This window comes from Megascapheus bottae, chromosome 31 (assembly GCF_031878675.1).
Source record: "Megascapheus bottae isolate mThoBot1 chromosome 31, mThoBot2.hap1, whole genome shotgun sequence".
In the NCBI taxonomy this organism is placed as follows: Eukaryota; Metazoa; Chordata; class Mammalia; order Rodentia; family Geomyidae; genus Megascapheus; species Megascapheus bottae.
Window position 1 is genome coordinate 5,089,679 of NC_143539.1, and position 63,286 is coordinate 5,152,964.

At 55.9% G+C, this 63,286-nt stretch overlaps 5 protein-coding genes across 6 annotated transcripts; 4 read left to right on the forward strand and 1 right to left on the reverse strand.

The window, feature by feature from the left end:
- Nucleotides 1-990: 990 nt before the first annotated feature.
- Nucleotides 991-5,320, forward strand: Lypd5 (LY6/PLAUR domain containing 5). Its single transcript, XM_090322877.1, has 5 exons — nucleotides 991-1,048; nucleotides 2,659-2,787; nucleotides 3,232-3,408; nucleotides 3,719-3,865; nucleotides 3,999-5,320. The coding sequence occupies exons 1-5, from the start codon at nucleotides 991-993 to the stop codon at nucleotides 4,247-4,249; spliced, it is 762 nt and encodes a 253-aa protein (XP_090179003.1). The 3' UTR covers nucleotides 4,250-5,320.
- Nucleotides 5,321-10,392: 5,072 nt separating this feature from the next.
- Nucleotides 10,393-18,633, forward strand: Kcnn4 (potassium calcium-activated channel subfamily N member 4). Its single transcript, XM_090322890.1, has 9 exons — nucleotides 10,393-10,662; nucleotides 12,921-13,016; nucleotides 13,392-13,798; nucleotides 15,294-15,429; nucleotides 15,745-15,855; nucleotides 16,073-16,191; nucleotides 16,382-16,451; nucleotides 17,750-17,917; nucleotides 18,246-18,633. The coding sequence occupies exons 1-8, from the start codon at nucleotides 10,504-10,506 to the stop codon at nucleotides 17,912-17,914; spliced, it is 1,263 nt and encodes a 420-aa protein (XP_090179016.1). The 5' UTR covers nucleotides 10,393-10,503; the 3' UTR covers nucleotides 17,915-17,917; nucleotides 18,246-18,633.
- Nucleotides 18,634-27,304: 8,671 nt separating this feature from the next.
- On the forward strand, nucleotides 27,305-39,079 carry Smg9 (SMG9 nonsense mediated mRNA decay factor). The gene is made up of 14 exons (XM_090322856.1): nucleotides 27,305-27,614; nucleotides 30,035-30,190; nucleotides 31,055-31,129; nucleotides 31,213-31,474; nucleotides 32,161-32,258; nucleotides 33,304-33,416; nucleotides 34,054-34,165; nucleotides 34,469-34,564; nucleotides 34,827-34,912; nucleotides 36,609-36,715; nucleotides 37,203-37,310; nucleotides 37,399-37,527; nucleotides 37,664-37,808; nucleotides 38,648-39,079. Exons 2-14 carry the CDS (start codon nucleotides 30,041-30,043, stop codon nucleotides 38,724-38,726), a joined length of 1,560 nt encoding a protein of 519 aa, XP_090178982.1. The 5' UTR covers nucleotides 27,305-27,614; nucleotides 30,035-30,040; the 3' UTR covers nucleotides 38,727-39,079.
- Nucleotides 39,080-39,592: 513 nt separating this feature from the next.
- Nucleotides 39,593-43,743, reverse strand: Irgc (immunity related GTPase cinema). 2 transcript variants are annotated; one of them, XM_090322859.1, is made up of 2 exons: nucleotides 43,660-43,743; nucleotides 39,593-41,104 (listed from the first exon to the last, which is right to left on the reverse strand). In XM_090322859.1, exon 2 carries the CDS (start codon nucleotides 41,050-41,052, stop codon nucleotides 39,661-39,663), a length of 1,392 nt encoding a protein of 463 aa, XP_090178985.1. In that variant the 5' UTR covers nucleotides 41,053-41,104; nucleotides 43,660-43,743; the 3' UTR covers nucleotides 39,593-39,660. The 2 variants fall into 2 exon arrangements, with proteins under 2 accessions (XP_090178985.1, XP_090178984.1); XM_090322858.1 differs by having other exon boundaries at nucleotides 43,494-43,732.
- A 5,094-nt stretch (nucleotides 43,744-48,837) lies between these two features.
- On the forward strand, nucleotides 48,838-58,764 carry Plaur (plasminogen activator, urokinase receptor). The gene is made up of 7 exons (XM_090322868.1): nucleotides 48,838-49,013; nucleotides 50,895-51,005; nucleotides 51,556-51,693; nucleotides 54,974-55,126; nucleotides 55,585-55,728; nucleotides 56,800-56,946; nucleotides 58,376-58,764. The coding sequence occupies exons 1-7, from the start codon at nucleotides 48,965-48,967 to the stop codon at nucleotides 58,627-58,629; spliced, it is 996 nt and encodes a 331-aa protein (XP_090178994.1). The 5' UTR covers nucleotides 48,838-48,964; the 3' UTR covers nucleotides 58,630-58,764.
- Nucleotides 58,765-63,286: the final 4,522 nt, after the last annotated feature.

Here is a 63,286-nt window from a genome sequence, read left to right on the forward strand (position 1 = left end):
CTCATCAGCGTTAAAGCCGATTCCTCTCTCCCCCATACAGCTCCATTCATATCATACGTCACGGGTAGTGTCTCTCTCTCTCTCTCTCCCTCTCCTCTCTCTCTCTCTCTCTCTCTCTCTCTCTCTCTCTCTCTCTCTCTCTCTCTCTCTCTCTCTCTCTCTCTCTCTCTCTCTCTCTCTCTCGCTCCTTGCAGGTCCTGGGGCTTGAACTCAGGACCTGGGCTCCGTCCCTCAGCCTCTCGGTGCTCAAGGCTAGTGCTCTTACCACGTGAGCCACAGCACCACTTCCAGCCTTTTCTGAATAGTTTATTGGAGATAAGAGTCTTATGGACTTTTCTGCCTGGGCTGGCTTTGAACTGAGATCCTCAGAGCTCAGCTTCCTGAATAGCTAAGATAACAGGTATGAGCCACGAGCATCCAGCCCCGTCTCTCATTGTTAATTTACTCATCCACCCATCCATTCACTTATTCACCTCCCCATTCATTTATTCATGCATCCATTCATCCATTTACCCATCCATTCATTGGGAGGCTAAATAGGAGTTGCAGAAGGAGGAGATGTGGGTTACAGAAGGCTGTGGGAGGGGTTCATGGGTGTCTCAGTCTAGAGATGTGGCCCCAAGATTGGGACGTATGTGTGTCAATGTGCGTGTGTGTCGTGTGTTGAGGTGAGGAAGACACACCAACAAGCCCACTTGCGACTGGGATGGAGGGGGGGAAGGGCAGAGGCCAGGAAACATAAATGCCACCAGGATGGAGGGTGACAGGTCTGTACCCCAGGAGTGCAGGCCCCCACACCCTCTGCCCTCCATACCCGGAACTCACTGGGGCCCCATGGCAATGACTAGAAGGGACCAGCCCACCTGAGCCAGGGCGGGGCAGAGGAATCCCGAGGGGCTGGGCATCTTCAGGGAGAACCAGCCAGACAGCAAGCCAGACCTGCAGGGGCTGCAGGGCAGAGGGAGTCACAGTTCAGCTCCGCTTGCTGCCATGGGGCTCCCCAGAGACGGCCTGCTGTGCCTCTTAGGCGTTGTCCTCTGCTTAGCAGGTACAGACCTCTGGTACCACAGGAGGAGGGTGTGGGCCCTGGACCCCTGGGTCGAGGGAGGAGGCTGGGGTCTGGAGCTCTGAGTCTGAGGGACAAGGCTGGAGTCTGGACCCCTGGGTCTGGGAAGGGAGAATGGGGCCTGGACCCCTGGGTCTGGGAGGGGAGAATGGGGCCTGGACCCCTGGGTCTGAGGGGCGAGGATGGGGTCTGGACTCCTGGGTCTGAGGGGGGAGGCTGGGATCTGAGTTCTGGGTCTGATGAGGAGGATCTGGAGACATACCACTTCCTTTCTCTTCCCCTGCACTATTCTTCTGACATTAGTCACTCATTCTGGCCATTACTATCTTCCTCCTTGCCTGGGGATATTTTCTGGGGCCATCAGGGCCATTTTCCAAGCTGGCAGGGCTTGCCTTCCTCCCAGCCCGCTGGTCTCCGTGGAAGAGGCCGGAGGGCTCTGGAGTGACGGGAAGGCAGTGGGTCCAGAATGGGCGCTGTGGGAGCGTGAGCTCACCAGGAGCTGGCTTGTGTCCTGCGTGTCCCCAAGGGTGTCTGGGCTCCACATTGGGCCCCTTTCCCGGGTGAATGTGAGGGTCTGTTCGTGTCTAAACTCTGCTGTCTTCGTAAAAGAAAGGGATGCACAGTTCCAGTCTTCTCTGGTGTGTACCTACCTGAGGGAAGCCTGCGTGTTTTCAGTGTGTGTGTGTGTGTGTGTGTGTGTGTGTGTGTGTGTGTGTGTGTACCAGTACTGGGGCTTGAACTCAGAGCCGGGCACTGTCCCATAGCTATTTTCCCCTCCCCCAGGCTGGTTCTCCATTACTTGAGCCATACCTCCACTGCTGGTTTTTGTTTTTTCTTTTGTTTTGGCGGTTCATTGGAGATAAGAGTCTCAGGGACTTTTCTACCCAGGCTGACTTTGAACCTCAATCCTCAGATCTCAGCCTCCTGAGCAGCTAGGATGACAGGCACGAGCCACCGACACCCAGCTTCATATTTGGTTTCAATTGAGGCTGGATTTTCCTGACTTCCTAACAATGGTGTCTTCCTGTTTCACTGTCATGTGTGTGGTCCGTTTCTCTGGGCTGTCCTGGGTTTTGGGTCCCTCTGTGAATCACAGCTGTCACGCATGTCAAATCGCAGTGGCAGCCGTATGCCTCGGTGTCTGTAGGACAAACACCGCACACTCGTGTGCGTTCACGAGTCCTGTCCTGTCCTTTGGTGTGGGATGTGCATGGCCCCGGGTCACTTTGGTTCTTCTGCCCTGGTTATTAGAGTGTGCGCTGTGGAGAGGGTGTCTGTCTCCTACAGACACCCTCCCCCGTGGAACCTGGGAGGGGCAGAAAACACAGGCATGAGTCACTTCTTTAAATCACTGAGGCCTTCCTGGAGGAGGAGGAATTTGGGAATAATCTGGAGGGAAAATCTGGACAAGCAGCCCCATCGTGACACCGCCCGTCATGACACAGTCTCCAGCTCAGCTGGGTAGGACTCGGCCACAGTCACAGGCCCCAAGCAGAAGATCTGGTCATGTGGCCTTTGGGAGCAGGGTGCCACCCTGAGGCCCTGGGCCAGGCTCTCCTCAGCCCTGCTGACCCTGCCATGACTCTTCCTAGGGGCCCAAGCTCTGCAGTGCTACAGCTTTGAACACACCTACTTCGGGCCCTTTGACCTCAGTGCCATGAAACTCCCCAGTGTGTCCTGTGCCCAGGGGTGCTCTGAGGTGGTGCTGTCGCTGGACACTGGTGAGGGGCTGGGAGGGTGAGAGCAGGAGGCAGGAGGGAAAGGGAAGGGAGAGGGGAGGGGAGTGGGGAGGAGGGGAGGGAGGGGAAGGGAGGGCCTGGGCTGAGAAATTAGGGATTAGGGGAAGGGAGGAGCAGGAGAGAAAGAGGGAGGGGAATTGGCCAGAAGAAGACGGTAGGGAAGAAAGGGGGAGGGAGGGAGGAAAGAGGAGGGGAGAGGGAAAGGAAAAGGGAGGGAAAGGCAGGAAAGCAGATGTGAGGGAGAGGGGCCTGGAGCTGAGGGCTGGAGGAGGAGGAGGAGGAGGAGGACTGGGTGAGAGGGGGGAGGGAGGAAGAGTTGACAACAGAGGCTCCCCCTCCTCCCTGCTCCTCTTCCTGTCCTCCCCCCACCTCTTCCTCTCCTCTGCCCCTCCTCCCCTCTCCTCCTCCCCTCCATTCCTCTTCTAGGATACCGGGCACCGGTGACCCTGGTGCGGAAGGGCTGCTGGACGGGCCCCATCACAGGCCCCATGGAGTCCAACCAGGACGCGCTGCCGCCCGACTACGCGGTGGTTCGCGGCTGCGCCACGGACTTGTGCAACTCGGACCTCAGGACCCACGACAGCATCCCCAACCTGAGCCACGGTGGGCGGGGCCCGCGAGGGGCGGGGCCCGGCGGGAGGGCGGGGCCTAGGGTACGTGGGCGGGGCGAGGGGTGCTGGGGCCGGCCTGCTGTGGGTGTGGCCGCGTGACCACGCCCGGTTGTGGGCGGGGCGGCGCCTGGCGGGGCGGGACCTAGGGATACGTGGGCGGAGCGAGGAGTGCTGGGGCCGGCCTGCTGTGGGTGTGGCCGCGTGGCCACGCCCGGTTGTGGGCGGGGCGGCGCCTGGCGGGGCGGGGCCTCAGTCCCAGCGCACGCCTCCCGGGCCTGACTGGGCCTCCACCCTTTGGCCAGCGCCTGACCCGCCCCAGCTCAGCGGCACCGAGTGCTACGCCTGCGTGGGGGTGAAGCCCGAGGACTGCTCCCCCGAGAAGTCCCGGCGTGTCCAGTGCCACCAGGACCAGAGCGCCTGCTTCCAGGGCAACGGCCGGATGAACATCGGTGAGGGACTGCGATGGTGGACGGGACTGGACAGGGCAGGCCGAGGGCAGAGCACAGCCTGCGGCCCCCCGGGCAGGCCTCGTCCGAGCGGGGCGGCCCCCTGGCCTGACCCTCCCGCCCCTGCCCACCGCAGGCAACTTCTCGGTGCCGGTGTACATCAGGACCTGCCACCGGCCCGCCTGCACCACCATGGGCACCACCAGCCCCTGGACGTCCATCGACCTCCAGGGCTCCTGCTGCCAGGGCCATCTGTGCAACGCGGGCTCCGTGGCGCAGCCCTTCCCCACGGCCGCCGCGCCCCGGGCGCCCCGAGGCCTGGCCCTGCTCCTCGCCGCTCCCCTGCTGACCCTGGCCATGGCCGGACCCCTGGGGCTCGGGGCATAATCTGCTCCCACCCCTCTCTGCAGGAGTGGATATGACCCCCCCACCCTGCCCCTCCTTCCCTAGCCCCTGCCTAAGCTGGGGGAGGGAGAAAGGGCCCCACCCTAGCCCCGCCATTCAGCCCATTGAGGGAGAGTCTGGCCTCTCAGTAGCCCCCCAGCTGGGGGCACCTCTCATCCAAACCACCACAGCCACAGTGAACTCCTTGGTTTCAGCATCGGCCTGCAGCCGAGCCTGCGCCCATTTTATCCCGGCCCAAGGATCTCAAGCCTCCACGATACTAATTCACTATCCCCCCAAACACGGGAACTATACTACACCCCCCTAGCAGGATATCCGTAACAGTCACCACGTAGAAACGACCCCATACTTAACCCTTGCACTCAACCCATGCACTCAAACACATAAAATGATTGTGGCGCACTCACGTAATGCAAGAGCTCACAGCCACAAAAATTGGGCCATCTACAGCTACATGCTGCACACACATGGAGCACTGAGAAAATAATAGGCACCCAGGAGAGCACGGGGCACTAGTCGATCTGAGCAAAGTATGAAAACACAAAAATGACAGAAATGTAGAGCCAGGTGTGTGGTACCCACCTATATCCCCAGCTGTTCAGGAGGCAGAGACACAGATGGATCATGGTTCAAAGCCAGCACAGACGAAAAAGGAAAGAAAAGAAAAAGAAGTAAAAGAAAAGGAAAAAAAAGAAAGGATAGTGAGACCCTAACTCAAAGAATAAGACAGGTTGGAGTGATCCAATTCTGTGGTGAGTGGAAGTAGTAAGAGTGAACTCTGAGGCTGGCCTCTGTTTTTTTTTTTTATGTAAAATAAACTAAAGCAAAAAGGACTGGTGCCATGGCTCAAATGGTGGAGAAGCTGTCTGGCAGGTGGAAAGATCTGAGTTCAAGTCCTAGTACCACAACAAAAATGACTGTAAAAAGGGATGAGGGAGAGGGATAAAGCATAGGAAGCTGATCAGGATACATGTGTACATGTGTGGAAGCGTCACAGTAAAGCCCTCTTTACAACTAAAGTATGAGGAAGGAAGGAAAAGGAGATGATTCTAGTCTGAGAGAAGAGACTTAGAGGCTTGGTCTGAGGGAGGAAGCATGAGTTATCCGGATCGAAATGGTCCTTGGGGATTAATGGCTAGAAAGGGGAGGGGGTTTCTGGGGGTCCACATCCATTTACTTGATCTGAAAACCCGGGGATCTGTTTACTTTTACACACACACACACACACACACACACACACACACACACACACAGAGTCTTTTCAATAAAAGCTCTTAAAGATTTGTTTAAAAGCTTTCCTGAAGACCAGGAGTTTGGCCTAGTGGAGTGCTTGCCTAGCATGCATGAAGCCCTGGATTCATTTTCTCAGTATCACATACACAGAAAAAGCCAGAAGTAGCTGTGACTCAGGTGACAGAGCACTAGCAAAAAGTGTCCAAGGACAGTGCCCAGGCCCTGAGTTTATGAGTTCAAGCCCCAGAACTGGCAAAAAAACACTTTCTTGAGGGGCCAGAAACTTGGGGTAGTGGTAAAGTGTTTGCCCAGCTTGCAGGAAGATCCAGGTTCAAGTTCTCTTTGTTTCTTTGTTTGTTTCTTTGTTTCTTTCTTCTTTTTGCCAGTCTTGGGGCTTGAACTCAGGGCCTGAGCACTGTTCTTGGGCTTTCTCAAGGCTAGAGCTCTACCACTTGAGCCACAGCACCACTTTCAGCTTTTTCTGTGTATGTGGTACCAGGGAATCAAACCCAAGGCTTCATGCGTGCTAGGCAAGCACTCTACCACCAGGCCATGCTTCTGGCCCCACAGAACACATTTAAAAGCCAACTTTCAAATAGAGATGTACAGTCGGGTGCTGCTGGCTCACCCGTCATCCTAGCCATGCAGGAAGCTGAGATCTGGGGATTCCAGTTCAAAGCCAGCCCAGACAGGAGACTCCATGAAACTCTTATCTCCAACGCAGCACCAAAAAGCTGGGAGTGGAGGTGTGGCTCAAATGGTAAAGTGGCAGCCTTAGGGGGAAAAGCTCAGGATTAGTACCCAGGCCCCAGTACTGGCATACACACACAAAAAAAAACCGTATGTGGACATCGATCGGAAATTGGCAGACCAAACATCCACTGAGTTCACAGCTGCCCCACGCCTGCCTGGGCATTCAGATGCCTCAGTGGTGACCAAAACCCAATGCCTGCGCCCAGCACCACACACTGTCCTTTCAGGGGATCCCCAGTCCCCCTCAGCCAACAGAAGTGGAAGTGCCAGTCAGCACCAAGGACAGGTTTCAAGACACAGCCAGAACTCAGCTACAGGGGGACAAAAGGTCTCCTGTAGCCTGGGGGAGGGGGAAGGGAAAGGAGGGAGGAGAGGGAGAAGAAGAGACCAGCACAGGTCAACAGAGAAAGACTTAGAAGCAAATAAAAGCAAAACGACAGACTGCAATTCACACACAATTTCCATTCTTGATTTATTCATATGAATACACATGATTGTGGAAAACGTGGACCCTACAAAAGACTGCAGGAGTACAATAGCTTACATTATTATTATCATTATTATCACTACACTGACTACCCCAAAGTATTCTGTCTGAAAAAAATTAAATACATGTTTCTCAAAATTCTGATAGCTGGGGCGGGGAGTTTGGCCTAGTGGTAGAGTGCTTGCCTAGCATGCACGAAGACCCGGGTTTGATTCCTCGGTACCACATACATAGAAAAAAGCTGGAAGTGGTGCTGAGGCTCAAGTGGTAGAGCTCTAGCCTTGAGAAAGACCAAGGACAGTGCTCAGGCCCTGAGCTCAAGCCCAGGACTGGAAAAAAAAAAATCTGATAGCTGGTGGTTCACACCTATCTTAGCTACTCAGGAGGCTGAGATCTCAGGATTGTGGTTCAAAGCCAACCCAGACAGGAAAGACCATGAGACTCTTAGCTCCAATGAACCACCAGAAAACCAGAAGTGGAGCAGTGGCTCAAAGTGGTAGAGCACTCACCTTGAACACAAAAGCTCAGAGACAGCACCCAAGCCCTGCGTTCAAGCCCCACAACAGACAAAAAAAATAAAAATTAATTAAAAAAAAAAAAAGGAGTGGCAGAGGCTCTCAGTGGGAAATAGAGAGCGATTGTGACTCTGAAACAGAATGAAAATGAGAGAGATCTTGGGGTTGACAGAAGCACACGGTCTGTGTCCCTTGGTCAGGAAGTGACAGGATACACAGGGAAGGATTTTTCTCTCTGTTCACTGCTGTGTCCCCAATTCTCAGACCAGGGGTCTGGCACCCAGCACGTGGGGAGAGCCCAGCCGACTGGGAACCAGCAGAGTGCCTGCAGTTCTCCATCATGAACACGAGGTGGCAGTGTCCTCATGTCAGGCCACCATGGCTGCTGGCTTTGCCCTGATCTTCAGGATTTCCCAGCGCCCAAGCTGCCAGGCTCTGCATGGGCCCTGGGGCGACGAGTGACCTTTCCGCCTGAGACACCCTCTTCTTCCTTCCCTTTGCCACCCAGCCCAGTTCAACAACCCTTTGTCCTTGGCCCCTTCCGGATGCCCCCCCCCCAACTCCTCCCCGGGCACCTGGGTCCCTTCCAGGCCCGGAGACAGGGCTTGGGACAGGGCCAAGGGAAAGGTCTAGAATCTCTTCCCTGTTCCCAGGGTTGGAGCAGAATGGCTGGATTCAGAACTACTTGCACCCAGGAGTCCAGACCTCAGTCCCCCTCCCTCAGACCCAGAGGTCCAGACCCAGCCTCCTCCCTCAGACCCAGGGCTCCAGGCCCAGCCTCCTCCCTCAGACTCAAGGGTCCGAGGCCCAGCCTCCTCCCTCAGACCCAGAGGTCCAGACCCAGCCTCCTCCCTCAGACTCAGGAGTCCAAGGCCCAGCCTCCTCCCTCAGACCTAGGGGTCCAGGCCCAGCCTCCTCCCTCAGACCCAGGGCTCCAGGCCCAGCCTCCTCCCTCAGACCCAGAGGTCCAGACCCAGCCTCCTCCCTCAGACTCAGGGGTCCAGACCCAGCCTCCTCCCTCAGACCTAGGGGTCCAGGCCCAGCCTCCTCCCTCAGACCCAGGGGTCCAGGCCCAGCCTCCTCCCTCAGACCCAGGGGTCCAGGCCCAGCCTCCTCCCTCAGACCCAGGGTCCAGGCCCAGCCTCCTCCCTCAGATCCAGGGGTCCAGGCCCGGCCTCCTCCCTCAGACTCAGGGGTCCAAGGCCCAGCCTCCTCCCTCAGACTCAAGGGTCCAGGCCCCAGCCTTCTCCCTCAGACCCAAGGTCCAGGCCCAGCCTCCTCCCTCAGACCCAGGAGTCCAGACCCAGCCTCCTCCCTCAACCCAGGGGTCCAGGCCTCCATCTCCTGTCCCCCTCTTCTTCTACACCAAGCCCCTCCCCGCATTGTCATCTTCTCCTTACAGAGACCCCTCTCTTGCTCCACAGTTGAGTCCAAGTCTGAGTCACAGGAAGTTCTGGGGCCCTGAGTCACCCCCAACCCCAGCTCAGCCCCTCCCTGGGCTTGGGGGGGGCGGTGGTGGAGAGGTTTTCTACTAGTCAGCTCCAGCTCAGAGCTTCAGGCTAGAGGGGAGAGCTGGGCTCCCACCTGTTATCCTAGCCACCCACAGCCTGGGCAGGCAAGTCTAGAAGACTCTTATCTCCAATGAGCCAGCAAAAAGCTGGAAGAAGGGCTGTGGCTTAAGTGGTAGAGGACCAGCCTAAAGCGCAAACGCTTAGGGACATTCCAGATGTGGGTGGCTCACGCCTGTCATCCTAGCTACTCAAGAGGCTGGGATCTGAGAATCATGGTTCAAAGCCAGCCCAGGCAGGAAAATCCAAGAGACTCTCATCTCTAATGAACCACCAGGAAACCGGAAGAGGAGCTATGGCTCAATATGGTATAGGGTTAGCGTTGTGCACAAAAGCCCAGGGACGGTGCCCCGGCCCTGAGTTCAAGTCCTAGTAACAGCTCCAAAAATAAAAAGATGGAGATGGAATCAAAGAGACACAGAGGCTAAGAATGGCAGAGATGGGTGGAGAGAGAGAGAGAGAGAGAGAGAGAGAGAGAGAGAGAGAGAGAGAGAGAGAGAGAAGGGAAAGAAGTGCTGAACACAAAACCACAGGCCTGGGCAGGGCGTGGAGGGGGAGGGAGAGGAGGCGGCCGCAGGGCCCCAGGCAGCACTTTCTCCAGGGTGACCCACGTGCGGTGTGGGTGTGCTGGGGTGTGTCTCCATGTGGGGATGGCGGGTACAGGGTGCCCCCCACACACCGGTTGTGTTTCTGTCACTGGGTGTGTCTGTGTGTGTGGTTTGGTGTCTCTGGGTGTTGCCAGAAATGCCTATCTGAGCGTGTGTCATGTCCTGTGGCTGGCGTGTGCGGTGCCGTCTGCGTCTCTCGTGGTGTCTCGCAGTGGCTAGCCTGGTGGCTGCAGGAGGTACCATGGCCACGTCCCCGGTGGCCACGTGCACAGATCTGCATGTCACCTCTGGTGCCGTTCCTCAAGTCTTTCCATTCAAAGCTGGTGCTCTACCCACTTGAGCCACAGCACCACTTCTGGCTTTTTGCTGGTTCACTGGAGAGAAGAGTCTCACCGACTTTCCTGCCTAGGCTGGCTTTGAACCTCAATCCTTAGATGTCAGCCTGCCTGGGTAACTGGAAGCACAGGCAGGAGCCACAGAGGCTGGCTTAGGGCGAGTTTGAATGGGGACACACCCACTGTGTGTGCTGGGACCACAGTGGCTGGGCGCCTGGGGGCGGTCGGGGCTGTGACCTGCTGTGTGGCTGGCAGCTGGCTGTGTGTGTGACCCGCAGTGGCGTTGTCAGCTTGTGGCTCATGTCTGCGGTTGTGTGGGGCCGTTCCCGGTGGACGGGTGTGTCATGCAGCCTGCCTTACATGTAGGTGGGGGTCACACGTGTGTGTGTGTGTCCGGGGTGTGGCATGGGGGGATGAGTCATGGGGGGCTGGCGTGTCACTGTCCCCCTCTGCTGGGACAGCGCGGCTGCCACTCTGTGCCCAGACGGCTCTTCCCTGGACACACCCAGCGGCTTCTTGCCCTGGGGGGAGGAGGTTTGGGGGAGCCTCCCCCATCTCTCCCTCCGCCCTCCCCGCCCCCTCCCCGCCCTCCCCGCTGGCTGCCACCACTCCCCAGAGGGCACTGGCCTGGAAGCACCCGCGCCTCCCGCTTGCAAGTCGAACTGGCTGCTCTTTGCGTGCTGAGAGGTGGGGGGCCCTGGGCAGGAAGCTGGCTGAGCCCCAAGACCTCGGGGGCCATGGGCGGGGAGGTGATGGCCGGCCTGGGGGCCCTGCGGCGTCGAAAGCGCCTTCTGGAGCAGGAGAGGCGGCTGGCGGGCTGGGCACTGGCGCTGGCCGCGCTGGGCATCGCGCTCATGGTGCTGCACGCAGAGATGCTGTGGTTCGGAGGGTGCCCGGTGAGTGGGGAAGGCGTCTGCAGCCCGGGTCCCACTGGGGAGGCCTGGGTCTGCACCCCGGGGGTGTGCTGAGCCCTCTGGGTCCGTCAGCAGAGGCTGAGGCGTGGACCTCTAGGTCTGAGGGTGGAGGCTGCAGAAGGAGGCTTGGGGTGCTAGCGGGGTGTCTGGGGCTGGCATCCTCTTCCTGCTGCACCTGTGCAGAGCGGAGATGGGGGGGGGATCGCTGTGCACACAGGTGGGGGGACGGGAGGCCGGTGCCCCCCTCCTCACCTCCTCCCTCTGGAACTTGTTTCCCCTCCGGAATGTGGGTGCTGCTTCCTGTGGCAGTGGTGGGTGTTGGGGTCGCAGGGGTGAAGGGGGGAGGCCAGGTGTGTGTTTTGGGGGGGAATGGCTGACTTGGGAGGCCAGTGGGGTGGGCGGGGCCAGGACAGGTCCCCGCAGGCCTCTGGAACATTCCAGCCCCTGGTGAGGGCAGTGAGGGAGGCGGGTGGAGGACGCGGGGGTCCCCTGTGTGGTTTGGGGGAACAGGAGAGGGAGAGCCCGCAGGTCTGGGGGTGTCTGGGTCCATGCCCAGCTTGGCGGATGGAGCAGGCGAGGGTGACCCCGAGGGATGAGCGGCCAACCGGGGGTCAGCGCAGGCCAGCGCCCGGGCTGTGCCAACAGGAAGCACGGCCGGGGCCTGCCCGCCGCTCCCACGCCGGCTCTCTGCCTCCCTCCCTTCTCCACCTGGGGAGGGGGCCTGTGGCCAGGCTCTTGTAGCCTCAGTTTCCCCCGTGACAAAATAGCATTCCTTGTGCAGTGCCCCCTACTCCTCCTCTTTAGTTATTTTAGAGCAAAAGTTGTTTTTTTTTGGGGGGGGGGGTGTTAGTTTTTGCAGTTCTGGGGATTGAACCCAGGGCCTCGCGCAGCTCTACCACTGGAGCCCCCCTCGCCCCCCTGTCTCTGCTCCAATATCCCCACACCCACTCGATCTGTGGAACCATTTTACAAAGAAGCCAGACACCGGCTCCAGGGGTGAGGGAGGCAAACACTGTAGAGGATGGGGGGGCGGGACACCTGAATCCACCAGTGAGAAACACATGGAGAAATAGAAAGACCCAACTGGGGGCCTCAGCCGGCATGGGGCTTCACACCTGTAATCCCAGCACTCAGAAGCATCATGGAAGTCCAGGGCCTCGAGGGCTGTGTGCAGAGCTCACAAGTCAGAGCCAGAACTCTAGTGCAAGACTCTGTCAAAGAGCGTCAGACAGACAGAGACAGAGAGACAGGAGTGGGTTGGATAGGGAGGGGAGGGGAGAAGGGAGGGAGGGGAAAGAGGGAAGGGGAGGGGGAGGGAGGAGAGAGAAGAGGGGGCCAAGAGCAAGGATCCCCCCACACCCCCACACCCCCGCTGCACACACACACACAAAAGCGCACTGCATTATGGTTAGGAGGCTGTGGTCTGGGAGTTAAGACAGAAGAAAGGAAGTGGGGAAAGGGGAGCCCTTGGAGGGTGCAGGGGTGAAGAGGACGAGAGAACAAGGTGACCACTGTTTGAGGAGGGGGGGCACCCCCCAGAGCAGGAAACTGCCCATGCCCCCCCTTTCCTCCCAGCTCAGGGGCACAGTCTTGGCGCCATGGGTCCTGGGAGAAGCAGGTGCATGGCCTGGGTGGGGACGGAGCAGGTGTCCCCCCTTGCTGGCAACTTCCTCCCCCACAAACAGGGGCCCCCAACCCTTCTCAGGGGACTCAGCAGTCCCCGCCTGGAAACCCCCCCTCCAGAATGCTACCTTCCCCGCAAGGTATTGCTACACAAAGAGAGGAAAAAGAAAGCTTCTGGTGGTTTCTGGCGGCCTGAGGCTTCCAGCCAGCTCTGCCTTGGGCCTCCAGCCCGGGAAGGGGACAGGAGGAGAACACAAGGGGGGGGGGTCCCCCCTTCTCAGAACCGGGGCTGGGATCTCAGGGATCCAGCCCTGGGGATAGAAAGTGTCATTCATGTGTTCTTGAGGAGTTGGGTGGAAGTTTCTAGACTGTTCTGGAACTGGGGTGGGGAGGGAGGATGATTTCAGGGGAGGGGACCAGCTGGGGGACTTCTTCCAGAGCCCTCCCCCACGCCACGGAGGATGGGGGAGGGGAGAGGGGAGGAAGGTGAGTTTCAAGCCTCCCCCTCCCTGCAAGGAGGAGGGAGGGTGGACGTGGAGTGGGCACAGGGCTCTGCGTGGGGGGGAGCTGGAGGCTAGACGGGAGGAGGGCCTGGCTGAGCGCGCTCTCCTCCGCAGTGGGCTTTCCACCTGCTCCTGGTTAAGTGTCTCATCACGCTGTCCACCGTGCTGCTGCTGGGGCTCATCGTGGCCTTCCACGCCAAGGAGGTCCAGGTAGGCCCCGCCCCTCCGCCCGCGGCCACGCCCCCGCCACCAGCCGCCACGCCCCTCCGCCCGCGGCCACGCCCCATCGGCCCGCCGCCACGCCCCTCCGCCCGCGGCCACGCCCCCCACCCGCGGACACACAGACACACCGGTCCCCCAGGACATCTGTGCCACCCCGTGGTGTGGTGGGGGGGAGGTTGGAAGACCGGGGCGCCCCCTCTCCCTCCTCCGTCCTCCCCCGCCCGCCCCACGCCCCGGCGCTATCTCTCTCTCCCCCTCCCGGGCCGGGTGGACGCCCTGACGCCTTATCTCGGGGCGCAGGCCGGGCGCACCCCTGACTTCCCCCCCTCCCGCCCTCCCCCTGCCCCGCTCCTCTCCCCGCAGCTGTTCATGACGGACAACGGGCTGCGGGACTGGCGCGTGGCGCTCACCCGCCGGCAGGCGCTGCAGGCGGCGCTGGAGCTGGCGGTGTGCGCGCTGCACCCGGTCCCGGCGCGCGGCGCGGCGTGCGGCGCGGGCTCGGCGGCCTGGCCGGGCTTCCTGGGCGAGGGCGAGGCGCTGCTGTCGCTCGCCATGCTGCTGCGGCTCTACCTGGTGCCCCGCGCCGCGCTGCTGCGCAGCGGCGTGCTGCTCAACGCCTCCTACCGCAGCATCGGCGCGCTCAACCAGGTCCGCTTCCGGCACTGGTTCGTGGCCAAGCTGTACATGAACACGCACCCGGGCCGCCTGCTGCTCGGCCTCACGCTGGGCCTCTGGCTCACCACCGCCTGGGTGCTCTCCGTGGCCGAGAGGTGAGGGCCAGGCCCCGGCCGAGGCTCACACTTTCCGTCCTCCCGGGCTCTGGCTGCGGGCCCGGGGTGGGGACCGAGGACGGACGCGCCCTCCTCCCGCCCGCCCCCTGCCCGCTCCCCACCCCGCAGTCTCTGCACCCCAGGAAGCCTCACCCCGTCTCGGGGCCTCAGCGGAGACCTCCCTCCCTCCCCAGCCTGGAGAGCTCAGCTTCCCCCAGGCCCGGAGTTCAAATCTGGGTCATGCCAAGTTAGGATCTGTGGTTGCTGGGGGGGCTGCATGAGGGGATGGGAGGGCAGGCTTCTGCCTTCAGAACTCCTGGGGGGGCTGGGGGGCCAGGAGCGTGGCCTAACATCCAGGGAGCCAGCCCTGCCCTCAGAATAAAAAGCCAGAAGTGGTGCTGTGGCTCAAGTGGTAGAGCTCTAGCCTTGAGAAAGCCCAAAGACAGTGGCCAGGCCTTGAGTTCAAGCCCCAAGACTGGCAAAACCACAACAACAACAAAGTCCTAGGGCTGGGAGTTTGGCCTAGCAGTAGAGTCCTTGCCTAGTATGCACGAAGACCAGGGTTCGATTCCTCAGTAACACATACAGAAAAGCCAGAGGTGGTGCTGAGGCTCAAGTGGTAGAGCGCTAGCCTTGAGAAAGCTCAAGGACGGTACTCAGGCCCTGAGTTCAGGACTGGCAAAAGAAAAAAAAAAAAGGTGACTCCCCTCCCCTCTGCAAGTTGAAGACTCTGGTTTTACTGCATTGCCAAAGCCTCTGGAAGGAAGGGGGGTGAGATCTGGCTACAGGTTGCTGCTCACTGGGCCTGTTTCCTGTCTGTGAAGGGCTTATCTCTTGGACAATGCAGGGATACAAGACTGGAGCTGCAGCTGGGGAAGCTGAGACGGAGGGTCAAGAGATAGAGGCTGGAGGCTGGCCGAGGGGGCCACATAATGAAATTTTGTCCAAAAAGGGGAGGGGGAGACAGAGGGGAGGGAGGGAGGGAAGGAAGATCTGCTGTAATTCTTTTTTTATTGTATCCATCTATCTGTCTAGTCTATTTTGGTGCGAGTGCTGGGGCTTGAATTCAGAGCCTGGGCCCTGTCCCTGAGCCACTCTGTGCTCAAAGCTACCATTCTACCACTTGAGCCACAGCACCATTTCTGGCTTTTTTTTTCTGGGTAGTTTGTTAGAAGTAAGAGTCTCCAGTTGTTCTCAAGCTGTGATCCTCTGCTCAGACTAGCCTCGAACTGTAATCCTCCAGATCTCAGCCTCCTGAGTAACTTAGACCACAGGTGTGAGCTTCCCCTCCCCTCCCCCAACCCAAACAGGAGCCTTTTTTCCAAGCTCACATCCCCCCGCCCCCAGTCTGTGCCACTGAACTCAACCGCTGGAGGAGGCCTGGCAGGTGTTGCAGAGCTGCCCTAGTGCTGGATATGGCTGAGAGGAGCGGAGAGGAAGGGAGCGTGGTGGACTCCAGGCTGGGGTCCAAGAACTCACCTCTCCCTGCCCGTAGGCAGGCTGTAAATGCCACGGGCCACCTCATGGACACGCTGTGGCTCATTCCCATCACCTTCCTGACCATCGGTTACGGTGACGTGGTGCCGGGAACCATGTGGGGCAAGATTGTCTGCCTCTGCACGGGTGTCATGGTGAGTACCGCCCTATCCCTGGAGCCACAGCCCCACTTCCCGTTTTCGAGAGGTTAATTGGAGATAAGAGTCTCACAGATGTTATTGCTCGGGCTGGTTTTGAACCACGATCTTCAGATCTCAGCCTCCTGAGTAGCCGAGCTTGCAGGCGTGAGCACCGGCTCCCACCAACTGAAGCACATGATTTCTGGCCTGCCTGTCTGACTGGCGCTGGTTGTGTCGGCTGCGGGGAGCTGGCGGGGGGGCCCAGGCTAGCCCCCTCCTGGGATCCCCACAGCCCCCTCAACCCTTCCCGCACGTGCTGTGCTCCTGCAGGGGGTGTGCTGCACTGCGCTGCTGGTGGCTGTGGTGGCTCGCAAGCTGGAGTTCAACAAGGCGGAGAAACACGTGCACAACTTTATGATGGACATTCACTACGCCAAAGAGGTGAGGCCGGCCTCGCCTCCTCTCCCACCTGCAGGCCCTGCGACCAGGGGACTCGGGTGGACCTGAACTGAAAAACTGGCTGGGGGAGGGCACGGTTTGAGGGATAGAGCCTCAGGGGTCCTGAGTTCCAATCCCAGTATTGATCACTAATAATAATAATAATGGCCAGACTCCCCTTCCCCCTTCATTCCCACCCTCTGTTCCCCCTCCACACCAGATGAAGGAGTCTGCAGCCCGGCTGCTGCAGGAGGCATGGATGTATTACAAACACACACGCAGGAAGGATTCACGCGCGGCCCGCAGGCACCAGCGCCAGCTGCTGGCTGCCATCCACACGTAAGGGCAAGGGCACGTGTGTGTGTGTGTGTGTGTGTGTGTGCATGGCGTGGGCTCCCCTCGCCCATTTGTCACCCCCTGAGCTTCCCCAGGCCTCGTAGCCCCGTGCTGCTGGCTGCTGGGCCACTGCTGGCTTCGCTCGCCCCTGCGCAGGGGGCTGTGACCCCACGGCTTCTCCCCCACCCCCCAGGTTCCGCCAGGTGCGGCTGAAACACCGCAAACTCCGGGAACAGGTCAACTCCATGGTAGATATCTCCAGGGTAAGAGAGCCCAGAGGATGGAGGGCCCTGGGGGTGCTAAGTAACAAGCTCCACCCCTTTAGACCCGGGGGAGGGGCTTGTGCTGGGCACAGTGGCTCCAGCCACGCAGGAGGCCGAGGATCCTAAGGCAGGAAGGTCTGTGAGGCTCTTACATCCCACAAACTAGCAAAAACCTGTAAGTGGAGCTATGGCCCCAAGGGTCAGAGCACAATCTTTGCGTGGAAAAGCTCAGGACGGTGTCCAAGCCTTGAGTTCAAGCCCTAGCACTGACCCCACCACCAACACCACCAACAGAACATTGTATAAAGAACCCCAGGGCCGGGAGTTTGGCCTAGTGGTTAAAGTGCTTGCCTAGCATGCATGAAGACCCGGGTTCGATTCCTCGGTACCACATACATAGAAAAAAAGCCAGAAAATGGTGCTGAGGCTCCAGTGGTAGAGCTCTAGCCTTTAGAAAGCTCAAGGACAGTGCTCAGGCCCTGAGCTCAAGCCCACAACTGGCACAAAAAAAAAAAAAAAAAAAAAAAGAGAACTCCAATATTTGCTATCAACTTCTCCTATTTTGTTTCCATTTCCTGGAGCTCGTTTTGATAAATATTATTTTATGTGATCAAAAGCAAATTATCTTTATGACTTACATGTGGACAGATCTAGAATTCCTTCAGACTTTTTTTTTTTTGTTTTGTTTTTTTGGTCTGAGACCATGGGCACTCATTGGCTGGCGCTCTACCAGCTGAGCCACGCCCCCAGCCCCCACCTCCCACCCTGAAGCAAATAAAACCCAACCCAATGTGCAAAGCAAACTCAAACCTCCATAGCAAAACCAATCATGTTCAGGGGAACCAGGCTGGCACAAAGAGGACTGGTGCCCTACTTGCCAAAACTCCATCTCTGCAGAGGCTGTAAAGGCCGCGGTCAGGGCCTGTCTCTGGGCCACACACCCTTGGCCTGCCTCGACCAAGCTCTCCTCTCCCCAATGGGCCTTTGCTTTCTCTCATTGGTCCGTGACGATTCAAACAGCGGCCTTTGGTCCCAATGCCAGGGCGGCAGCCACAGGTCCCCATGCTGATAGGAAAAGCACCCAGCCAGCCAGGTAGCTGAGGATTAGGTGGTGTGGTACACACCACTCAGTAGGTCCACCGGTAATCCCACACTGGGAAGGCCGAGGCAGAAGGCACTGACTCCCAGGTCAACCTGGGGCCACGCAGCAAGATCCCATCTCAACAAACAGGGTGACTACCCCCTCCCCCCCAACCTGCCCCCTCCCCCAGCCCCCACCTCTCATGTATCCACTCCAGATGCACATGATCCTGTGTGACCTCCAGCTGGGGCTCACTAGCTCGCAGCAGGCTCTGGAGAAGCGGATGGACGCGCTGGCCGGGAAGCTGGACGCCCTGACTGAGCTGCTCACCACTGCCCTGGGGCCCCAGCAGCCCCCAGAACCCAGGCCGGAGGCCACGTAGCTGGTGAGGGGAGGCCACTGGAGGAAATGGGGGCCCCCTTCCCCCAAGGCCTGGACCCTGGCTGGCCATGGCCACCTTTCTCCTGGACATTGGCTGTGTCAGGAGTGAAGGACTCAGCAGGCACCCGGAGCTGGGCTGGCAGTGGAGGGGAAGCATGCAGGCTACAGAGCCCCAGCCCTTAGCGCTGTGTCCCTCTGGTGTCTGTACCCCCTGCCCACGCAGCCCAGGCCTGGATCTGGATGTCTACCTGTGCCGGGCATCCCTGCCCACTAGTGATCACCTCAGTCTTGCACTGCCTCCTCCATGCCCACCCCCATCTCTGCATATCCAGGAGCTGGGCCCCAGGGGTGGGGTGAAGAATGCCCCAGGGATGAGATACCCCTAGCTGTCCAGCCGCAAGGGGAGACCTGGGCAAAGCGGGAGGACAAGACCGCAGGGTCACCACGACCCCCACAAACCTCACTGTGCTGCTATTTGACGACCCCAGGCCTCCCTCCAGGTAGAAGTGGAGGTGCTGGGGGTCAGGGTGGACTCCTGGGCCTTCCCCCCCGAGCTGTCTGGAACCCCATTCCATTAGTCCTGGATCAGCAAACTGGAAGGAGCTGGTCAGGGAGGTGCAGGCAGCGCCCCCTGGCGGTCGTCCGGGTGGACACTGCTGGTCCACCGCTAACAGAGGCCCGGCTGCCTCTACCTTTCTACTTTGTTAATAAATGTTCAACATGGCCAGCTGCCTGCTCTTTTCTTGTCTTTCCTTTTCTCCTTTCTTTGTTTGTCCGTCCCGGGGCTTGAACTCAGGACCTGGACACTGTCCCTGACTCTTTAACTAGTGCTCTACCACTAGAGCCACAGTGCTATTTTCAGCTTTTTACTACTTCATTGGAGATAAGAGTCTCCTGGACTTTTCTGCCCAGACTGGCTTTGAACCATGATCCTCAGATCTCTGCCTCTTCAGCTTCCTGGGCTGAGCCACCACCAGTGCTTGGCTCAGGAGGCCTTCAGAAATCCCCTTCCCCACCATTGTAGGCTTCGTGGCATCCCACAATCCCATTTCCGGGTCTGAGGTTAACAGCAAGGGCCTTGAAGACAGAGGCTCCACCCTTCTGAAGCAGCTGTGGAGGGACCCCTTGTTTTACAGCAGCTTCCTCCATCCAGGGACTAGCGGGACCCCACGCTGCCTGTTCCCCATCTGGTCAGGAGTCTGCTGACCCTGGAGAGGAAAAGAATGGGGTCACAGACGCGGGGCTCTGTGCTTCCCGCGTGCCGTCCCTGCACATATCCAGAGAAACTGAGGTTTGCAGAGCAGCTGGGCCCTGGCCTGAGGCCCTGGGCTAGGAAGCCAGACATCTGAGCCTCAGCGGTCAGATCCACAGGCAGCCTGGCCTGGCACAGCCCCTCCCTGCCCTGCCCAAGGTGAGTCACAGCCCAACGGCCTTGGGCCTCGAACCCAGACCTGCCTTCCCACAGGGCTGTGTTTCTGGAGGGGCTGAGTCACCCGGGGAAGCCCAGCCACAGTCATCCGCCCCTACCCTGCTATCTTAGGATTTGACTCAAGGCCCTCAGCCAACCTCAGCCCTGAGAGTTAAATTTGGCCTCTGCCAGTCTCTGCCACCACAGCCCTTCCTTTGGACAGCAGTCCAGGAAGGAATTGGGGCCCTCTGCAGACATTCCCCACCCCCCAAATCTTTGCCCCAGGGACCTCCTCTCAGAAGTGGAGTCAAGGCCCTTGTCAACTTTCTTCCACCCCAGACCATCCTCTTCCCGGAGGTATGGAAAACCTGCCTGTAGCCACAGACAGTGCAAGCGTGGAGATTCAGACAAAGTCACTCAAGACCCTATCTCAAAATCAAGGGAAAAAAACTCAGGCATGGTGGTTCACGCCTGTAACCCTAACTACTCAGGAGGCTGAGGTCTGAGGATCACAGTTCAATGCTTGCCTGGGCACTAAAGTCCATGAGACTCATCTCCGATTAACCACCAGAAAACCGGAAGCGATAACTGTGGCTCAAGAGGAAGGTCAGTAGCCTTGAACTGAAGAGCTCAGGGGCAATGCCCAGGCCCAGAGTTCAAGCCCCACAACCAGCAAAAAGAAAAAAAAAAGTCAGACACACTGGGGGCTCAGACCTGTGATGATTTTAACGACGCAGGAGGCTGAGACCTGTAATTCAAAGTTAGCTAGGCAGAAAAGTCCTTGAGACTGCATTTCCAATGAACCAGCAAAAAGCAGAGACAGAGGCCTGGAACAGGTGGTAGATGGCCAGCTGGAAACAAGCAAGCTGAGAGGGATTGAGGGTCTGACTTGAAGCCCCACTACCAACATAACAAGCAAGCAAAACCAAAACGGGTGCTGGTGGCTCACACCTGGGATCTTAGCTATTTAGAAGGAGGCTGAGATCTGAGGTTTGCAGTTCAAAGCCAGCCTGGGCAGGAAAGTTTATAGACTCGCCACCAGAATGACCCAGGAGAAAACTGAGCACAGCAACTCACGCCTGTAACGCCCAGTACTCCAGAAGCTGAGGCAGGAACCTGGCCAACCCAAGGTCAGCTTGGACTACATAACAAGGCAGGGAAGTCCCTCCACTCAGCTAACCATGGCATTGTCATTTTTGGTCACTATGGCTTCTTTTTGGTTGGCGGGTCTCCCTGTGTAGACTCATCTGGCCTTGAATTCCGGTCCTCCGGTCTCAGCCTCCACGGTGCTAGAATTTATAGCAGTGCCCAGCAAACTGCACACAACCCAAGGCCTGGCAAACATCAGGCCTCCGTGACTGACAGTGAACAGACAGACGCTGATGATTGGGGATGGCCTCAAAATGCCAGAACCTTCTCTGCTGGTTCCAACTGGTCAGGATGAGTTAGAGGATGAACCGTGTTCTGGAATATTCTGGGCTTGCTGTAGGCCCCAAGCCAGGCGCTGGCTACAGATAGATGAGTCATTTGGCTGTCAGTTCCTTCTCCTATTTCTGTGTCTCCATCACGCCCGTTAGAGGCATGGGAGGAGGGTCAGGGGTGGGGGGGGCTCACACAGGGTGGGTGTGGTCTGCCCAGGGGTCCAGGTCCAGCCTGGCCTCTGCTATCCACCCTTAGGAAGGGGCTCAGACAGGGCTTGGACAGGGCTTTCCCTGCTCCAGACGCCTGTGCAGCTCCCAAGCCTGGATGGCTTCTGGGATTCGTGTGCGTGTGGGGGGGTGTGTGTGTGTGCGTGTGAATTCAAGTGCTCTACCACTTGAGCCATGGCTCCATTCCGGGCTTTTTTGCTGGTTCATTGGAGATGAGAGTCCCACCTTCAGCTGTTTCCCCCGGGGGCTCTGCTGATGGTTTCTAGCTGGCTAATTAGCATAGCCCCGGCCTCGCCCACCCAGGCAGGCACTTATTTTCTCATGGCTGGAGCACTTGTGACCCCGTGTTTAGCAACCTTCCCTCTTCCACCTCATGTTATTAACTCTGCCACAAGGATGAGAGCCAAGATATCTTGGGGGTGGCCTCTGACTCATGCTTCCTGCCCCACCATGTGCTCCCTCCTCACCTGGCTGTCAGCATCCATCTTCCAGACCCATGAGGGCCCACGCAGGCACAGCAACTCCCTCTGCCTCACCTGCCAGGCACCACAACCAGCCTGGGTTCAGGTTCACCAATTCACGCAGAAGGCCTGGCAGGCCTGCTTCTAAAACGTTCACACATTGTAGTTTCTGGGTTTGAACCCAGGGCTTTACATTGGTCAGGCAGGGCCCTCTACCCTTTAAACAACATCCCTTTTTCTTTTTTGCCAGTCCTAGGGCTTGAGCTTTCTCAAGGCTAGAGCTCTACCACTCGAACCACAGCCCCACTTCCAGCTTTTTCTATGTATGTGGCATCAAGGAATGAAACGCAGGTCTTTGTGCATGCTAGGCAAGCACCACTACCACTAGGCCATACTCCCAACCCCTTTGGGCCTTTTTCTTTTATTTGCCTCATTTTTCAGTAGGGGTTCACTTTTCTTCCCCCCTCCCCTGTGGCTAACTGGGTGGGTAGCTGGGATTATAGGTATGCACTACTGTTCCCAGCTAAACACATTTTCTTTTCTTTTCCTTTCTTTCTTTCTTTTCCTTCTTTCTTTCTTTTCTTTCCTTTGTGTGCCAGTACTAGGGCTTTGTCGCTCAGGGCAGCCTGAACTTGGGTTCTTCCTATCTCTACCCCTGATGCTGGGATTATAGGCATAGGCTGGCTATTTTCTTTTTTGTTTAAAAAAAAGGAAAAAAATATATATTATTTATCTCAGTTGTTCAACATGGTGTTTGAACTGGCCCTGAAAAGTTAACCAGGATCTCAACTGCAATTCTAAAGAAAAGTCACTTGAGTCTGTACTGGAAGCATTTGGGAGGCTGAGGAAGGAGGATGGGAGTTGGAGGCCAGACTGTGTGTGTGTGTGTGTGTGTGTGTGTGTGTGTGTGTGTGTGTGTGTGTGTGTGCCAACCTCCTACCGCAGCCTCCTCAGTGACAGAACTACATGTATGCCTTGCTGGAGCAAGACAGTGGGAGGAGGGGGCCACGGTTCTCCCGGGAGAAACATGGAGGCAGGGAAAGAGGTGAAATTTCTCCTGTCATCAGAAGCCAGGAGGGCAGGGCAGATCCAGACTTTCTCGTGTCACCTCGTAAAGCTCTCCCTCCCCAACCATTCCAACATCACACTGTTTGCCAGTGAGGGTGAGAGTTATAAATTAATCTGAGTCAGGGCTGGGAGATTCACGGATGTAAGAATGTGTAACATTTCAGTCAGGCATGGGTGGCTCCCGCCTGTAATCCCAGCTAGTCAGGAGGCTGCGAGCTGAGATTGAAACCAGCCGGGGAAGGAAAGTCCAAGAGACCCTTAGCTCTCATTAGCCAACAAAAAATTGGAAGTGGAGCTGTGACTCAACTGGTTGAACACCAGCCTTGAGTACAGAAGTTAAGGGATGGTCCCAGGCCCTGAGTGTTCGAGCTCCTTCACACACACGCGCGCACACACACACACACACACACACACACACGCACAAGATGAGAGGATGGAAAATGCCAAGTGTACAAAGAAGGTGACTGGAGGAGGCAACATTTGAGCCGAGGCCTGAGAAGCAGTGAAGAAGGGAGACTGCCACATCTGCAGCCTGCGCCTGCGTCTGCACGTGCCTCTGCACCTGCACCCAGCCTGAGCCTGCACCTGTGCCCTGCAGAGTTAAAAACAAAAAACAAAAAGAAAAAAAAAAAGCTGAGTTTCCGTTTCTCCCACTGCCTGTTGTAACTGCTTCGACACCAGATTTGGGGTGGGGGATTCCCCATGTCTGAGCCCACACCACCTGTCAGCCCTCTCCTTCCATTCTGGTTTCACACTGGCTACCTGGAGAAAGCACGGGTGCCTGCAGATGGAGGGAGCCTGTACCCAGAACCTTCTCTGTCCCCCCACTTCGCTTGCTATCACTGGGCCAAGTGGTTTCTAGCTGTGCTGACTCAGGGCAACTTCCATCCCATATCCTGTATTGCCTCCTGTCAGTGTGAGAAAACCAAAATGTATTCTGACTAAAGCAGCCAGTGGCTCACACCTGCATCCTAGCTGCTCAGGAGGCTGAGATCTGAAGATCATGGTTCAGAGCCAGCCTGGGAAGGAAACTATGTGAAAGACTATCTCCAACAAACCAGCGAAATGCTGGCAGTAGGCCAGGAGCATTGCCTAGTGGCAGAGTGCTTGCCTCGCATGCATGAAAATCTGGGCTCGATTCTCCAGTACCGCCATACATAGAAAAAGCCGGAAGTGGTACTGTGGCTCAAGTGGTAGAGCGCTAGCCTTGAGAAAGCCCAAAGACAGTGCCCAGGCCCTGAGTTCAAGCCCTAGGGCTGGCAAAAAAAAAAAAAAAAAGAGCTGGGAGTGGAGGTATGGCTCAAGTGGTAGAGTACAAGCCTTGAGTAAAAAAACTCAAGGACAGTGTCTAGGCCCTGAATACAAGCCCCAGGACAGACACACATAATCTATTCTCTTAGCAAGTTTGTTCTTTCATTCATTCATTCATTTTTCCATTTATAGAGCTTGAACTCAAGTTCTGGGTCCCTGAGCTTCTTTTCCTTAAAGCTAGCACTCTACCACTTCCAGCTTTTTCTGTTTATAAGTTTCTGAGGATTGGAACCCAGGGCTTCATGCATGCTAGGCAAGCACTCTACTACTAAGCCACATTCCCAGCCCCACTTTGGGGTTTATTTATTTTTGTAGGTCATTGGGCTAGAACTCTGGGCCTGGGCGCTGTCCATGAGCTCTTCAGCTCAAGGCTACAATCCTACTCCTTGAGCCACAGTCCCATTTTTCATTTTCTAGTGGTTAATTGAAGATAAGAGTCTCACATTATTTAGTGCCCGGGCTGGCTTTGAACCACAATCCTCGGATCTCAGCCTCCTGAGTAGTTAGGATTACAGGCGTGAGCAATCGTGCCTGGAAGCCACTTAAAGAGTTTGAGTGGTTAATTGGAGATAAGAGTCTCATCAGGACTTTTTCGCCCAGGCTGGCTTTGAACCACAATCCTCAGATCTCAGCCTCCTGCGTAGCTAGGATGACAGGTGCGAGCCATCAGCCTCCAGCTCTCTTGGCAATTTTAAAGATAGGGTACAATTTATGAAAGGAATTCACAATGTTATACGCTAGGCCTCTTGTGCATATTTTTCCCTAGCTATACATTTGTATCCACGGGCCAACACCTCTCCCATTCATTCAATGTATGAATGACTGAGAAAAACTGAGATGTTAATAAATGGGGTGAATGGCTCATGGGGCAACCATTCATAAAATTCTCCACTGTGTGCACATGCCCCTTGGCTCTATAATTCTGCCTCAGAACAGACACTCAGTGGATAATTAAGCAATAATGCTACCCTATGCCTGCCACCTTATACACAACTGTACAGATGGCAACAGATGTTTATAGAAACAGCTGGAAATGTCTGCCCATCGGGAGATGGGCGAGCCCTCACCACGGCCTGGCATGTGGCTTATACAGGCTGATCTCTGAGTGTCTGACCTCCTGACTCACCACCGGGCAAGCAGCCTAGTACTGAGAGGGGGGGTGGCGGGGTGGAGTGTGAGCAGGCCCAGGAGTGACACAGGGTGCGGCTCCAGGCTCTACACTCTCAGATGTGTTTCTGCCTCTGATAAAAGAAGAATGGTGGTGAAGTTATCATGGTCAGGGAAAATGGCCTGGCTCAGAGGGGGCCCAAGGTCAATGCCAGGCCCCTTCTTTTTTATTTCACTTATTATTTGTTGTGCAAGTAGTGTAGCTTGAACTCAGAGCCTGGGTGCTGTCCTTGAGCTTTTGTATTCAAGACAAATACTCTATCTCTTGAACCACAGCTCCCCTTCTGACCTGTCTGGTGCTTAAAAGACCAGAATTTCATGAACTTTCCTGCCTGGGCTGGCTTTGAACCATGATCCTCAGATCTCAGCCTTTTGTGTGTGTGTGTGTGTGTGTGCACTGTGGGGCTTGAACTCTGGGCCTGGGCACTGTCCCTGAGCTCTTCAGCTCAAGGCTAGCATTCTACCACTTATGCTACAGCACCACTTCCAGTTTTCTTGTGGTTAATTGGAGATAAGAGTCTCACAGACTTCAGTGCCCAGGCTGGCTTTGACTGGAGATTCTCAGATCTCAGCCTTCTGAGTTGCTGGATTACAGGTGTGAGCCACTGGTGCTGGCTTCTTTTTCTTCCTCTTCCTCCTTCCTCTTTGCCAGTCCTGAAGCTTGAACTCAGCCCCTGGGCACTGTCCTTGAGTTTTCTCAAGGCTAATACTCTACCACTTGAGCCACAACACTTCTAGCTTTTTCTGTGTATGTAGTACCATGAAATTGAAACAAGGGCTTGTTGTGTGCTAGGTAAGCACTCTACCACTCTACCACTCCCAGCCCTCCTCTTTTTTTTTTTTTTTCTTTCCTGTCTCTTTCTCAATCTCTCTCTTTGGTGGGTGCTGGGGTTTGAACCCTGGGTTTCCTGAGCTCTTTTGCTCAAGGTTAGTGATCTACCCCTTTGAGCCACAGCCCACTTCCAGTTTCCTGGTGGTTAGAGATAAACAGTCTCAGGGCTTTCCTGCCCAGGCTGGCTTTGAACTATGATCCTTAGATCTCAAAGTCCTGAGTTGCTAAGATTATAAGTTCAAGCCACAGACACTAACTCTCTCTCTCTCTTTCTCTCTCTCTCTCCCTCTCTGCCAGTCCTGGGCCTTGAACTCAAGGCTTGGGCACTGTCCCTGAACTTTTTTGCTCGAGGCTAGAGCTCTACCACCTGAGCCACAGCATCACTTCTGGCTTTTTCTATGTATGTGGTACTGAGGAATCCAACCCAGGGCTTCGTGCATGCTAGGCAAGCACTCTACCACTAAACCACATTCCCAGCCTGCCTTTTCTCTTTAACTTCCTTTTCTCTGTAACTTCTAAGGGCTGTTCAGATGTGCAACTAGCAACAGGGGACTAGCCCAGGTTAAGGAAATCGTATCAGAAAAAAAAAAAAATGAAGAATGTCCTCCCAACTCGAACTGAAATTGCAGAAGACATATTGGTAGCCATGTTTGGGACATGGAAGAAGTTGGGGACCACGGGTGGACTCTCACTGTTCCTGTTTACTCCTTGAGTCCCTTGAACCACATCAGTATGTACATGTACTTACTTGTTCAAATGCATTTTTTTAAAGAGACAAGGCAGGGGATGTCTCTCAGTACTGGAGTGCTTGCCTGCTAACGTGCCAAGCACGCCCTGGGTTCCGTCCTCAGGACTGCAAGGAAAAGGAGAAGGAGGCGCGGATTCCCAGTGAAAGCCCCATTTCCCATTCCCCAGGCTTCTCCAGCGAGCGGCGGGGAGCCGCGCCCGGGGCTGCGCGCGCCCCCCGCAGGCCGCCCCCGGGCGCCGCCTCCCCGAGCCTCTCCGGGGACTCGTGTCTGGGCCCCCTGGCACGCGCGTCCCCATCCGGGGGGATCCCGCCGACCCTCCCGGCTGCCCCATCTCGTATCCCGGGCAAGGGCGCGGGGAGGGGGCCAAGCATCCCAGGGGGAAGAGCGAGGAGGGGGACCTGGCGTTCCAGGGGGACGTGGGGGGGCAGGGGGTCCTCAGTCCACGCCTGGACGCCCACTGCGGTGCCCCTTCCGGCCGGTCCATCCTTTGAGTTGCAAACCAGATGGCGCCTTTCCCGCAGTGACCCGACCCGAGGTTGACTGCCAGCACCGGCTGGGATCCCTTCCAGGACCGAGGTCCGGTGAAACCGTTCCGGAGTCCTCAGCCATCACTCAGCCCCGGGCCTCAGCCGGCCTACGTCATCTCCAGTACCGCCCCCGCCGCGCAGGCGCACTGCGTGCCGCGGCGCGCGCCTACCGCCCCGCCCCCGAGCGCGCATGCGCCCCGAGGACAGCTCCCTCCATCAGCGCCTGCTCACGCTGTGCAGGAGGAGGGGCGATTCCCTCGCGCCTAGGCCGCAGCGCATGCGCAGGGGCCAGGATTTGCTTTCTACTCGGCCGAAAGCGGTATCTCCTCCTTAGGTGTCGCTTCCGGGAAGCCAAGGTCTGTTACGGAGTGGTGGATGTCCGCGCTTTCTGTCTCTTTCACGCGCCTGACCTTTCCAGACGCCATTTATTCGGCCAGCGGGTTCAGGTGGGAGCGCCCCGCCCCCTCTCCACTCCTATCGCGGGAGAGCGCGCGCCGTAACCCAGCTAGCCAATCAGCGACCACATTAGGTAAGGAGCCCTGGGGAGAGTCGCGCGCGCGAGGGGCGTGGTCGAGGGCGGGGCGTGTTGGTGGCCACTCCCCTGACCACGCCCCCAAACTCCGCCCCGACTGTTAAGCGGCGGCTGGGAAGCCGGTGGCGGGTTAATCTGAGTTTGGACGGGGAGGTTTCTGCGAGGCTCTAGGCCAGCTTGGTGGGAGATTGGAAGTTAAATAATATGCAAGTTTATTCGGGGAGAGGCCGTAGGCTTCTAGAGATTGCCGCTCAAGTGCTCCGCGAGTCTCTGCACTCATAAAACAGCAACTTTCTGCAAATAACCCTGCACAGAATTTCCCGCCAGGGATGTGTCCATGGAAAGCAGAAGTGTGGGGCTCCGTGTGGGAGAAGTCCTCCCCACCCCCAAAAGCCTCTATGCTTGGAGTCGATAGATTATTAACTTCAAGGGGTGATCAGAGGATATGCATTAATAACATGGGAATTGAGAGCGTGTCTGACAGGCCAGGTGCCCATGCCTCCCGCCTGCCATCCAAGCTACTCAGGCGGCTGAAATAGGATCCTGGTTCATTGAAGCCAGTCTAGCCAGGAAAGTCCGTGAGACTCAACCCAAAAAGGCAGAAATGCCGCTGTGGCGTAAGTGATAGAGCATCAGCCTTGAGCAAACAAAGCTCAGGAACAGTGCCCAGGCTCTTGAGTTCAAGCCCCAGGATTGCAGCGGCCAAAAATACAACTTGCAAACATTTAGCTTCTGGAAGATTCCCCAAAGGGGATGTGTGTGAAGAGATGCATATAATCTGAGAAAGTTCCTCCCTCCAAAGAATGGGTAAATTAGATTTAAATAGACAAATAGACTGTAAATGCACTTAAATAGACACTTAAAAGGGGCTGGCTTTGTAAAATTCAAGGGGGCCACCCCCAAAGGAGCTTGGAAACAGCCCTGAGGGGTCCCCAGATTGCATTGTTGGTGGGCTATGACACTCTGGGACGCTCACCTCAAGGGCTGCTAAGTTGACTGAGATCTAGAAGCCTGTGGCAAGGGCAATATTGTGGAGTAGGAAGGGGATTCCCTTGGGTTTGTAAATGGACATTTATGCAGTAGAGAAGAGGTAAGCAGACACTTAATTGCAGGGAAAGGAGTTCTCAGATCCAACCAGACCCAAACATTTAAATGTTGAATTAATTATCATTCATAAGCGCCAGCCAATAGCCTGCCTTGAGCTCCTCTGGGTCTCCAGCCCAGTGTGGGTTTGAGGGAGAGGTCAGAAGTCATGGGATGGGACTTCTGGCCTGGAGAGGTCTCTGGGGAGGCGGAGGGAGGGGCCATTCCTGTAGGCTCTGCAGGCCTCTCATAGTCTCAGTCTCTGTTCTTTGACCCTGCCATTTGAGGAGGCTGGGGGGGGGGCAGGTGCCCCTCACACCTTAAAATTTGGGTAGAGAGGAAAGAACATAGGCGTGGACTGAGTGGAGATTGGCCCCAGTAGGACTCTGTCTATGACACTGAGTGCTCAAGAACCTTTCTAGAAGGGAGTACAGAGTCCTGGGCCTCTGAGGGACCTCTCAACATTATCACACAGCCATGCATCATAGAACACCTTACATATGGATGACTCTTTTTTTTTTTTTTTTTTTTTGCCAATCCCAGGCCTGAGCACTGTCCTTGGGTTTTCTCTAGGCTAGAGCTCTACCCCTTAAGCCACAGCACCACGTCTAGCTTTTCCTATGCATATGGTACAGAGGAATCAAACCCAGGGCTTTGTGCATGCTAGGCAAGCATGCTACCATTAGGCCAAACTCCTGTGCCCGGATGGTCATTTTTGTGCCGGTACTTGGACATAAACTCAGTGTCAGCGTGCGATCTTGAGCTTTTTCTGCTGCAGGCTGGTGCTGGACCACTTGAATCATAAGCTCCATTTCCAGCTTTTTGTTGGTTCATTTGTTGGTTTGTGGACTTGGATGGGGAGACACTTGAAGTGACACCTGGAGTGCGAGGAGGGCTGAGCATGAGGAATAGAAGGTGACCAGAGCTGGGCGCTAATGGCTCACACCTATCATCCTAGCAACTCCGGGGGCTGAGATCTGAGGATCAGGGCTCAAAGCCAGCCTAGGCAGGAAAGCCTGTGAGATCAATCCCCAATGAACCTCCAAAAGCTGGAAGTGGGACTGTGGTTCAGGTGGTAGAATACCAGTCTTGAGCATAAAAGGACAGCATCCAGGGGTCTGAGTTCGAGTCCCAGGACCAGCACACACACAAAAAAGTGACCAGCTTCTGAATCTGGGTTGCAATAGGCCCCAGGCCTCAGCCCCACAGGTGACAGGAATAACCAATCAGAACAGCAGCTGCAGCTTTGAGTGGAAGAGCCTGCATCCTGCCAGGTGGGGTGAGCTGAGTGGAGAGGGAGGCGCTCCTCCCCTGACCCCCCTTTTGTTCTTTAGGAGAGCATGTCTGAGTCCGGGCACAGTCAGCCTGGCCTCTATGGGATGGAGAGGCGGCGACGGTGGAAGGAGCCGGGCTCCATCGGCCCCCAGAATCTCTCTGGGCCTGGGGGTCGGGAGAGAGACTACCTCGCACCATGGGAAAGAGAGAGGCGGGTGAGTGTGTCTTGTCTCCATTGCGTTCCATAAGTGTTTAACCAGGGTCTGAGACAGGGACCAGGGTCCATTGGAGATCAGAGTCTCATCGACTTTCCTGCCTCAGCTGGCTTTGAACTGCAATCTTCCGATGCCAAGCCTCCTGAGTTGGTAGGATGGAAAGCGTGAGCTGGGGTTACAGCATTTAGTGTTGGGGTGGGAGGCATGCTAGGCTGGTTCTCTTCACCTGAGCCGCCCCACTGCAGCCCGTGTGTGTGTGTGTGTGTGTGTGTGTGTGTGTATTATTGTTATTTTCAATACAAGGTCTTGCTGTGTCGCTCTGCCTGGCCTCAAACCCAATCGCCCTCCTGCTCCTGCCTCCCAAGCAGAAACACCACCAGGCCCTGCTCTGCCTCCAGTTCTTTCTACAGTTTTTGCCCTACACCAGAGGCAGTGGGCAAGGCGGAGGGAAGTCAACATTCGGCCCTTTTCTGAGCGTTCACACTACACGCGTGGGGACTGGCTCTCAGGGGCTGGCCACTGGCTGGCACCTCCATTTGAGCCCAGGGCATAAAGGAGACCATTTCTCCGGAGGAGCCACCGTCTTCCTGCAACTCCCCATGAGCTCTAACCCCTGCACGAGCCGGCCAGGCCCCGCTCCTCCCTGGGCCCCTGCTCCCAAGCCGTGCGCAGAAGAGCTCAGGGTCCCCGCCGGCCCGAGTTCAAGCCCCACCACCCACAAAGGTGGCTGGGGAGCCTGGGGAGGGCGGCGGGCGTCACCCCTTGGCTGGAGCTGGGGTGACCCAGCCCTTCTCATCCTGGGGGTCACCTCCCGGCTCGGGAGGGAAGTCGGGGGACAGAGTGACCGCCCCCCCCCCCCCGCAGGACGGCAGTGAGGACTCGAGCGCCGCCATCATGCAGAAGACCCCCATCATCCTGTCCAAGCCCCCGGCCGAGCGGGTGAGCGGGCTGGGAGCGGGCGCGGGCCGGGGCGGGCGGGGGCGGCGGGCCGGGCCCTCACGACGCCCCTCTTCGCCCCACAGTCGAAGCAGCCGCCCGCCGCCGCCGCCCCCGCCGCGCCCCCCGCCCCCGCCCCGCTGGAGAAGCCCATCGTGCTCATGAAGGCGCGGGACGAGGGGAAGGGGCCCCCCGCGCCCGGAGCCCCCGCCCCCGAGGGCGCCGCGCCGCCGCCCGCCGCCGCCCCCGCGCCGCCCAAGGGAGAGAAGGAGGGGCAGAGACCCACGCAGCCCGTGTACCAGATCCAGAACCGCGGCATGGGCACGGCCGCCCCCACCGCCATGGACCGTGAGTGGGGGCCGCGCTGGGACCCACGGGCCCTGCCCTCCCCCGCGCCCCGACCCCCCACCCCGCGCCCCGTCCCCCCCCCCCGTCCTGACCCCCCACCCCGCGCCGCGTCCCACTCCCCCCCCGTCCCGACCCCACACCCCGCGCCCCGTCCCCCCCCGTCCTGATCCCACACCCCGAGCCCCGACTCCCCACCCCCTGTCCCGACCCCACACCCCGCGCCGCGTCCCAACCCCCCCGTCCCGGCCCCACACCCCGAGCCCCGACTCCCCACCCCGCGCCCCGACTCCCCACCCCGCGCCCCGTCTCCTCACCCGGACTCCTCACCCCGCACCCTGTCTCCCCACCCCGCACCCCGTCCCCCACCCCCGTCCCGACCCCACACCCCGAGCCCCGACTCCCCACCCCGCGCCCTGTCCCCCCGCGCCCCGTTCCCCCCACCCGGCACTCCACCCCGCGCCCCGTCCCCGCGCCCTGTCCCCCCTCCACTCCGACCCCGCGCCCTGTGCCCTGCCCCCCCAGCACCCTGTCGCCCCGACCCCCAACCCCTTGCCCCGTCCCCGTGCCCTGTCCCCCTTCCGCCCCCACCCCGCGCCCCGTGTCCTGCCCCCCAGCACCCTGTCCTCCCCCCCGCCCCCCCACCCCGCGCGTGTCCCCTGGCCCCGACCCCGCCCTGTCCCCCGCAGCCGTCGTGGGCCAGGCCAAGCTGCTGCCCCCAGAGCGCATGAAGCACAGCATCAAGCTGGTGGACGACCAGATGAACTGGTGCGACAGTGCCATCGAGGTACGGGCTCCCCTGCCCTCCCCCCGCCGGCAGCCGGGCATGTCCGCGCATGCCTGTAACCCCGTCCAGGGAGGCAGAGCCGGAGGCCAGCCCGCCCAGCATGCACACACAGAGGTGGAGCTCTGGCCTTGAGGAAGCCCAAGGCCCTGAGTTCAAGGCCAGGGCCGGCAGGAAAGAAAAGAAAAAAGAGGGAGGTAGAGGTGGGGGACATGGATTGCGCGCAAGCTTGCCCAGCAGGTGCACAACCACCTGCCAGACTGAGTCATGCGTCCGATTATTATTATTATCATCATCGTCGTCGTCGTCATCGTTATTGAAGCTGCTCAGCCGAGCCGGCGGCCCGAGGCGAGCCTCTTCCGCCCCCTGGTGGTGGCCATTGGCAGTGCAGGTGGCTCGGAGGCCAAAAAGACTGGAGAGCCCCAGACTGCGCCTGGACACGCCCGGCGCTCCCCCCTCCAGCAGGGGCCTGCCAGGCGGCTGTCCTGGGGCCCTTTCCCAGGCCTGCCTTCTTCAAGTCTGCCCATTTCCTCATCCCTGGGCATTGATTCCTGCAATCATGGTGGTCTCTTCCTCCCCGGCCTTTTTCTTGGTGGGTCATGGGGCTTGAACTCTGGGCCTGGGCGCTGTCCCTGAGCTCTTCAGCTCAAGGCTACCGCCCTACACTTGAGCCAAGCCCCACTTCCCACTTTCTAGAGGTTAATTAGAGATAAGAGTCTCAAGTCCTTTTGTGCCGGGGCTGGCTTTGAACCTTGATCCTCAGATCTCAGCCTCCTGAGTAGCTAGGATTACAGGCATGAGCCAGTGTTCTCAGCTCATGCTCCTCCCTCTTTTGTCCCTCCGTCCTTCCTTCATCCCCCTCCCCTTGTCCCCCAGATTCTGGAGCCTCTCCCCTACCTCCCAGCTCTCACAAGGTGGCTGGTCTTTGGGCCAGACCATTCTACATAACCCTCCTCCTCTACAAATGTGCCACCCCCACCCCCATCACCTCTGCCCCAGCCCCGGGCAGATCCATGAGGGTGATGCCACTTCTCCTCCCTGCCTGCAGTACCTGCTGGATCACACCGACATGCTAGTGGTCGGGGTCTTGGGCCTCCAGGGGACCGGAAAGTCCATGGTGATGTCCCTGTTGTCAGGCAACACCCCAGAGGAAGACCAGAGGTGAGGAGATGTGGAGTGCCAGCGGGGTGGGGGAGGCGGGACCCCAGGAGCCTGGGCATTGCCGCAGGATTCTGAGCAGCTCCTTTCCCTCCATGGCTCTGATCATTGGAGAAGGAGGATGGTTGTGGAGATACAGAAAATAGAAGCACTGGTGGTTCCTGTCCATAATCGGAGTTTCTCGGGAGGCTGAGATCTGAGGATCATAGTTTGTTGTCACCCCAGGCAGGAAAGTCCAGGAGACTCTATCTCTAACCAATCACATACACACACACACACACACACACACACACACACACACAAAAGTGGGGTTGGGCTGTGAGTCAAGTAGTAGAGCATCAGCCTTGAGCGAAAAAGGTCGAGGGTAGTGGCCAGGCCGAGTTCAAGCCCCAGGACCAGGATACGTACACATTCTGTTTGAGTCCCAGCCATCAGGCAGTGTCTGCTCCTTAAGCATCTCCATGTCCTGGTTCTGTTGGCTGAGCTCATGACAAGCGTGAAGTGTGGGGTGCAGAGGGGCCCCAGCACGGGTCCCACGGGCAGGCGAGGACTCTGCGCTTCTCCTCTTGCGGCCTCCGCCCTCCAGGCAGCTAAGGTCAGGAACCGCTGTCAGGTCCCACCTGCCCCCGTCTCTCTGCAGGGCCTACGTGTTCCGAGCCCAGAGTGCAGAGATGAAGGAACGAGGGGGCAACCAGACCAGTGGCATCGATTTCTTCATCACCCAGGAACGGATCGTGTTCCTGGACACACAGGTACGGCTCTCCCCGCCCTGTGCGTGTGCGGCCTGTCTTTTGCCTGCTCTGGCTTGGCATGGGGATCCCAAGATCTCAGCCTCCTGATTCGCTGGGATTACAGGCGTGAGCCACGAGCACCCAGGTTCAGACCAATTCTTTTTGGCCCAAGTAATTACTGTAGCAAAGCTTTGAAACAAGCACCATCCACAAAACACCTTTAAGGGCTAAATGCAGAGGACCCGGATTTGCCTTCAACGCGGGGCACTTGCTGATATGGCCAGCCCCTTCCCATGTGACTCTCTCCCCCTTGGTCCTCCTCAGCCCATCTTGAGCCCCTCCATCCTCGACCACCTCATCAACAATGACCGCAAACTGCCCCCCGAGTACAACCTTCCCCATACCTACGTTGAGATGCAGGTGAGGCGGGCCCCAGGCTGCGGTAGGGAGCTGGGCACCCTGGTATCCCAAGGCCTAGAGAGAGGGCACAGTTAGGATGGCTTCCCTGCCAGGTCCTCCCTCTGCGCCACCTGTCCCCAGAGGGCCACGAGTGCCCAGCCTACACCACGCACAAAGGGCTTAAGGCCCTGACCTGCTGCTTCTCCTGGCTGCGTCCTGCCATCAAGGTCCCCAGTCTGGGCCGGTGAACCCCCAGCTCTGCCCTTCCCCTGCCACCCTTCAGTCTCTGCAGATTGCCGCCTTCCTCTTCACCGTCTGCCACGTGGTGATTGTGGTCCAGGACTGGTTCACAGACCTCAGTCTGTACAGGTGAGGGGCTGGTGGGGGGCGGGGGAGGAGAGGGGAATACGTGAAGTCACCGGGCAGGCTCGTCACAGGCCCAGGCAAAGGAGGAGGAAGGGAGGGAGGGACAGGGAAGGAAGGAGGCAGGTGGAACAAGCTGGGGTTAGGAAATAGATGCCCTGTGAGTTAGCAGGCCCTAGGTTTGACTCCCACCCTGGCTGGATGTGGCAAAGTTTTCTGTCAGTTCTTTGCCGGCAGACCTGTTGTGTGGGATGTGTGGACGATACACACCTTAGAGCCTGGACCTGGCCGTGTCTGGTGGGCACAGAGCAGCTGGCAGTGTGGCTTGCTATTTGTATGGTGACATTGGAGGTGGGTGGTGGCCAGGGAGGGGCTGGGGATCAGGTGTCCTTGTGGGGTGGCCTACTGCTACACACATACCAGGATCCAGGATTGTACATGTGGCAAGGGTACTGGGCCTGAGTGGACATGCCCCAGGTACTGAGAAGCAGGGTGAAGAAAGCAGGTGGGAGATGGGTTCTGGGAAGAGCCTTGATTTTGAACCAGTTGGCCCCTGGACCCAGTGGATGTCGTGCTGGAGTGTGTGTATGTGAGTGTGTGTGGCTGTGAATGGGGCGGGGTGTGCATGTGCCAGTGTAAGCCTGTGTGCCCACATCTTGGCAGCCCCGCTTTCCCCGGACCTAGGTGATGGTTCGTTTCCTTCTCCATCCCGGGTATCCAGGCGTGTGCACAGATATTTGTAAGCAGCTTTGATCATAACCACCACAGCTGGAAGCCCTGTAAACGTCTTTGACTGGGTGGCTGGACAGGGGACCTGGTACCTGAGACAGTGGGATCCCAGTTCAAAACCAGCCAGGGTAGAAAAGTTCCATGAGGGGCCGGGAGTTTGGCCTAGTGGTTAAAGTGCTTGCCTAGCATGCATGAAGACCCGGGTTCGATTCCTCAGTACCACATACATAGAAAAAAAGCCGGAAATGGTGCTGAGGCTCAAGTGGTAGAGCTCTAGCCTTGAGAAAGTCCAAGGACAGTGCTCAGGCCCTGAGCTCAAGCCCGGGACTGGCAAAAAAAAAAAAAAGAAAAGGTTCCATGAGATTCTTTTGTGCGTGCCTGCGTGCGTGCCTGCGTGCGTGCATGCGGGTGTGTGCGTGTGTGCGTGTGTATGTGTATATGTATGTATAGGTATGTGTCAGGGGCTTGAACTTAGTCTGGATGTTGTCCCTAAACTCTACAGCTCAAGGCTACCACCCTACCTCTTGAGCCAAGCCCCATTTCCCATTTTCTAGAGGTTAATTGGAAATAAGAGTCAGGTCCTATTGTGCTGGGGCTGGCTTTGAACCTTGATCCTCAGATCTCAGCCTCCTGAGTAGCTAGGATTACAGGCATGAGCCACCGTGTTGGGCTTCCATGAGATTCTTGTCTCCAGTGAACTACCAGAAAACAGAAGTGGCGCTGTGACTCAAAATGGTACAGTGCTAGCCTTGAGCAAAAGAGCGCCAACAGCATCCAGACCTAAGTTCAAGTCCCATGATCGACAATGGCAGAAAATCTTTTCACACGGTTTGCATTGGTCTGGGGTTGTTGAGTCTGGGCCTGCCTAACGTTGTGTGTGAGGCGTCTGTGGCTTTCACGAAACTCTTGGGATGACCTCTGCCTGGGCTGGGGGTCAAGGGCCACAGTGCGTCATCTACTCCTCTGCACCCAGGTTCCTGCAGACAGCGGAGATGGTGAAGCCCTCCACCCCATCCCCCAGCCACGAGTCCAGCAGCTCCACGGGCTCCGAGGAAGGCACTGAGTACTACCCGCACCTGGGTAGGAGCTGTTCCAGGCCCAAAGGGACAAGAGGAGGGAGGAAGCTGGAGGGAGGGGGGTGGAAGCAGGGGGTGGGGTCTGGAAGGAGCACTCTGGAGAGTTGTGAGAGAGGAAGGAGGCAGCCCAGCTCCAGCCATGGAGTCTGTGGTGTGGGTCCCTGCGCAGAAGGGGACTTGATCACATCTGCCTGTTGCTGGTCCCTCCTGTAGCACAGGCTACTGGTAGGGAAGGGGACTCCTCCCCTGCCCTCCCCCACCTTTCCTCTGCCTCCGTGGCTGGCCTTCTCTGCTGCTCTTGTGCCAAGTGCTTTTTCCTGACCTCCCTGTAGCAGGGCCCCCCAAGCCCATGGCCACCTATCCTGTCCTGATCTCCTGGCTGTTTCAACTGAGGGCAGAAACCAGGCCTTGCTGCTGCCTCCCCCCCCAGATAATGGGGTGAGAAAGAGAAGGGCCTCACACCTATGTGCCCTTAACGCCCCCCCCCCAAGTCTTTCTGCAGAACAAGGCTCGCCGCGAGGACTTCTGTCCCCGGAAGCTGCGCCAGATGCACCTGATGATCGACCAGCTCATGGCCCACTCTCATCTGCGGTACAAGGGTGAGCCCCGCCCCCTGCCCCCGCCCCCTGCCCCGCCCCCATGCCCCGCCCCCATGCCCCGCCCCAGGCTGACCACACCCTCCTGCAGGGACTCTGTCCATGCTCCAGTGCAACGTCTTCCCGGGGCTGCCACCCGACTTCCTGGACTCCGAGGTCAACCTGTTCCTCGTGCCCTTCATGGATAGCGAGGCGGAGAGCGAGAACCCACCCAGAGCAGGTGCCCTGGTCCCCTCAGGGGCAGCTAGGACACGGGGAGAGGGGTGGGCCGTCCCTCCAGTGTTTGGAGGTCTGTTTCAGAGTTTTGAAGAGCCGGTCTAGGGCTAAACTCAGAGGTGCACACGCCAATTTTCCAGGGCCCGGGTCCAGCCCACTCTTCTCCCTGCTGCCTGGGTACCGGGGCCACCCCAGTTTCCAGTGCTTGGTGAGCAAGCTCCGAAGCCAGGTGATGTCTATGGCACGGCCACAGCTGTCCCACACCATCCTCACTGAGAAGAACTGGTAAGATGGGGCTGGGAACCAGGCTGGTCCATTCTATTCCAAGCCGGAAATGACTCTGACTTAAGTGGTAGAGCACTAGCCTTGAGCAAAAAAAAGCTCAAGGCCAGCACCCAGGCCCTGAGGTCAAGCCCCAGGACTGACAGGGAAAACAAAACAACTGGTAAGACCCTGTACAGGGAGGACTTTGGGTGACCTTGCCTTTCTGGAACTTTCTGGAACAATGGAGATAGCTGCTGTTCCACCAGCCCCTGTCCTGCAGACAACCTTCCAGTCCTAACCAGCCAGTGTGCTAGGTCTTGTCGGATATTTGTAGGAGAAATTTAGGCTCAGAGAAAATACACCAAAGTCACCCACTTTGGCTAAATGGCACAGGTGGTCTCTAGCTCTGAGCCAGGCCCAGGCCGCTGGGTGAGGTGTGGAGGTTGGCTTCTGAGCTCCTGGGTGGCACAGCTGCTCAGGACCTACAGTCAGCTCTCTGTCCCTTGTAATCCACCTCCTGGGTCTCCCCTGCGCCCACCACAGCCCCCCTCCCCCCTCCCCGTGCCACAGGGCATTAGTATCCACAGCCCAAAGCAAATGGATGCCTCCTCCAGGGAGGCAGCTCCAGGGTATGAGCTGGGGGGGCCCATTGGGTGTTCTTGGGGGCCACAGGTCCTCCAGGTGGTGTTGGAATCTTTATCCACTCCTGGCACTCTCAGATGAGCATCTCTGTGTCCCTGTGTCAGGGGCACTGCCAGGATTGGATGTGAGCCTCAGTTTCCCACTGGTCCAGGGCCCATGCTGGGCTGTGTGGGCCCCAGGCGGTTCAGGCTGCTCTGACCCCCACTGGGTTCTCGCAGGTTCCACTACGCTGCCCGCATCTGGGACGGGGTGAAGAAGTCCTCCGCCCTGGCAGAGTACAGCCGCCTGCTGGCCTGAGGCGGAGGGAAGACGCCGTGCGGGGACACACGGGGTCCCCGGTGGACAGCCAGGGAGCGGTGTGCGCAGACAGAGTAGCGGCAAGGCGGCCAGAAAGGCCAGGGGTGGTGATGTCCCTGCCTAGAGAAGACCAAAGGGCGAGCGGGGAGGCGGCGGCTGCTCGGGGGTGACTGGAAAGATCGCATCCCAGGCTGGGAAGAGAAGCCCACCCTGACCCCATCGGGCTGGTCGAGGAGTGGCCCCGGGCATCGTCACGCCTGGGGGGGCCTCGGCTGCCCCTGGAGGTGAGGTGGGTGGACAGCTCTGAGCCAGGGGGGACCATCTGGTGGTGCAAATAAACTACAGTTGTGCAAGCCTGTTTGTGCACCTTTCCTCACTCACACCTGCAGCCACCATCCTGGGAAGCAGGCCCCCCCCCAACACCTGGCCCCATGAGTACTGAGCCCCCTTTATACCAGTACCCAGCCTCGGGTGCTACTAGAAGCAGCCCTCACCTGTCAGGTCGGATGCTGCACAAAGGTCTCGGCCTTTCCCACCACCCTACACCGAGGCGGCAGAGCCTCCACCCTCCCTTTCTCTCCCTTCCTCTCGCGTCCTCCTCTGCCTCCTGTCCCATCCTAGGAACTCCGGAAAACGCTGCAGCTGAAGTCCACGGGCCTTGGCTTCTCATCTTGGCACACGCGGCCTGTGTTATCCTGGCACAGAGTTTTCCCCCAGGGGCCACACCACTAGAAGTCCTGGGCCCTGGGCACCACTGTAACCCCCACCCTCCCAGCTCAGTTCTCACCCATTCAAATGTGTGAACCCCCAACTCAGCTGGGACGTCACCCCCCACCCCTCCAAAAAAAAAAGTCACACGGGCTTGCTTGGAGTGCGGATTCCTTTTAAGGCTTGGGGTGGGGGTGAGGGGCGGGGTTGGGCTGCACTTTTATTTCTATTCTGCCAAGTCACGTCTCTTCCAACTTTCAAGAATGTACTTGAGAAGAAGGCCCAGCTTCCTGCGGGTGGACAGTGGGCTGTCGTCACTGCCCCCCACCTCCCCGGTTGCCCGCTTCTCCACACCGGGGTCCCCAGCCGCCTCCAGGCTGACCTCCGACTGGGGCTCCTCCTCTTCCAGGGCCTTGATCCGCACGCGCTGCGCGTCCTCGGCCATCTCGTTGAGACAGCCCTGCAACATGGTGTACACGGTGCCAAAGCTGATGCCCCCAGCCACCAGCGTCCCGAACACGGGGATGCCCCTCTCAAAGGCACGAGCCACACGCATGGCGCCGTCGGAGGACTGGGAATAGAGTCTCAGGACGGTTTCTGGCGAGACCTCGTTGGCCAGCGGGGAGCGGATGACGGAGCGCAGGTCGCCGGCCTGCTTGCCCACCTGCTCAGCCAGCTTGGCCAACGAGTCGTCATCCAGGCCGAAGCTGCGGTGGTACCCACGCAGGGAGCGGATGAGGAGGGCGTCGTCGTAAGCGGCGGCCAGGCCGGGCACGGGCAGCGCCTGGATGACGCCGGACACCAAGGCCGTCTTCAGGACCTGTTCTTGAAGCATGTCCTTTTTCTTCTGCAGGGCCTCGAGCGAGATGTCAGGTAGGGACAGGAGGCCCGCGTGGCGCCGGTGGGCCGGGAGATCGTGTTCCCACGTGGCCACCAACATGGGGAAATCATAGCGGGCCGGGGCTAGGTTAGACACCAGGAAGATGCGGGGATCGCTCACACCCACGGCCCGCAGGCGATCGGCGCAGTGCTCCCGGATCTCTTGAAGGACCATGGATTCACTGAAGCCCGAGGGCCTCTGGGATCGCGTGGCCGCCAGGTCCTCGTCCACTTTGGTACGCACGAAGTAAAACTTCTTGCCCTGGCGGAGGATCTCGGAGGCCAGGCGGGTCTCCACCGCCCCGCAGCGCCGGGGAGACACCAACAGGAAGAAATCATAGCGGCCAAAGTCCACCTGCTTCAGGTATTTATCGGCCGGACAACCTGGACAGCCGGCCCCTGGCAGGTCCCACAGGGTGACATCAGGAAACTGGGGGTGCGGGTAAGGCGAGGGCTGCATCGTGGTCTCCACCACCCCGGTGAGGGCTGCACCGGGGTCTTCGGCCCCCAAACCACGCAGGGCATTGATGAGGGACGACTTGCCGGCTCCCGACTCGCCCGTGACGCCCACCTCCAGCCGGGTGCTCTCGGAGGAGGCCAGCAGCTCCCGGAGGCGGGACGCGGCCTGCGGGATGTCCCCGGACTCGAAGGCCACACGCAGCGCCTCCAGCTCTTCTTTGGTCATGAGAATGGTGGTGTCTTCCTCACCAGACACCGCAGGCAACTTGGAAGAAGCCATGGTGACCAGTGTGGTCAGAGCACTGGGTGGACACGGGGGGAAGAGTCTGCGTCTGGGGAGAAAGCGGGGAAGAGGGGAGCCTTGATGTGGAACGGAGGACCTGGAGTTCAGGTGGCCCAGGTGGTTAACTTGCTGTGTGACACAGGAAGCACTTCTCTGTGCCAGTTTGCTTTGTTTGGCTTGTGCCAGTTCTGGAACTTGACCTCAGCCTGGGGCACTGTCCCTGAGCTCTTTTAGCTCAAGGCTAGCGCTCTACCCCTTGAACCACAGCACCAGTTTGATTTTTTTGGTATTTGAAGATGAGAGTCTCATGACTCATCCCTGTAACCCTAGCTACTCCAGAGGCTGAGATCTGAGAATCAGGGTTCAAAGCCAGCTACGGCATGAAACTACATAAGACTCTATCTCCAGTTAACCACTACAAAATTGGAAGTGGTGCTGTAGCTCAAGTGGTAGAGCCCTAGCCTTGAGCTGAAGAGCTCAGGGACAGCGGCCAGACTTGAGTTCAAGTCCCATGATTGACCCCCCCCCAAAAAGTCTCAGGCTGCCCAGTGTGATTTCCAACTGTGATTCTCGGATCTCAGTTTCCTGAGTAGCGAGGATAACAGCCATGAGCCACTGGTGGCTGGCTAATTTTCTCTCTCTAGTCAGTTGTGAAGCTAGAAAGCTAGAACTCAAGGCCTGGGGGCTGTCTCTGAGCTGCTGCTGCTGCTGCTTCTTTTTCTTCTTCTTTTTCTTCTTCTTTTTCTTCTTCTTCTTCTTCTTCTTCTTCTTCTTCTTCTTCTTCTTCTTCTTCTTCTTCTTCTTCTTCTTCTTCCTCTCTTCCTCTCCTCCTCCTTCTTCTTCTTCTTTTTGGTGGGTCATGAGGCTTCAACTGGCCTGGGCGTCACTGAGCTCTCCAGCTCAAGGCTACTATTCTACCCTTGAGCCAAGCCCCACTTCCCATTTTCTAGAGGTCAATTGGAGATAAGAGTCTCCGGTCCTCTTGTGCCTGGGCTGGCTTTGAACCGTGATCCTTAGATCTCAGCCTCCTGAGTAGCTAGGATTACAGGTGTGAGTCACCACGCCACCACACCCGCCCGGCTGTTTCTGAGCTTCTTTATAGCTCCAGATTAGCTCTCTACCACTTTGAGCCACAGCTGCACTTCCGGTTTTCAGGTGGTTCATTGGAGATAAGAGTCTCTCGGCCTTTCTTGCCCAGGCTGGCTTTGAACAGCCATCCTTAGACCTCAGCCTCCTGAGTAGCTGGAATTCCAGGCGTGAGACACTGGCACCTGGCTTGGTGTTTTGTTTTGTTTTGTTTTTTTTTGACTAATGGTCATGATAACTGAGCTGAGATTTAGCTGGAGTTGGGGTTTGTGAAGTAACCTAGAAATGAGACCAGTTTTTTCTCTTTGGGGGTGATATGTGCCCTGGAAAACCCTTGTGCTCAGAGGGACCCAATTCTTCCTTCCTTCCTTCCTTTCTTTCCCTCCTTCCCTCCCTCCCGCTTTCCCTCCCTCCCTCTATCCCTCCCTTCCTTCCTTCCTTTTTTTTTTCTCTACTATTCCTGGGGCTTGAACTCAGGGCCTGAGCACTGTCCTTGGACTTTCTACCACTTGAGCCACAGCACCACTGCCAGTTTTTTCTATATATGTGGTACTGGGAATTGAACCCCGGTCTTCATGCATGCTAAGGCAAGCACTCTACCACCTGGCAAACTCCTGGCCCCTCAATTCTTAATCATATCCCACATCTACAAACCAGTGGCTTATGCCTATAATCCTAGCTACTCAGGAGGCTGAGCTCTGAGGACCATGGTTCAAAGGCAGCCTGGACAGGCAAGTCTGTGAAACTCTACAAAAAAAAAAAAAAAAAGCTGGGTGCTATTGGCTCGCACCTGTAATCCTAGCTACTCAGGAATATGCCACGAGACTCTCTACCTTCAATAAATCACCAGAAAATCAGAAGTGGCACTGTGCCTCAAAGTGGTAGAGCACTAACCTTGAGCAAGAGAGCTTAAAAGAAAGAAAGAAAAGAAAAGAAAAGGTGTGTGTGTGGGGGGAAATTGGGACTCAAATAGGTAGTATTCTAGATGACTAAAACAAATGGCTAAATAACTAAATCAAGTGGCCCTAAGTGGTCACACTGCTTAGACAAGTGTAAAACCATGAGTTCAAATCCCGGTACCACCCAAACCAAACAAAACCCAACCCAGTGCCTGGCACATAAGAGGCGCTCAGTTTTTAGTATCATCACTATCATGATGCGTATTCTCTGCGTGGTCTGGAACTTTGAGGAAGCTTTCCCTGAGTCCCAGTCACCACCTCCATACCCTGACAGACACCTCGCCCCCGCCCTGCCCCACACCCTCCCCTCCCCAACCTGCCTGCCAGGTTGGAGGATATTTCCTCACCTGGCCATCCATCTCCACCCCCTCCCGGCTCCGCTCCCCAACCCACCTCAGGTAGGCCTGGGAAAGCTCCTGGCAGCAAGGGGCAGGCAAGTCAGTAGCCTTGGGGTTGGAATTAGGGCTGAAGGGTCAGGTTTGGGACCTTTCCAAGCCCTCTGGGCTGTGCGCACCCACCAGCAGGGCGCAGGTAGCCAGCCCTGGCCTCGGGGACTCACCTGCCCTGCAGGCTCTCCCTCTGCCCTCACACTCACCCCACTGGTGGGGTCTCCACCCCTGTGGGCCCCACATCATATTGGGTTGCCAGGACCCATTGTAAGATCAAATGGCAGCTGATTGGTCAGCCAGGCCTTATCTCATAATGTGATGGTGACATCAGGGGCGGGGCCTGCCAAGCCCTGGGGGCCTCGCCTGCTCCTTGGGGCCACCATACCTTTGGCTCTCAGGTAGACCAGGAGAAATCTGGTCTCAGATTCTCCAGGGTTTCCATCATACCCCGGGATAAAGTCACATTCCACCACCTGGGCTTGAGCGTCCAGTGATTCACGCTGGCAATCCTACTTACTCAAGAGGCTGAGATGTGAGGATCCTGGCTCCAAGCCAGCCTAGGAAGACAAATCTGTGAGGCCCTTATTTTCAATTAACCAGCAAAAAGCAGGAAGTGGAGCTATGGCTCAATCTTGAGGAAAAAAAAAAAGCTAAGTGAGCAAGAGGTTGAGTTTAAGTCCCAGTGCCATGCACATACAGCACAGCACAGCCTGACCTCCAGCTGAAGGCCTGGCCCTGCTGGACAGTCCATCCAAGGACACTTAGTTGCCCCCTACCACCTCTGTGGGACCTTCACATGCTCTGAAGGTCATGATTTAGCTTGGCCAGTATCGACACAGCTGAGAGGAAAATGTAGGAACAGTGTAGGTGTTAATCACCCACTCAGACCCTGGTCAGAGAAAGAAGGGCGGCTCAGGGCAGCAGCCACATTCTACCTCTGCCCTCCCCAACCCTTCCCTGGATTTATTTATTTATTTATTTTTACTTCAACGCCAGATAAGAGTCTCAGGTCCTTTTGTGCCGAGGCTGGTATTGAACCTTCATCCTCAGATCTCAGCCTCCTGAGTAGCTAGAATTATAGGCGTAAACCACGGCGCCCAGCACATCTAAAATGTGTGTGTGTGTGTGTGTGTGTGTGCGCCCAGCCTTCCTTCTTACCAGCTTTTAATGTGTTTCTCAGCTGTTTTCTTTTTATTATTTTTTTTTTGCCAGTCTTGGTACTTGAACTCAGGCCTCGGCACTGTCCTTGAGCTTTCTCAAGGCTAGCACTCTACTACTTGAGCCACAGCACCACTTCTGGCTTTTTTTTCTGTGGATGTGGTTATCAAGGAATTGAACTCAGGGTTTTGTGCGTGGTAGACAAGCACTCTACCTCTAGGCCACAGTCCTGGCCTCTTTGCTATTTTTTTTTTTTTTTTTTGGCGACCATTTTTTTTTTTTTTTGTCAATCATGAGACTTGAACGCAGGGCCTGGGTGCTGTCCCTGAGCTCTTGCTCAAGGCTAGCACGCTACTACTCATAGTTACAGTGCCACTTGTGGTTTTCTGGTGGTTCGTTGGAGATTAAAGGCAGGCACTGCCTCACGCAACTTGAAGTGTTTTTGCTGTGTCAAAAGATTTCCTGAGAACATTTGAGAAATCCCCTTTCCGAGTGTTGTAGCAACGTATACTTCCCCTAGACAAGTGTCTGTTTTCTCACCATCTCAGCAATTCCATGAGGCCTCAAATCTTACAAGATCATCATTATTATTATCATTATCATTATTATTATGACGTTGGTGCCAGTCCCAAAGCTTTACCTCAGGGCTGGAGCACTGTCCCTGAGCTTTTATGCTTAAGGCTGGCACTCTACCCCTTGAGCCATACAGCCATTTTTGGGTAGTTCATTAGAGATAAGAGTCTCCCAGACTTTCCTGCCCAGGCTGGCTTTGAACCGCGATCCTCAGCTATCAGCCTTCTGTGTAGCTAGGATGACAGGCGTGAGTCATAGGTGCCCAGTTTCCTGCTTGATTTTTGTCCCCCAGCCCATCTAGAGAATTGTGGGCAGGGTGAGGCTGGCTGCCAGCAGAATATCCAGTCTTATTTCTAATGTGGCATGGATTGTGAACTAATATCTCCAGAAATTACATCAAGTTTCATCAGGACACATTTTTTTTTTTAAACCAGTCCTGGGGCTTGAACTTAGGGCCTGGACTTTGTCCTGGAGTTTTCTCAAGGATAGTGCTCTGCCACTTGAGCCACTGCATCACTTCTAGCTTTTTATTTTTTTTTTGAGTAGTTTATTGGGAAAAGAAAAATCTAAGTCTCTCTAGCCCTCTCTCTCTCTCTCTCTCTGTACCCCCCCACCCCTGCTTCTCGGCCTATGACCTGATATCTGTTCTATCATCTTTCTTCTTGTCCATTGTTGTTGGTTGCTTGTCCACTGATGGCATTCTGACCATCCCCCCACTTCCCTCAAGCCAAAGAGGCCCCAGAAACTTAGGTCTCACCCACAGCCCAGCGAGAGGCCAGGTGGGCGAGGCCCAGGTGAGTCAGAGTGAGGCAGAAGGGAACATTCCTGTCGCTTCTCCAGTGCCCTGGCCCTGACATTGACCCATCCTCACCTTCCACACGTCACAGGGACTTACAGGTATGTATCACAAGAGGAAAAAAAAGCCAGGGAGACAGGGGCAGAGTCAGAAACAGAGAGACAGAGACAGAGAGACACAGATAGACAAGACAGACAGACAGGAGGCACTAGGGCAGAAAATAAATGTGAGCCACAAAAAGAGAAACTCAGGTTGGGTGCTGGTGAGAGGCTCACATTTGTAATTCCAGCTACTCAGGAAGCTAAAGATCACAGTTCAAAGCTAGCCTAGGCAGGAAAGTCTAAGTCTATAGAGACATCTCCAGAGAACCACCAGAAAAAAAAAAATTTTTTTAAAAACAGCCAGATTGTGGAGCTGTAGCTCAACTAAACTACCAAAGCAAAAGAGCCAAGTGAGAGCATGAAGCTCTGAGTTCAAGCCCCAGTGCCCCCCCCCCACCAAGGAAATAAAGGTAAACAGGAGTCAAGGAGAAGAATGAAAACAGAGAGAGGATGTGGGGAAGTCAGAGACATGGGGGAGGGGGGAGTGATTCCAGGAAACATCTGTCATTCTGTAAATAAGAGAGGAAATTGTGCCAAAAAGTCATGAGATGGCAACCGGAAGTCGGAACTACACCTTCACAGAAACACAAGCTTCCCCCAAGCCAAGCCCGCCCCCCCAAATCCCACCCACCCCAGATCCATTTCACTGGTGGGAACACCAGGGAGCCAGGAGCCAAGTGAGGGGTTCCATCCACACCCCAGCTCCCTTCTGCCTCTCCTGTCATTGACCTCTTCTTCCCTTTTTCTGCCCAAGCACAGGAAAGGACCCAGTTTTCCAGAAAAGCAAGAGGAAGGCACTCCCCAGAACAGAGGAGGTCTGCACTGGTGGATGGTGACTCACTGCCACGGTGGCCCACACCTGCCTGACAGTGGCTGACTTCAGACTCTGTGACAAGTGTCCACTTTCTCTGTCACTCCAGGAAGGGGAAACAGAGTCCAGAGCTGGAGCCAAAAGAGTGTTCCTGGGGGTTTCCATTTTTTTTTTTTTTACCAAGTACATACTATGCCCCAAGCCTGTGGGGAGAATCATGGGTGTTTTTTGCTGTCTTGTTTTATTTTTCCAGTCCTAGGCTTGAGCTCAGGGCTTGAGCCCTGTCCTTGGGCTTTCTCAAGGCTAGAGCTCTGCCACTTGAGCCACAGCACCACTTCCGGCTTTTTCTATGTATGTGGTACTGAGCAATCAATCCTGCATGCTAGGCAAACACTCTACCACTAGGTCAAACTCCTGGCCCCAGGGTGTGTGTGTGTGTGTGTACATGCACCAGTCCTGGAGTTTGAACTCAGGGCCCAAGCACTGTACCTGGGCTTTTTTTCTCAAGGCTAGGCAGTGCCTACCACTTGAACCACAGCTACACTTCCAGCTTTTTCTGAGTAGGTTATTGGAGATGAGAGTTATCAGAATGGACTTTCCTGCTGGGGCTTTGAACTGTGATCCTCAGATCTCAGCCTCCTGAGTAGGTGGGATGACAGGTGTGAGCCACTGGCACTAGACTCATAGGCACAGTGTGTGTGTGTGTGTGTGTGTGTTGTGAATGCTCTCACTTCTACTTAGCATTTCCCTCTAGCCACATCTCCATTTCTAGCTATTTGGAGCTACGAGTCTCTCCTATTTGTCTGTCTAAGCTGGCCTCAAACCACATTCCTCAGATCTCAACTTCCTAAGTAGCTAGGATGACAAGAACGAGATGCCAGCCACCAGCTGAATTTTGTTCTGTTTCGTTTTGAGACAGGGTCTCTGAGCTTTCCCAAGGCTAGCACTCCACCACTTGAGCCACAGCACCACTTCTGGCTTTTTTCTGTGTATGTGCTACTGAGGAATTGAACTCAGCTGGAAGTGGTACTGTGGCTCAAGTGGCAGAGCACTAGCCTTGAGCAAAAATGTCCAAGGACAGTGCCCAGGTCCTGAGTTCAAGCCCCAGGACTGACAAAAACAAACCTCAGGGTCAGTATCCATGTCCTGAATTTGAGCCCAGGATTCCTTCCCCCCCTTCCCCCCCATTCCTCCCTGCGTCCCAATTCATTTGAGGACAGGGTCTCAGCCCAGGCTGGCTATGGGCTCTCACCTTGCCTCTGTTTTCCAACTGCTGGAATCGTCACAGGCAGACACAACCTTGCTTGGCTTGGCTTTTTGTTTGCTTTGCTTTGCTTTTATTATGTCCCTCTAAAGCATTTAAAAGTAAATAGGGATGGGGGAGGGAAATGGGGACAAAAACATGAGAAGGGGTTTCAATGTGTGAGAAGTAATGCACCCACTATGATGAATGTGACTGGGACTATATATCACCCCAACAATTTGAAAAAAGAAAAGTAAATAGACTTTAATGTCATTCACAACCAAATACTTCACTGTGTATTTTATTTAAGTAAAAACAATCTTTGTTACAAAAACAATAGCTTTCACACTGCAGTCCCAGTGGCGGTCCGTGTGTACTTTGGGGACAGAAATGTTTCAAGGCAGCTGTCATCGCACCCCTAAGACTCGGTTCGTATCCCCAAGTGATAATGGCAGCTGTTTACTTGTTTGTTTTTAAACTCAACCTCTTGGCCACGGTCTCCCTCCACTCACAAAACTACCAAAATCCTCAAGTTGTCCTAGACCAGGTTTGCCAAGGGAGGGAGGAGGGGGGGGGGGATCTGGGATGTGAGGGGAGGCAGCGTGATGACACACAGCGGTGACCTCAATTCATGAGTCAGGACACTGCCCCGATCTAGCCCAGGAAAGGGAAGTTTTGTGGGAGAGGAGTGAGGGGAGCGCCTGAAAGCCTGGGAGGAGCCCCTGGGGCCACAAAACTGTCTGTCTGAGCCAGACCAGAGCGGTGCGAGAAAGCAAGCAGGCTCCCGGGAACCATGAGCCGCCTGCTGCTCCAGCTGCTCTGGATTTCCACCTTCTTCCCAGGTAAGGGCTAATGAGCTGGGGAGGGAAGCCCTCCTCCCCTCCCAAAGGATCCTGGAGACGTGGCACACAGTAGGTGCTCTAAGCAAGTTATGAGCCAGGCAGGGCATCCCCCACCCCCTGGGTTTTCTTCCTGGGGCATTTAAAGTGTTTTGTAATGAGAAAACGATGGCTCCGGAATGAGAGGTTTAGGAAACTGCGTCTAACCTCCTAGCCAGGCGGCCGCGGTGCTCTCTCTATTCCGCCGGACGCTCCCTTCCCACTCTTGAGAGTAAGGGGAGGACAGCACCCCATTTTACAAAAGGCGTGCAGCGCTGGGGATCTGGGAACCTTCGTGAAGGAAGGGGCTGGGGATCTGGGCTGGGATTGGGGGGCTGGGGATCTGGAGCTGGGATTGGGGGGGGTTGGGGATCTGGAGCTGGGGTTGGGAGGGCTGGGGATCTGGGGCTGGGATTGGGGGGGTTGGGGATCTGGAGCTGGGGTTGGGAGGGCTGGGGATCTGGGGCTGGGATTGGGGGGGTTGGGGATCTGGAGCTGGGGTTGGGGGGCTGGGGATCTGGAGCTGGGGTTGGGAGGGCTGAGGATCTGGGGCTGAGATTGGGGGTCTTGGGGATCTGGGGCTGGGATTGGGGGTCTTGGGGATCTGGGCTTGGATTGGGGGGTTGTGGATCTGGGACTGGGATTGGGGGTCTTGGGGATATGGGCTTGGATTGGGGGTGTGGGGGTCTGGGGCTGGGATTGGGGGTCTTGGGGATCTGGGCTTGGATTGGGGGTGTGGGGGTCTGGGTCTGGGATTGGGGGTCTTGGGGATCTGGGCTTGGATTGGGGGGCTGGGGGGCTGGGGCTGGGATTGGGAGTCTTGGAGATCTGGGCTTGGATTGGGGGGCTGTGGATCTGGGTCTGGGATTGGGGGTCTTGGGGATCTGGGCTTGGATTGGGGGGCTGTGGATCTGGTGCTGGGGTTGGGGGGCGGGGGATCTGGGGCTGGGATTGGGGGCTGTGGATCTGGGGCTGAGATTGGGGGTCTTGGGGATCTGGGGCTGGGATTGGGGGGTTGGGGGTCTGGGGCTGGGATTGGGGTCGTGGGGATCTGGGCTTGTTTTGGGGGGCTGTGGATCTGGGGCTAGGGTTGGGGGGTGGGGGACGGGGGATCTGGGGCTGGGACAGGGGGGCTCACCCGCATCCTCCGGGAAACGTGGGAGCTGAGGTTAGAGGAGCGAGAGGAAACCGGGAAGGACCTGCGCCGGGGCTCCGGACGCCAGTGCGCGGGGCGCGGGAAGCCGAGGATGAGTAATGATTCCTAATTCTTTTAGCGGAAAGGGACGTCGGGGAAGTCGGGGGCCCGGAGAGGAGGCGGCGCGGAGTGGACGGCTCAGTGCTGAGGGGTGGGGGGGCCCAGGGGAGGGGGCGAAGCCAAGACCGGGGCGGGGCTAAACGGCAAGACGGGGCGGGGCTAACTCGGGGGCGGAGCCAGGCCTAGGAATCATAACGGGGCGGGGCTAGGGGGCCTGGGGAGAGCCCGGGGAACGCCATTGGCTGGGTTATGGCCTGGGGGCGGGGCTGGGGCGGGGCTAGCGCCTAGGGGCGGGGAAAGAACCTCAAGGGAGATTTACTTGGCCGCGATTGGCAGTGCACGGGAGGGCGGGCGGGGCCAGGACTTCGGCGGGACCGCGGGGCAGGGAGCGCGAGTGGACGAACCCGGGGAGCGGCCTGCGCACAGCTAGGGCGACACCCTGGGCCTGGGGCGGGCGGCGGGACCGCGGGCGGCCCGGTGGTGGGCGCCGCCGGCCGTTGGCGGGGTGGGGGGGCGCCGGCTGGGGATTCCGGGCTGGCGGCGGCCTGGGGGCTCCGGGCCGGGGTGGGTGACCCCCCCTCCCTCGCCAGCCTGCAGGGCCCTGCGCTGCGTGCGGTGTGACGGCGCCGGCAGCTGCCGAGTGGAGGAGTGCGCCCCGGGCCTGGACCTCTGCAGCACCACCGGCCTGCGCACCTGGGACGGTGAGCCTCCCGGGCGGGGACCCCCACCCCGCCGTCCTGGTTCCTCAGGGGGTGCAGAGCCAGCCCTGGAGGACGAATCTGGGACTCGTTTCCAGTTTTGGGCCAGTCAGGATTCCAAGATGAAAACAAACCAAAAAACCCAGCCAGGCATTGGTGGGTTATGCTTCTAATCCTAGCTACTCACAAGACTGAGAGCTGCAGATCATAGCTGGAAGCCAGGCAGAAAAGCCCACGAGACTTCAAGCACTGCCAAAAGAGCTGGAAATAGACTCGTGGCGCAAGTGGTAGAGCACCAGCCTTGAGCCACAAACGAAACTCCAGGGGCAATGCCCCAGAACCAACATAAAAACAATAAAAATCCCTACAATAGGTCTCTTGAAATCACTTAGAACAGGAGAAGAAAAGCTAGAAAAGACAGGAGTTGGGACTCAAGCAGTAGAAGAAAACCTGGCCAGGATCAGTGCTGGATGTGGGTGACCCCGAGGCAGAGTGTCAGAGGTCCCCTGGGCCCAGGGAGCGTGCAGGGAACTAAAGGCCGTTCACCCCACAGACGACATGGAGGAGGTGATTCGAGGCTGTGCCCATCCAGACAAGACCAACCGAACCATGAGCTATCGCGTGAAGGAGCAGGTCATCAGCCTCTGGGAGACAGTGTGTGGCTCCAACCTCTGCAACAGACCCAGGTCTGGTAAGTAAGAGCACATCCCTGGCCAGCAGGAGCCCGAGCTAGCACAGCTCCCAGCAGCCCAGCCCCAGCAGTGCCTCCAGCACCAACGCGGTCGTCCGCATCCTCCATGCTCATGTGGCTGCTTGTGTGGGAGGCACAACCCCTGCTCTTTTATTTCCTTATCTGTTTAATTTTTTGCCGGTCCTAGGGTTTGAACTCGGGGGCCTGAGCGCTGCCCTGAGCTTTCTCAAGGCTAGTGCTCTCCCACTTGAGTCACAGCATCACTTCTGGCTTTTTCTGTGTACGTGGTACCAAGGAATGGAATCAAGGAATTGGCTAGCCACAGTCCCAGCCTTATTTATTTATTTTTTGTGTGTCAGTACTAGTGCTTGAACTTAGGGCTTAGCACTCTTGGCTGGCTTTCCCCCACTCCCCCCAAGGGCCAAGGTTGGTGTTCTGTCACTTGAGCTATAGCTCCACTTTTGGCTTTCTGGTGATTTAATTATAGGTGAGAGTCTCATCATTGTTTCTGCCTGGGCTGGCTTTGAACTGTGATCCTCACTGAGATCCCAGCCTTTTTTTTTTTTTTGCCAGTCCTGGGCTTGAGCTCAGGGCCTGAGCACTGTCCTTGGGCTTTCTCAAGGCTAGAGCTCTACCACTTGAGCCTCAGCACCACTTCCAGCTTTTTCTATATATGTGATAACCAAGGAATCGAACCCGGGTCTTCGTGCATGCTAGTCAAGCACTCTACCACTAGGCCAAATTCCTGGCCCTCTTTATAATTGTTATACTTTTTGGCCAGTCCTGGGCCTTGAACTTAGGGCCTGGGCACTGTCCCTGAGCCTCTCTGTGCTCAAGGCCAGTGCTCTACCACTTACACCACAGCACCACTTCTGGCTTTTTTGAGTAGTTTATTGGGGATACGAGTCTCTTGGGGGTCCTTTCTGCCCGGGCTGGCTTGAAACCTTAATCCTCCGATCCCAGCCTCCTGAGTAGCTAGATGACAGACGTGAGCCCGGGCGCCTAGCCAATCTTTATGCCTCTAACAAATGAACCCACTTCCAACATGGATGACAGCTTGATGGAGGGGAGGGGAAAGCATTTTGGGGTGCATGTGTGATCCGAGCTACACATGAGGCCGCGGTCAGAGGATCACACAGAGGCAGCCCTGGTCAAAAGTGTGAGAAGGGGGGAAAAAAGGAACGAAAAAGTAGAGGAGAAAGGGCTGCAGGTGTGACCTTGTGGTGGAATGCCTGCATAGCAAGGTGCAAGGCTGTGAGTTCAAACTGCAGTACCAACTGAGGGAAGCAGGGAGGGAGAGGGAGCCAGCATGATGACTGGCATTGAAGAAGGTGGCCGGAGATGACGGAATTGTCGAGATGGAGGCAGGCAGGCGAGCCTTCTTCCTGTTTGGTGATATGTGGAGCAGAGGCTTCCAGATCTGGTCATATGGGATGCCTTCTGTCAGGAGGCTGTGCTGGCTGCAGCTGTGGAACTCAGGGCAGAGCAGACGCTGGGGTTCCCCCGGCAGCCTGGTTTGTTCCTCGCTTTCCAATCTGCCTGCCCAGGCACGCTGGCTAGAGCCCCAGGTTGCAGGCGGAAGCGGGGAAAATGCGAGGTGCAATCCTAGGATGAGTGGGACCCCAGAAGGATGAATCCCCAGATCTGTGAACAAGCTTCTTTCAAGGCATTGGCAGGCAGCGCACGCCTAGGCTAAGATGCCAAGAAGTGCAGCAGAAAATCATGGTGTAGCTGGAGATCATAGAGGCAGGCCTGGCTTCCAGCAGGCATGGGGTGCCAGAGAGAGGTGCCAAGCTGGCTCCCGCGGCAGAGACCTTTATGGATCGACCTGTCTGAGCTGAGCACTGGTGGCTCACCCCTATAATCCCAGCCACTCAGGAGGCTGGGATCTAAGACTCACAGTTCAAAGCCAGCCTGGACAAAAAGTTCTTGAGTCTCCAGTGAACCACCAGAAAACTAAGTGCAACTGTGGCTCAAAGTGATTGAGGGCCCTTGAGCAAAAGAGTTGGGGGCCAGCGCCCAAGCCCCAAGTTCAAGCCCCAGGACTGACAGGGAAAAAAAAAAAAAGGAGGAAGGAGGGAAAGGGAAGAAGAGAAGCAAGAGAAGACTGGAGGGAGCCAGGATGGGGGCTGCAGCAGGGCCTGGGAGGAGCCACTGAAGTAGAAAAGCCCACGGAGCCCAGCAGGGCAGTGAAGTGGTTGCCCAAGCGTGGACTCTTCACCTGCGTGGGGTTCACTTGAGAAGACGTGGTCGTGGGCCTTGAGGTCTTTTTCTTTGATGGTGACGAGCTGGCCTTGGCTGAGAACAACTCACCTAATGACCATGAGTGTGCCAGAGGAGAACCTTGGCTCACACTTTGTCTTCCTTCTGAATCTTGGCCCCGACACAGCTAGGATGTCAATGAGCCGGGAAGGGAGGGCAGGCCCGGCCCGGAGACGTGTGAGCCAAGGCCCTGGCACAGGAGTGACCCCGTGTTTCCAGGGAAAAGTAACCCGTCCATTTGGCCAGGTACTGAGTTCAAGTCCTAGTCTTTGAACAAAAGAAAAAGGAAAAGGCAGGAAAGAAGCAAGGGAGGAAGGGAGGAAAGAAGCCATCTTACACACTGGCTACAACAGTGAACAATAAAAGGTTGTAAGTCATTCATTCATTCATTTAACAAATATTTATTGAAAACCTTCTCGGACCTTGGCGCTGTGCACAGAAATGCCTGGGACTCTCTTAGCCATACATTCTTGGGGCTCACAGCCTGACTGAATAGATGGTGGGCAGGGGTAATTGGGGAGAGGCTTGACCCAGCCTGGTGCTACAGGGAGAGTTTCCTGGAGAAGTGGACACTGGAACTGACACTTGAAGAATGAGTGGAATTGAGGAAAGTCAAAGCAAGGGAAGATGGGCTAGGCCAAGGCAGCAGTGTATGCAAAGGCCCGGGGGCCAGCTAGCCCTGTCTAAGGCCTGTCAGTGGAGTAGAGCCGGAGGGGCTAGTGTGTGGAGATGAGGAGGGAGACAGATGTTTAAGACCTGGTCCTCAATGGGCCTTGAAAGGATCTCCAGCAGAGGAAAGCTGGACAAACGTGAGTCCTGAAACCTCCCTCTGTGACTGACCTTGCAGGCATGCGCTGGGGTACAGGAAGCTGGTTAAACCTGGAGTGGGGCATGGGGCTGGAAAAGAGGAGATGGGTTTTGAAATGGTTTTGGGGTGCTCAGAGGAGCCCATGAGGAGGCTGGCACGTCAGGCCCATCCCCAGACCCCTCCCTCATGCCCCTCTCCTCCCTGCTGCAGGCCGGGTACCCTCCTTCCCCATAGGCCGTTTCCTGGAATGTATGTCCTGCAGCTCCTTGGACAGGGGTTGTGAGAGGGGCTGGGAGCAGAGCCTGCAATGCCGCCATCCCAGAGAGCAGTGCCTGGAGGTGGTGACCTACTATGGCCTGGAAAGTGAGTTTCTTCCCCCCCCACACCCCCTCGCCCTCCTCCCTACCCCCATGGAACAGAAGTGATTTCATTCCCACACATGCAACCCAGAGACTGGAAAGGCCAGGGTCCAGGGTCACTAAAGACAGTTCTTGAGTTGATCAGGAGTGCCCCCCCCCCCATAGATGTCACTGTATTCCTCACATACTGCCTCATGGCCCAAAATGGCTGCCTGAGTTCTCTGAACAATGTGTCCCAACTTCCAGGAAATTGCAAGAAGGAAAAAAATGATTAAAAAAAAAAAAAGACAAGTCTTCTTTCCTTTAGAAAGGGTTCACCTTCCAAAGCCCTTTCATGTCGATCAGATTAGCTCCAACAGCAACAGGAACAGCCTAGAAAATGTACCCCTTTCACTGGTTATCCTAAATAAAACAAGGGTGGGCCCCTCACCACTGACCTCTGACCTCTCCTAAATGTCCCAGCCCCCACAGGGAGCAGGAAGGATGAGCAGCTCATCAAAGGCTGTGGCAACCTTCCTGGATGCCCAGGCCCCACTGGTTTCCACAGCAACCACACCTTCCACTTCCTCAGGTGCTGCAACTCCACCAAGTGCAACCAGGGCCCAGGTAAGGGGAGGGGCCTGGAGAGGGGCGTGGCTCACAACGAGAGGGGCGGGGCCTTATCAAGGGCAAGCCTTGGCAGGAAGGGGCCAGAGGTGCAGGCCTGTTACCTATTGCTCCAGCTCTGGGATGATCAGAGTCCTCTCTGAAAAGTACACACAGCAAGGCTTTCCTCAAAGAAGAATTCCGCATGGCATGGTGGCACCTGCCTTACCTGTAATTCCAGATCTTGAGAGCATGGAGAGTTCAAGGCCAACCTAGACTGCATAGTGAGACTTTGTTTTCAAAACAAAACAAAACTCGGGCTGGGAATATGGCCTAGTGGTAGAGTGCTTGCCTGGCATGCATGAAGCCTTGGGTTCAATTCTTCAGTAGCACACACACAGAAAAAGCTGGAGGTGGCATTGTGTCTCAAGTGGTAGAGAACTAGCCTTGAGCAGGCCGGCAAGGACTCTACCTGTGACCTAACCCTCCCTGCCTTGAATTATTATGTCTGTTCAGTGCTTTTACTGGGGTACAGTACAGGCTCCCCCTCCCTTTTAAAGACAAGATTCTTTCTGTAAGTCAGGCCAGCTTACAACTCACTGTGTAGCCCATGCCGGCCTCAAACTCACGATCCTTCTGTTGCCCCAGCACATCTGGCTGCATCTCATGAGGTACCCTCAGGGCCTTCCAGCTTCCCCTTTCCCAGTAAAAGCTCGGTCAGTCCTGCAGAGCTTTCCGCAGGGCCTGGCACCATAACTCCTTCTGGCAGCTGCTTCCACAGAGCACCTGACATAGGAACCAGATTTGGCAGTCATTTCTAGTGCTCAGTGTACTCCAGGTAGCAGTGGCCGCCATGTTGGTCAGTTCTGAGAAGGAAGGGGCCTTCTGATGTCACAGAGAGGCCAATGCCAGGTCTGGGGCCTGGTGCTTGGCCAGAGTGGAAAGGTGGGATTTCCTCAGGGACAAGGGAAAAAGTGTCCTTCCCCGACTGACCGACAGGGGGCGCCAGGGACGGGGGTGCTACATGGGTGGGGTAGGCGGGGAGGGAATGGACCCAGGCCTAACCCAAGTCTCCATGTCGCCTCTCCCAAGTTGTGCAGCTGCAGCATCTGCCACTCAATGCCATGCAGTGCTACAGCTGTGAAGGGAACAGCACCCATGGGTGCTCCTCGGAGGAGACCGCCCTCATCTCCTGCCGAGGCCCCATGGACCGATGCCTGGAAGCCACCGGTACCAAAGGTGAGGTCCCCTGGGGCTGGCTGGGGGGAGCTGGGGAGGGGGTTGAGCTCTCCACTTCACCTGCCTCAGGTGGGAGAGGCGGGACTTCCTATGGCAGCCGCAAATTGGATGTCCAGAACTGGGAATTAGCTGGGCGCTGGGGAGGCTCACCGAGTGAGACTTTTTTTTTCTTTTCCAGTCCTGGGCTTGAGCTCAGGGCCTGAGCACTGTCCTTGGGCTTCCTCAAGGCTGGAGCTCTACCACTTGAGCCACAGCACCACTTCCAGCTTGTACATATGTGGTACCGAGGAATCGAACCCAGTCTTTGTGCAAGCACTCTACCACTAGGCTAAACTCCCAGTCCTATAGTATTGTTTTATAATATTGCTCCAGGGTAGAGCATCTATCATGCTTGAGCTCCTAGGTTTCTATCTTCAGTACCACAAGAAAAATAAACTCTCCCATGAACATACATAGCTTTTTTTTTTTTTGTCAGCTGTGGGGACTGAACTCTGGGTCTGGCACTGTCCTTGAATTTTTCATGTCAAGGCTATCGCTCTATTTCTTGAGCCACAATGCCTCTTCCAGTTTTCTTTCCTGTTTTCTTTTGGTTATGGGGCTTGAACTCTGGGCCTGGGGCATTGCCCCTGAGCTCTTCAACTCAAGGCTACCGCCCTACCCCTTGAGCCGCAGTCTGTGAGATAGTCTCACAGACTTTAGTGCCCACGCTGGTTTTGAACCCCGATCCTCAGATCTCAGACTCCTGAGTAGCTAGGATTACAGGGGTGAGCCACCAGTGCCTACTAGCCTTTTTTAAAAATGCACAACAGCTTATATTTTAAGTAAAAGCATGAAATGAGAAGACTGGCCTTGTTTTCCTGCACTATGAACCTTTTTTGATGCCTGGCTTTAGTAGCAGTCAGCTGGACCTGTGGGTCTGTCTTCAAATTTAAGCTGTAGCAACATCACCTATTCCAGAGTTTCTGGAAAACTCCTTTGTATACTCATGAGAGCAAAAACGAAAGTGTAGCTTAGATTGCATTCAGAATACATTTTACGTTGGAACTTCAAGGGTTTGAACTCAGGGAGGTATACTTGCTAGGCAGGCCCCCTACCACTTGAGTCACATCCCCAACCCATGTGGCTTTAATTATTTTTTCAGATAGGGTCTCTCCCTCTTGTGCCCAGGGCTGGCCTTGGACTTTGATCCTCCTGTTTCTGCCTCTGGTATAGCTGGATTACAGGTGTATGCTATGCATGTCTGTTCCTTCCATAAGGAGAATCATGTTAACTATAGATTCTCATCCCAGGTGCCTGAGGGGCCATACTGGCTGCGTTTCCTGGGTGATGGTGCAGGTGGCACCCATGGGCATGCTACCAAGCTACCTCCTGGAGAATTCCAGATCTAAGTGAGAGCCAAGAAGTCTCACGCTGTCTCTTCTTTCTCCAGGGCTGGAGAACCTGACCTACACAGTGCGAGGCTGTGCGACCGCCTCGTGGTGCGAAGGCTCCCACATGGCTGACATCTTCAGCCTGCCTCAAGTCCGTGTGTCCTGCTGCACCACCAGTGGCTGTAACCATCCTACTGGAGATGGCCAGTACCGCAGGGGTGGCAGCCCCCAGACCCGCCCCGCCTACCTCAGCCTTACCATGACGCTTCTCATGACTGTCAGACTAGGGGGGGATCTTCTCCTCTTGACCTGAGCCCTGAAGCCTTTACCCTGGCTGGATCCAGGGACCCCCGTTCCCCTTGCCTCAGTTCTGTCTCAACAGACTCATGTGCCAGTGGGCTGTCCTCTCCACGGGCTCCAGCTGGGCACCAACCTGTCATCCTCACCACTCAGGTACCACTTGGAAGCTATCTCCAAGCCAGGGAAGTTTGTGAGAGTTTTTATCTCCAGCTAGCCACCAAAAAGCCAGAAATGGAGGTGTAGCGCAAGTGGTTGAGTGATAGCCTTGAGTGAAAAAGCTAAAGGACAGCACCGAGGCCCTGAGTTCAAGTCCCATGTCTGGAGCAACACCACCAACAAAAAAAAACCCAATAACCTACCACAAGAACATTGTGTCACCAAGGTATCTGGGGAGATGAGCTGTGGGCCATCCGTGTATGTTTGACTTCATTAATATTTTTATCAATGTTATTGTTATTAACGAATATTCATATTATTTATTTTATATTATAAATAAATTTTTATATGAGGGAACAAGTGCAGTGTACTGGTAGCATCTGTCTTTGGGAGGTGAACGTAGGATTCTAGAACTATAAGTCAGAATGTATCCCTGGGTGCTCGCCTAGCATGCACAAAGCCCTAAGTTCAACTCCTCAGTCCCACATACACAGAAAAAAACAGAAGTGGGACTGTGGCTTAATTGGTACATTAGCCTTGAGCAAAAGAAGCTCAGTGCCCAGGTCCTGAGTTCAAACCCGGGATTGGCAAAAAATAAAAATAAAAGTTAGGGCTGGGCACTGTCCCTGAACTTCTTTTGCTCAAGGCTAGCACTCTACCACTTGAGCCACAGAACTAATTCCCATTTCCTAGTGGATAACTGGAGATACGAGTCTCACAGGCTTTCCTGCCCGGGCTGGCTTCAGAATGTGATTCTCACATTTCAGCCTTCGGAGTAGCTAGGATTACAGGCTGGGGTCAGCAACACCCAGCAACACTTAACTGAACTTGAACTCGGGGCCTGAACACTGTCCTTGGGCTTTCTAAGGCTCTAGAGCTCTACCTCTTGAGCCACAGCACCAGTTCTGGATTTTCTACATGTGTGGTACTGAGGAATCGAACCCTGGTTTTCATGCATGGTAGTCAAGCACTCTACTACGAGGCCAAACTCCCAGCCCCGACCCTTAACTCTGAAGCTTCTCCCACATCTACTTTTATCCACCAGTAACGATTCTTTTTTGTGAGCCCATCCTGGGACTTAAACTCTGCCTGAGTGCTGGACTTTAGCTTTTCTGGGTAAGGCTATTTCTCTATCGTTTGAACCACAGATCCACCTCTGGTTTTGGGTTTTTTTTTTTTGGTTTTTTTTTTTTTGCTTATGAATCTGACTTTCCTGCTCTCAAACAAGTGCTCTTCTTGCCTCTGCCTCCTGAGTGCTGAGATTTAGCTGTGCACCACCACACCTGGTGATCAAACACAGCCTTCTCATTCCAGCTGTCTCTTCTTCCACACCACAGGTTAAAATGACTTCATGGCTAAGGGGCCAGGTCTGCATTTCCCAGGGTGCTCTGGGGCAGGCTATGGCTAGAGAGAACTTACTAGTTCCAACTCTTCAGATGCACTCAGTGAGAAATCACTGCCAGATTGCATTTCCCTGGAGGCTTAAAGGAGAGGAGACAGCCTGAGTTTATTCCCCAAGAGGCCGTAGGTCTGGGGGAGAAAAGTCAGGACTACCATGTCTTCTGTCTCTGTTTAGAGTCAGCATTAGAGTGAGGCTCAGAGTTGGGTAGGATTCGATGCCACTGAGGTTTAGCTTTCGTGCACTAGGAGGGAGACCAAACTATCATTCCAATGGCTAAGGTAACCCAGGCAGATAAATTATATTTTTTCAAATTACTTCCCAGGAAGAAAAAAAATGATAGGATATCTTCAGTGATATTTAGGAGAAGAGGAAGAAGGAAAGGGGTTTGTTTTTAGATTTCCCCCAAACAACTGTCAACAGCTATCCTAGTGGTAGTTTCAGAAAGAGAAGTCTTGGCTGGGTGTGGTGGTACCTGCCTGCAATCCCAGCGCTGATGTAGGAGGCTGATAGAGGAGGATTCCGAGTGGAGGCCAGCCAGCGAGACCCTGACTCAATAAACAAATGGAATCCAAACCTACAAATTCATAAAATAGAAAGCTTGTGCTTGTACACTACCCTACCATGCTCTGTGGTGCTTTTTTTTTAAAAAAATGCATCAGTAGTTAACTGAGGCATCTTTGATCTCTGTGTTTATTTTTCCTTTTCAAAATCATGCCATAATTGTCATGGCGAATGAAGCCTTATATTTATTTGCTTGTTGCTGTGCTCTTAGTGTTTACAGTACACCTGGAGCTTAATGAGGAAGGGAGGGAGGGAGGGAGGGAGGGAGGGAGGGAGGGAGGTAAAGAAGGAAGGAAGAAAGGAAGGAAGGGAAAAGCTATTTTTTCTTGCTGTCTTCCAAGTAAACCAGCCAGGCTTGGATTTCCCACAATGCCCCACGGCAGATCAAAGCTAGAATGACATTTTCTAAGCTGCTCCATGTTTTAAATTGAAGATAATTTCACCTTTCCTATGATGCCCTCCAGTAGACAGTGAGGCTAGGGACAAGTTTCTCTTAATGTCATCTGCGATTGTCTGCGATCAAGACCTTACCATTAGTAACTCCTGAGTTTTTGTTCGAAGATCTTTGGTTCCAAAAAAGAAAAGCTGTTTGTGCTGACTTCAGCAAAAACACTGTTATTGGAACAAGAAATTGATGTGGAGAAATTGGGGGAATAGTGGAGGGGTAGAACACTTGTCTAGCACATACAAGGCCCCAGGTGTGATCCCCAGTACTGTACAAGAAGAAAAAAATGTAAAAGCCGGGCGTGGTGGCTCATGCCTGAAATCCTTGCTATTCAGGAGGCTGAGCTCTGAGGATCAAGATTCAAAGCCAGCCCAGGCACAAAAGGACCTGAGACTCTTATCTCCAATTGACCTCTAGAAAACGGGAAGTGGGGCTTGGCTCAAGGGTAGGACAGTAGCCTTGAGCTGGAGAGCTCTGGGACAGCGCCCAGGCTGAGTTCAAGCCCCATGACCCATGCGGGGAGAGGGGGAGGAAGCAAGAAGAAGAAATATAAAAGAAAGAAAGGCTATGCAAAATAAAATGTCTCTCTCAGAATCAGTCCCCCATACACATTTCCTTCACAAATACTGCCAATGTGTCCACCGAGATGTCAAACACCAAGTACCACTTGAGTCTTAGTTCTAGACTCTTATCTGCAAGGCTGACTGGGTTCAATTGAGGCCAAGGTCAAGACTGCTACCACCCGCTCTGTTAGGACCCGGGAAGTTCACCACCAAGTCTCCAACTGGAGTTACTCAAAGGCAGCTTCCGTTCCCTGCTGCTACTCAGGCCGAGCTGGGAAAACAGACCCCGTAAAAGCAATCATTACCACCAGCTCCTGGCTGATTTTGTTGGGAAATAGTATCAAAGATGTAATTTTTCAGCCAATGCTGGTGGCTCATATCCATCATCTTAGCTGCTTAGGAGGCTGAGATCTGGGGATTCCTAGTTCAAAGCCAGCCTAGGCAAAAAAAAAGTCCATGAGATTCTCAGCTCCAATTTGCCACTCAAAAGCAGGAAGTAGAGCTGTGGCTCAGCTGGTTGAGTTTTAGCCTTGAGCAAAAAAGCTAAGCAAGAGCAAGAGGCCCTGAATGCCAAACCAGTACACACACACACACACACACACACACACACACACAATCACACACACAATCACACACATTCTTCACGGCTGAGGTAGGAGATACCCATTAGTCCCTTGATCAGAAAGAGCCTGGTACTGGTACTCTCTTGCTGTAATTTAAATATGGCTTAGGAAGGCTTTCTGTATCGAAATGTAATCTTCCTTAATATGAGGAATTAAGTGGGTAGAAACTTAATCCGACTATGTCATTTAGGGCGGGGTCTTTGGGGTGATTAGGATTAGATAAAATCACTGGGTGAAGTCTCTATGAATGGCAGCATTGTAAACTAGAGAGAGAGAGAGAGAGAGAGAGAGAGAGAGAGAGAGAGAGAGAGAGAGAGAGAGAGAGAGAGAGAGAGAGAGAGAGAGAGAGGCAGTAGAGACACGTGTGCTCCCTGTGTCTTGCCATGTGATGCCCGGTGTCACCTGGGGACTCTGCCAGCCAAGAAGGATGTCAGCAGCTGCGGCCCCTCATCCTTTGCCAAAATAAACCTTTCTTTGCCACTCACTGAGTCTAAGGCATTGTCCTGGGGACAGTGACAGAAAGAACGCAGTCTATAACACCCCCCCCCCAACGCCAGTCCAACACTTCTCGTTCCTCTTAGGTCAGCCCATGGAATGTGAACCCCTGGAAAAAAAAAGAAATTGGGAATTATCAGCCAGCTAAGAAATCTCAATGAAAGCTGTTGATCAATAAGAGGTTGTGAAATGGCATGGGAAAAGAGAAAGCAATGGAGAATGATTCTGATTAAAATATAATAGATGCCGTGTCAGGAATCCCACGGTGAAACCCCTTGGTCCAATTAAGGCACACTAAAAATAATGAATGACAGGAAAGTAAAACAGACGCCGTGTGGGGGGAGAGTGAGCAGCAACGGATGGGGGAAGGCTAAGGAAGGGAGATGAATGAGAGGGAATGTGGTCGGAGGAGTTGGTGTGCACTG

Bases quoted from the DNA above. Each gene is read 5' to 3' on its own strand.
- Lypd5 (XM_090322877.1), top strand. From the start codon at position 991: ATGGGGCTCCCCAGAGACGGCCTGCTGTGCCTCTTAGGCGTTGTCCTC. The intron at 1,049-2,658 runs GTACAGACCTCT...GACTCTTCCTAG, and splicing joins CGTTGTCCTCTGCTTAGCAG to GGGCCCAAGCTCTGCAGTGC. The intron at 3,866-3,998 runs GTGAGGGACTGC...TGCCCACCGCAG, and splicing joins CAACGGCCGGATGAACATCG to GCAACTTCTCGGTGCCGGTG.
- Kcnn4 (XM_090322890.1), top strand. From the start codon at position 10,504: ATGGGCGGGGAGGTGATGGCCGGCCTGGGGGCCCTGCGGCGTCGAAAG. The intron at 10,663-12,920 runs GTGAGTGGGGAA...TCTCCTCCGCAG, and splicing joins TGTGGTTCGGAGGGTGCCCG to TGGGCTTTCCACCTGCTCCT. The intron at 16,452-17,749 runs GTAAGAGAGCCC...TATCCACTCCAG, and splicing joins CCATGGTAGATATCTCCAGG to ATGCACATGATCCTGTGTGA.
- Smg9 (XM_090322856.1), top strand. From the start codon at position 30,041: ATGTCTGAGTCCGGGCACAGTCAGCCTGGCCTCTATGGGATGGAGAGG. The intron at 31,130-31,212 runs GTGAGCGGGCTG...TTCGCCCCACAG, and splicing joins CCAAGCCCCCGGCCGAGCGG to TCGAAGCAGCCGCCCGCCGC. The intron at 37,809-38,647 runs GTAAGATGGGGC...GGGTTCTCGCAG, and splicing joins ATCCTCACTGAGAAGAACTG to GTTCCACTACGCTGCCCGCA.
- Irgc (XM_090322859.1), bottom strand. From the start codon at position 41,052: ATGGCTTCTTCCAAGTTGCCTGCGGTGTCTGGTGAGGAAGACACCACC.
- Plaur (XM_090322868.1), top strand. From the start codon at position 48,965: ATGAGCCGCCTGCTGCTCCAGCTGCTCTGGATTTCCACCTTCTTCCCA. The intron at 49,014-50,894 runs GTAAGGGCTAAT...CTCCCTCGCCAG, and splicing joins GATTTCCACCTTCTTCCCAG to CCTGCAGGGCCCTGCGCTGC. The intron at 56,947-58,375 runs GTGAGGTCCCCT...TTCTTTCTCCAG, and splicing joins GGAAGCCACCGGTACCAAAG to GGCTGGAGAACCTGACCTAC.